Source organism: Nicotiana tomentosiformis, chromosome 11 (assembly GCF_000390325.3).
Source record: "Nicotiana tomentosiformis chromosome 11, ASM39032v3, whole genome shotgun sequence".
Lineage (NCBI taxonomy): Eukaryota > Viridiplantae > Streptophyta > Magnoliopsida > Solanales > Solanaceae > Nicotiana > Nicotiana tomentosiformis.
In genome coordinates, this window is record NC_090822.1 from 115,936,590 (window position 1) to 116,008,678 (window position 72,089).

At 37.8% G+C, this 72,089-nt stretch overlaps 6 protein-coding genes across 6 annotated transcripts; 5 read left to right on the forward strand and 1 right to left on the reverse strand.

The window, feature by feature from the left end:
• Positions 1-22,605: 22,605 nt before the first annotated feature.
• Positions 22,606-23,427, forward strand: LOC104119077 (zinc finger protein ZAT12-like). The gene has a single exon (XM_009630486.4). It carries the CDS (start codon positions 22,739-22,741, stop codon positions 23,255-23,257), a length of 519 nt encoding a protein of 172 aa, XP_009628781.1. The 5' UTR covers positions 22,606-22,738; the 3' UTR covers positions 23,258-23,427.
• An 11,171-nt stretch (positions 23,428-34,598) lies between these two features.
• LOC104119078 (zinc finger protein ZAT12-like) lies at positions 34,599-35,419 on the forward strand. The gene has a single exon (XM_009630487.4). The coding sequence runs from the start codon at positions 34,710-34,712 to the stop codon at positions 35,253-35,255; it is 546 nt and encodes a 181-aa protein (XP_009628782.1). The 5' UTR covers positions 34,599-34,709; the 3' UTR covers positions 35,256-35,419.
• Positions 35,420-41,452: 6,033 nt separating this feature from the next.
• Positions 41,453-42,294, reverse strand: LOC138902061 (uncharacterized). The gene is made up of 2 exons (XM_070189872.1): positions 41,936-42,294; positions 41,453-41,765 (listed from the first exon to the last, which is right to left on the reverse strand). The coding sequence occupies exons 1-2, from the start codon at positions 42,292-42,294 to the stop codon at positions 41,453-41,455; spliced, it is 672 nt and encodes a 223-aa protein (XP_070045973.1).
• A 564-nt stretch (positions 42,295-42,858) lies between these two features.
• LOC104119082 (zinc finger protein ZAT12-like) lies at positions 42,859-44,139 on the forward strand. The gene is made up of 2 exons (XM_033652253.1): positions 42,859-42,938; positions 43,665-44,139. Exons 1-2 carry the CDS (start codon positions 42,859-42,861, stop codon positions 44,137-44,139), a joined length of 555 nt encoding a protein of 184 aa, XP_033508144.1.
• A 1,265-nt stretch (positions 44,140-45,404) lies between these two features.
• On the forward strand, positions 45,405-45,896 carry LOC117273158 (uncharacterized). Its single transcript, XM_033652254.1, has one exon. It carries the CDS (start codon positions 45,405-45,407, stop codon positions 45,894-45,896), a length of 492 nt encoding a protein of 163 aa, XP_033508145.1.
• A 3,758-nt stretch (positions 45,897-49,654) lies between these two features.
• LOC138902062 (uncharacterized mitochondrial protein AtMg00810-like) lies at positions 49,655-50,215 on the forward strand. The gene has a single exon (XM_070189873.1). It carries the CDS (start codon positions 49,655-49,657, stop codon positions 50,213-50,215), a length of 561 nt encoding a protein of 186 aa, XP_070045974.1.
• The last annotated feature ends 21,874 nt before the right edge of the window (positions 50,216-72,089 follow it).

A 72,089-nucleotide genomic window follows, 5' to 3' on the forward strand; every position in this document is an offset into this window, starting at 1 on the left:
AAAGTTTCAAGTGAGTTCGCACAAGACCTAACTTCAAACAAGCATACCTATCAAGATATGTATATTTATATGGTGTATAACCTATCACAAGAAAGGTCTATGTTTCTAGTTTCTAGTGCTTTAAACCGTTTGTCCTTTGGAGATTCCTACAAGAATATATGACATTTTTACTAAAGAGTGACAGAACAGCTACGCGAGTCTTGCGTAGCCTATGCAGTATAGCAGCGTAGCCTACACACCATTGTGTAGGCAAATCCAGCAGCTTCAAGGGTCATTTTATGTCACGACCCAAAATCCCACTAGTCATGATGGCACCTAACCCAACACGTTAGGTAAGCCAATTTCCAACTATCCAATTCTAATGAAATTAATTAAAAGAAAATATATAAAACCAATACATCTCCCCAAGAACTGGTAGTACAAATCATGAGCTTCTAAGAATAGAGTATACAAATAGGAAATGAAATAAATACATAGTCTGTTTGAATAATACATAAATAGAGCTTTTATAAATCTAAGGCTACCCTGAATAAGAGGCAGCTACAACAGGAACGCAAGTACATCTTCAGATCCCGCAACCATCGAGCATAGCAACAACGGTAGCAAATATCTACACGCAATGTGAAGAAGTGTAGTATCAGTACAACCGACCCATGTACTTAGTAAGTAACAAACCAAGCCGTAGGTTGAAAGCAATGACGGGCTTCTACCAAGGTCGGGTCCAAAACCACTAGTCCACAACAGTCCATAACAACATAAAGCAAATAATACCAGAGGAAACACAGAGATAAAATGCTCAGCCAAATCATGATTTCAAAAATAATAGTTCTTCCTTTCAAATACATCAGTGAAAACCCAAATCGTTTGCCGAAGTTGCCAAAAATATGAATAATTTGATAACAGTAATTTTTTCCAAAAATCATTTCAATAATAAACAATATGTTTCATTTTCCTTCCGAATAACCCGTGTAAAACAAATTCATCACTATGCCCATCTGTCAATATGCGTGAGAAATCATGAATAATGTGATACCGTACAACATGAGGAAAAACACATCTTTATGGATATATGTCATATATGCATATCAATGCAATGTATCTCAGAGATTGTACTCATGTACTCACACTCTGAGAGTACACAATCTCACTGTCTCGCATTCTCTCTCACTATGTTCAGCACACTCAATCACTCAGCGCTATATAATACCTGTTGTGGCGTGCATCCCGATCCCTGTTTATGACGACTGCGCTCACTAGGGGTATGTACAGACTCATGAGGGGCTCCTACAGCCCAAGCGCTATAAGCACGGACAACTCACGTGCTGCACGGACAACTCATATGCCATAATATCAATCCCTGGATCCGCACGGTCAACTCACGTGCTACGTGGATAACTCACGCGATATGGTATCAATACCTGGATTTGCACGGTCAACTCATGTGCTACGCGGACAACTCACGTGCTATGGTATCAATACCTGGATTCACACGAACAACTCACGTGCTACGCGAACAACTCACGCGCTATGGTATCAATACCTGGATCCGCACGGACAACTCACGTGCAATAGTATAATATATATAAAGCCAACATGGCATGCTGTGGCGTGCAGCCCGATCCCAAAAATATCCTCATAATCTGGCCCTCGGCCTCCCTCAGTCATCAATCTCTCCAGTCTCTCTCTCTCTCATGGGCTCACAATGTCATGAGAATAGTCCAAAGATGATGATATGATGTATCAATAAATAACAACAGAGACTGAGATATGATATGAAATGAAATGAATATGATTGAGTATGAATTTTCAATTTAAAATAACTATTTCACAACAGTAAGACCTCTATGGGTCCCAATAATACAGGCACATAGCCTCAATATGATTTTTAATATGCTTTTCAGTTCAATTTCTTTAACTCATAAAATCGCATGAAAAATGCCAAGTTCATTTAACTACAAAATTTCACAGAAAGCATTATGTCACAATTTCTATAGTGCACGCCCACACGCCCGTCACCTAGCATGTGCGTTACTTCCCAATAATTTACAGAATACATATATTCAGGGTTTATACCCTCAACTCCAAGATTAGAAGAGTTACTTACCTCGAACAAGCCGAATCCAATGTCGAGCAAGCTAAACAATGCTCCAGAAATCCCATTATGTGTGTATAAACTGCCGAACGGCTCGAATCTAGTCACAATTAATTTGATTCAGCCCACAAAATTTATAGGAATTAATTCCATATCAAAATACTAATATTTCCACAAAATCCGAAATTACGCCCCAAAAATCACCTGTGGGACCCACATCTCAAAATCCGACGAAACTCACAAAATACGATAACCCATCCAATTACAAGTTCAACCATACTAATTTCACTCAAATCCGACTCCAAATCGGTATTCAAACTTGAAATATTCGTTCTATGACATTATAGAAATTTCCTTCTATTTCTCTTGAAGATTCAATAATCTTACACCAGAAATGAAGACTAATTCATGGAATATAATCACAAGAGAGTTAAGAACACTTACCCCAAGTTGTGTGGAAAATTTCCTCTCCAAAATCGCCCAACCCGAGCTCCAAAATCCAAAAATGGGTGAAAATGTTGAACCCTCGAATTTAAGGTTCTGCCCCAGCGATTTCCGCATCTGCGGACAATATTTGTGCATCCGCTTGTGCGAGCAAAACGTCGTATTTGTGGACTCCACTCGCCTGCCCATTATGCGCATCTACGAGGAAACCATTGCATTTGTGAGGCCGCATTTGTGGGAAAGACATCGCAGATGCGAAACTCCTCAGCTTCCAGCCATCTCGCTTCCGCACGCAATCTTCCGCATCTGCGTTCACGCTGGAGCGGAATTTCCCTTGCCCCTGCGACCAATGCCTCACAGTCCCTACCCGCATCAGCGCTTTCCAGGCTCGCTTATGCGAGCTCGCACCTGCGATGGAATTTCCGCAGGTGCGATTGCATCAGATGGCAGAAACTTCAGATTTTTTTTCTCCTAAGTCCGAATTGATTCGTTAGCCATCTGAAACTCGCCTGAGCCCCTCGGGACCCCGTCCGAACATGCCAACAAGTCATATATCAAAATACCAACTTAGTCAAACCTTCAAATCACTCAAAACAACATCAAATCATCAAATTAACCTCGGATTCAAGCCTAAGAACTTCTAAATTTTCAAATTCGGCAACCGATGCCGAAACCAACCAAACCACGTCCGAATGAACTCAAATTTTGCACACACATCACAAATGACACTACAAACCTACTCCAATTTCCGGAATTCCATTCCGACCCCGATATCAAATTTTCCACAGCCGATTGAAATCGCCAAATTTTTAATTTCGCCAATTCAAGCCTAATTCTACTACGGACCTCCAAATCACATTCCGGATGCACTCCTAAGTCCAAAATCACCTAACGGAGCTAACAGAACCATCAGAATTCAAATCCGAGATCGTTTACACATAAGTCTGCATCCGGTCACTATTTTAACTTAAGCTTTAAACCTTGGAACTAAGTGTTCCAATTCTTTCAAAAACCTCACTGGACCAGAACCAATTACCCCGGCAATTCACACAACAACTGTAAAGTACAATTTGAGAAGTAAATGGGGAAACAGGGCTATAATACTCAAAACGATCGGCCGGGTCGTTACATTCTCCCCCCTTAAACATATGTTCGTCCTCGAACGTGCCAAGAGTTGTTTCCAAGCCATCAAATCACCGTTCCATCTTACCACACACGTACCCGGGGGTGAAACCACGTCACCCTATCCCCCATAAGGCTTGACTACACAATGCAACTGAAAATCATTAATTTAACCTTAGCCCATAAACCTTGGAATTCAATTCCCACCCTTCAAAATTTCTTTCAAGACACATATCGTACATTTACACACCGTATAAGTCCGAACAAGTTGCATCGAGCTATAACTATAGCCACGGATATGATCAACCATCATATTACACAACTCGCATGCTCGTAGCACCATTCTTGATCATAGTGACTACTCCAAAACTAACAATATACTAGTATACCTCAGACCAAAATTAAAATTTAACACCTAACCATGATATCAAATTATCAATAGCAGACTCCCCCACTTGGCTCAAAGCCATAGATTAAAACACTCCATAATTCACAATACCCATACTCTATTACTGTCATAATATCATAGTCAGTTCAACGAAACTTCTTTTCCAACTCATGCAACGCCAACCATAAAAATACCTCATTCAGTTGCTAAGCTCGCATTTATTCTCTTGACAATCAAGTCAACCTTCTCAGCCAGATTCAAATTCAAATCTCCACAACTATGCCCCGTAGTAGAAAAGAAACTCTCTAACTCAAGTCATAAGGAATACACCTACGTAGATTACTCCGCAGGGGATAACCCACCTGCTTAAACTTAAATTAGTATCTTGTTATACCCTTTAGCAGTCACAATTTCTACACAATCATTAAATCTTTCCAAGTCCAAACTTATTAACAAGAAATGAGAATTTGGTTTGTCCCAAAATTTAACAATGTGAAAGATCCTTCAAAACATTCGTTACTCAAGACTGTTCGTCACATCAAATCGAAAATCAAGCACCCAATGGCCTTTCCTTTACATTTTAAGGAAACACTTCTCATCATATTCCAATCGTCTTAACACATCCCGCGGTCACATCATACCTATCACACTGCCATTCCACCACTCATCAAGCTACAAATTCCACTCGTAGGGACATTACCGGACATACGAGTCCAAATGTACAAGTTCTCACAACAGAAACTACCGAGCTTAAGCTACAGTCTAAACTTGGCCTCAAGTCCTCCAGTCTGGCCCATCACCAAAGCACATAGTACACATCTCGAACCTCGTCCATAGAATCACAAGCCGGCGATGCACAGCTGATACTGAGCGCTCATGTGCACATACGAATACGTGGAAGGAATTTAAAGAGTTATGTCTTAAGCTGAATCAATATTGCACAATAAGGAAAGAAAGATGGGAAGTATATATACTAAATGCCCTGTAGCCTCTCGAAGATAAGTATGGACGTTATCATACCGATCTGCAAGACTCTACTAGATACTTGCTCATGATTTGTAGAAACTATGAACCTAGTGCTCTGATACCACCTTGTCACGACCCAAAATCTCACTAGTCGTGATGGCACCTAACCCAACCCGTTAGGTAAGCCAATTTCCAACTATCCAATTCCAATAAAATTAATTAAAAGAAAATATCTAAAACCAATACATCTCCCCAAGAACTGGTAGTACAAATTATGAGCTTCTAAGAATAGAGTATATAAAGCGGATTTGAAATTAATACATAGTCTGTTTGAATAATACATAAACAGAGCTTTTATAAATCTAAGGCTACCCTAAACAAGAGGCAGCTACAACAGGAACGCAGGTACATCTTTAGATCCCGCAACCATCGAGCACAGAAACAACGGCAACCAATATCTGCACGTAATGTGCAGAAGTGTAGTATCAGTACAACCGACCCCATGTACTGAGTAAGTAACAAACCTAATCGTAGGTTGAAAGCAGTGATGAGCTTCTACCAAGGTCGGGTCCAAAATCACTAGTCCACAATAGTCCATACACCATAAAGCAAATAATACCAGAATAAACACATAGATAAAATGCTCAGCCAAATCATGATTTCAAAAATAATAGTTCTTCCTTTCAAATACATCAGTGAAAACCTAAATCGTTTGTCGAAGTTGCCAAAAATATGAATAATTTGAGAACAGTAATTTTTTCCAAAAATCATTTCAATAATAAACAATATGTTTCATTTTCCTTCCGGATAACCCGTGTAAAACAAATGCATCACTATGCCCATCTGTCAACATGCGTGAGAAATCATGATTAATGTGATACCGTACAGCATGAGGAAAACCACATCTCTATGCATATATGTCATATGTGCATATCAATGCAATGTATCTCAGAGATTGTACTCATGTACTCACACTCTCAGAGTACACAATCTCACTATCTCGCATTCTCTCTCACTATGTTCAGCACACTCAATCACTCAGCGCTACATAATACATGTTGCGGCATGCAGCCCTATCCCTGTTTATAGTGGACTGCGCTTACTGGGGGTGTGTACAGACTCATGAGGGGCTCCTACAGCCCAAGCGCTATAAGCACGGACAACTCACATGCCATAATATCATTTCCTGGATCCGCACGGTCAACTCACGTGCTACGCGGACAATGCACGCGCTATGGTATCAATACCTGGATCTGCACGGTCAACTCATGTGCTACGCGGACAACTCACGCGCTATGGTATCAATACCTGGATCTGCACGGACAACTCACGTGCTACGCGAACAACTCACGCGCTATGGTATCAATACCTGAATCCACACGGACAACTCACGTGCAATGGTATAATATATATAAAGCCAACATGGCCTGTTGCGGCATGCAACCCGATCCTAAAAATATCTCACAATCAGGCCCTCGGCCTCCCTTAGTCATCATCTAGTATCTCTCTCTCATGGGCTCACAATGTCATGAGAATAGTCCAAAGATAATGATATAATGTATCAATAAATAACAACAGAGACTGAGATATGATATGCAATGAAATGAATATGACTGAGTATGAATTTTCAATTTAAAATAACTATTTCACAACAGTAAGACCTCTGTGGGTCCCAATAATACAGGCACATAGCCTCAACATGATTTTTAATATGCTTTGCAGCTCAATTTCTTTAACTCATAAAATCGCATGAAAAATGCCAAGTTCATTTAACTACAAAATTTCACAGAAACCATTATGTCACAATTTCTATAGTGCACGCACACACGCCCGTCACCTAACATGTGCGTTACTTCCCAATAATTTACAGAATACATATATTCAGGGTTTATACCCTCAACTCCAAGATTAGAAGAGTTACTTACCTCGAACAAGCCGAATCCAATGTCGAGCAAGCTAAACAATGCTCCAAAAATCCCATTATGTGTGTATAAACTGCCGAACGGCTCGAATCTAGTCATAATTAATTTGATTCAGCCCACAAAATTTATAGAAATTAATTCCATATCAAAATACTAATATTTCCACAAAATCTGAAATTACGCCCCAAAAATCACATGTGGGGCCCACATCTCGAAATCCGACGAAACTCACAAAATACGATAACCCATACAATTACAAGTTCAACCATACTAATTTCACTCAAATCCGACTCAAAATTGATATTCGAACTTGAAAAATTCGTTTTGTGACATTACAGAAATTTCCTTCTATTTCTCTTGAAGATTCAATAATCTTACACCAAAAATGAAGATTAATTCATGGAATATAATCACAAGGGATTTAAGAAAACTTATCCCAAGTTGTGTGGAAAATTTCCTCTCCAAAATCGCCCAACCCGAGCTCCAAAATCCGATAATGGGTGAAAATGTTGAACCCTCGAATTTAAGGTTCTGCCCTAGCAATTTCTGCTTCTGCGGACAATATTTGCGCACCTGCACATCCGCTTGTGCGAGCAAAACATCGCATTTTCGAACTCCACTCACCTGCCCAGTTTGCGCATCTATGAGGAAACCGTCGCATTTGCGAGGCCGCATCTGCGGGAAAGACATCGCAGATGCGAAATTCCTCAGCTTCCAGCCATCTCTCTTCTGCGCGCAATCTTACGCATCTGCGCTCACGCAGGTGCAGAATTTCCCGTGCACCTGCGACCAATGCCTCAGAGTCCCTTCCCGCATTTGCGCTTGCCAGGCTCGCTTCTGCAAGCTCGCACCTGTGATGGAATTTTCGCAGGTGCGATTGCATCAGATGGCAGAAACTTCAACTTTGTTTTTCTCCTAAGTCTGAATTGATCCGTTAGCCATCCGAAACTCGCCCGAGCCCCTCGGGACCCCGTCCGAACATACCAACAAGTCATATATCAACATACCAACTTAGTCGAACCTTTGAATCACTCAAAACAACATCAAATCATCAAATTACCCTCGGATTCAAGCCTAAGAACTTCTAAATTTTCAAATTCGACAACCGATGCCGAAACCAACCAAACCACGCCTGAATGACCTCAAATTTTGCACACACATCACAAATGACACTATGAACCTACTCCAACATCCGGAATTCCATTCCGATCCCGATATCAAATTTTCCACTTCTGACCAAAATCGCCAAATTTCCAATTTCGCCAGTTTAAGCCTAATTCTACCACGGACTTCCAAATCACATTCCGAATACACTCCTAATTCCAAAATCACCTAACGGAGCTAACGGAACCATCAGAATTTAAATCCAAAATCGCTTACACATAAGTCCGCATCCGATCACTATTTTAACTTAAGCTTTAAACCTTGAAACTAAGTATTCCAATTCCTTCAAAAACCTCACTGGACCCGAACCAATTACCCCGACAATTTACACAACAACTATAAAGTACACTTTGAGAAGTAAATGGGAAAACGGGGTTGTAATACTCAAAACGACCGGCCGGGTCATTACATTTTAAAGAGATGAAAAACGTGGGATTAGAGAGAGAATGTGTTAGTTCTTCATCTTGGAATGGATTTCTAGAGAGAAGGAGGAGCTCTTCCACCATGGATACACTTCAAGGTAAGTTATTTTGGTAAAAGGATGATTATATAACATCATTTAGTGATAACACTAACATTATTATGGATCAAATCCATAGGAAATGGGTTGAATCTTCAAGAACATCAAAAAGAGGAAAAGTTAGATTCTTCCACCAAGAGGTAATCCCTTCATTTGAGCTTCATATATATGTCATATTGGAGTATGGGTAGCATATTTATGAGTTTTATTTGAAGTTGTAATGGGATATTGTATGAACCCTAAGGGAGGGTCTTGAAAATGATATTTTGGGTAAAGAAAAAAATGAATAGTGATGAATTGATATAAAAGGAATTGTTTTGAATTTTTAATGATTCCAATAGACTTGATAATTTAATTGATGAACGAATTGAATAGGGAATCACCATTTGGACAAGATACAACATTAGTTCTTTAAATGGGTGTTCTTAAACATATGGTTTTGTTAGAGAAGACAATGAATAGTGACTTAATGATGTTGGGTAATTAACATAGTATTATTAATCGCACACGCTAAGTGACGGGTGTGTGGGCGTGTGGGCGTGCACCGTAGAAATTATAACTTAATTTATTCTATGGAGTTTCATAATTAAATAAATGTCATTATACATAAATCCTCCGCGTGTTAGAGAAATTGAGCTGAGACTCATATTGAAGATCATGTTCAGGCTACGTGCCGATATTTTTGGGACTCACATGGGTCGTGTTGCTGTAGAATTATTTATTTATATTGTAATTGTGTACCCAGTCACATCCATCACTTGCATATCATATCTCAGTCTCTGTTGTCATTTATTGATACATCATATCATCATGACGAGTTAATTTTCATGTCATTGAGAGCCTGAGAGACTGGAGATTTTGAGTGATATTTATGGGATCGGGTTGCACGCCGCAGCATATTTTATTTATTTATGCATGGATCTGGCTTATTATAGCGCTTGGGCTGAAGGAGCCCCTCCAGAGTTTGCACCCCTCACAGTGAGCACAGTTTATTTATATTAGGGATGGAGTTCCCTAGGCATGAAGTTGCCTTATTTATTTATATTTGGGATGGAGTTCCGTAGGTATGGAGTTGCCTTATTTTACTTATACTTGGGATGGAGTTCCCTAGGCTAGATTGGCCTTGTACAGTACTGAGTGACTGATTGTCAGTTGATACATATATATCTGGGATGGAGTTTCCTCGGCTGGATTGGCCATATACAGTACTGAGTGATTGAGTATTCTGAGAGTGTGAGTACACGAGGTTTCCATTGTGGTACATCACATACAACATATATTTTGGCATATAGATATAGAGATGTCATATTCCTCATATCATGTAGAATTTATCTATTTTACTTGTACTGAGTTTAACTATTGAACTAGAAAGCATGCCTATATTTCTGTACTAGACTATACGTGTTTAGCTCGTCACTACTTTCAGCCCAAAGGTTAGTCTTGTTACTTATTGAGTTGGTTGTATTCATACTACACTCTGCACCTCGTGTGCAGATCCAGGTACTTCCGGATATGGCGGTTGCCAGATTTGAGGAATTATCTGTTGGAGACTATCAAGGTAGTTGTTTGGCGTCCGCAAACCTTGACTCTCTTTCCTTTCTGTTATGTATTGTTTTATATTTTCAGACAGTGTTCTTATCAGTCAGACTATGTTACTATTTAGATGCTCATGTACTCAGTGACACCGGGTTTTGGGAGTGTTTTATATTAGTATTTGTGAGATTTTTTATTGAATGTAAACATTATGTTTTCAAACTTAAGAGAAATTGTGGTTTATTGAGATTGTCGGCTTATCTAGTATTGAGATAGGCGCCATCACGACAAGTGAATTTTGGGTCGTTACAGTAATAAACACTTCCCATCTTTCCAAGACTTGTGATCGAGCAAATATATCTCGATGCCTCCTCACATCGACCCTGCACCGAAGAGGGCTTCTCAACCTTGAAGTCGTCAGTGACCGAACGACCCCCGGGAATGAACATATTCAAGGAAGGTTCAGGAGTCAGTTCATCGATAACCATGTTAGCAGCGGACCTCCCAAGATCGACCACATCGGAAGTGGTTTCGTTAATTTTGGCAGTCAGTTGAGAGGTAAAAGCGGCCTTTTGAGGGACAGATTTGGAGGTTTTGGCCATTGTTACTGGGAAAAACTTGAAAAAGATAGAGAAAGGGTGAAAGTTGACAGCTCAGATGTGTTAGCTTGAGTAGAAGATGAGTTAAAATTCTGCAACGTACTCAGAAGTCTTGAGTAACTGGGGTATAAATGCTAGAGTATAAAAAAGGATAATGAAATCCTGAAGACTCGAGGGTAGAAGTTTGGGCATAAAGTGAAAAATGAACGAAAGAGAGGATATTTATAGGGTTCCCATGATGTTTCGCGTCCAGGGGCAGCCAACTGACAGCTGACACGCATTTGAAGTCATAATGACACGACTGACGGGACGTTTTGGTTTCTTTGTTGTTTTGTGTCGCAGCGTGTTGAAGAAGAGATCGAGAAACTCATATCGTTCCTCGTCGTTTCCGCAAAACTTACTCTCCGAGAAACGAGGGGACTATCTGTATACGGGTGAAACCATACCTATAAGCCGGCCCGATTCCCGATAAAATAAATCGAGTAAAGGACGTGATGGCAAGGAAACCGGAATCGAGGTAAGGGACTCATCGAGTCAGGCATCGGGGGAATGCCCCCCCCCCCCCCCGAGTATATCGAGGCCATGACCCCGGGATCGGTCCAAATCCCAAGAGACTTCGGAAAGCATTATTGAGCATTCGAACTCGATTAACGGAAGGTCGTAATATCCGCGACCAACTGGGTATCACGGCACATATCTCGGCACGTACCGGCTGAATCCAATAATCAGTTAAATGGGAGATTTTTTTACCTTTTATAGAATTGTACTTACGTTAAACTCCCCTACTATATAAAGAGGAGTCTGATTATTCATTAAGCACATTGTAACGCGCATCCCAAAGGAATACACTATTATTTTCACTGTTATTCATAACTCTTCTTCTTGTTCATTAGTATTGGCCATTGTGAGCTCGGATCGAGGGTGAATATTTCACTAAGGTTGAAATCATCCTCCTCGCGTGGTTTGAATTTACTATATCTTTATTTGTTCAATCTAACTCAATTAATCATTTTGTATCAAATTATTCTGCGTATCATTAAAATCACTTATAAATTTAGTTGTTATCCGATTTTGAGGATAAACAAAATGTGTTTTGGGTTGTCGTTAAGAGTAATTTAAAGATCATTGAACTGTTACTATCTTGGCTATCATATTCAAGTTCTCCAATTTTATTTTTGCTATTTTTCCTTATTCGCTGTATACGTTAACTGCTATTGAATTATGCAAATGAATTGACAAGGAGAATTGTCTAATTTCTTAATTAGAAATATGTGCACTTACGTACTGATCACTCAAAAGATTTTCTAAGTTAGAAAATATATAGTTTAATCATTTTCTCAAAATATTATGGATTATGCAATTACTCATGAATATAAATTTGTACATTGACGGTATATTCCCTTTTTCTTTTCGATTTTACATTAATAGGTATAGCAAAGGATATCTCATTCAACTTTCACACTTCTTGGCCTAATACCAAAATGATATACATTAAAACAATAAAGAATTTCAAAGTTCCCGAAAGTCCTTTCGTCGTCCCATAATTTTCTCTTGTTCCTTCTTTTTCTTTTGCTAGACTTTTCTAGTTAGTAGTTAGTAGTCGTTGCTTTCAAACCATAGGCGGATTTAGAATTTTCGGAGCATGAGATCTTCATTAAAAAAAAAGAGCAAGAGAGTATTTAGTGGGAATTGATTCTTCTTCCCTTGAGTAAATAACTCAATATTTAACCAAGTGCGCCATTGGATCTCGTTAGAACATGGGCGCCAACAAATAATATTAAATTAATTCTGAAAAATATGTACATACAATCCTTAGTTTGATGGAAAGACAATGGATTCACGTGTCTGTAACGACCCGACTTAACATGTGTGGTCGAATTTGATTTTCGGATGATTTGGGTTCAAATTGGAAGAACAATTATTATTTAAGAAGCTTAAAAGAAAAGAGTTGACCGGAGAGTTGACTTTTGAGCAAACGACTCCGAAATAGAGTTTTGATGATTTCAGTAGTTCCGTATGGTGGTTTTGGATTTAGGAATGTGTCCGAAAAATTATTTAGAAGCATGTAGCTAAATTTGGCTTGAAATGACTAAAATAGAAATTTAAGTTTGAAAGTTTAACCTGGGAGTTGACTTTTTGATATTGGGGCCGGAATTTGATTCTGAAAATTGGAATACCTACATTATGTCATTTATGACTTGTGTGCAAAATTTGAAGTAAAACATAGAAGTTGAAAGATTCGAAAACTCATAATTCGATTCGAGGCACGATTTGTAATTTTGACATTGTTTGATGTGATTTGAAGCCTCCACTAAGTTTGTATTGTATTTTGGGATGGGTTGGTATATTTGGTTGAGGTTCTGAGAGGCTTGAGTGTATTTTTGGATCATTAGTTGAGAGATTAGTAAAGTTAAGAAATTTAGGAGTTTGGCCATGGTCAATATTAGGTCAAGACGAGCTCTTTTCAGTTTTTTGAGTGCGCGAGCATGTCCGTAGCGTGTTTTATGATTGAAATTCATATATGATTTGTGTCCGGGAGGTTCCGGATGAATTTTGGCCTTTTGGGGTGAGTTTTAAGCGATGTCCGGGCATTTCGTCACTCTAATGTTATTCCGGAACTTTTGAAAAAGTGCGGACCACAGAGGTAAAGTGCGGACCGCATAATTTTGAGTGCGGCCGCACTTCATAGGAAAAGTGTGAACCGCAGAGGACAAGTACGGACCGCACAATTTTGTGTGCGGCCACACTCCAGAGGAAAAGTGCGGACCGCACAATTTTGTGTGCGACCGCACATTAGAGGTTCTGCAGGTTCCTTCAGAGGCTTATATATTTTAATCCACAACGAATTTGGAGATGATTTAAAAATTAAAGTTGTATCCCTTTGAATCTAGTTTCCAGAAAGGTATAGCACGAATCATTTGGACATTTGTAGAGACAGTTATGGTCAATTCACTGAAACCTGGTAGTCAGAGTTTCAAAAGTGCGGCCGCACAATTTTGAGTGTGACCGCAGCACCTGGGATTGTGCGACCGCACAAGAAAATATGCAGTTAGCACAATGGGGATCAGATTTTGTACTATATGAACGAGAGTTTCATCTTATTTTTAATTTTTGGACTTTAGGAGCTCGGTTTGTGACGAATTTTCAAGGGATTTTCAAAGAATTCATCGGGGTAAGTGATTCTAACTCGATTTTGGATATATTACACGAATCCATTGTTATCTTCATCATTTAATCAGTGAATTGAGTTGGAAATTTGGAAAAAAGTTGTAAAACCTTTCAAAAACGAAAAAATATAGATTTGAAGGACGATTCGTTATCGGAATTTGATAAAATTGGTATGGTTGGACTCGTACCTGAATGGGTATTCAGATTTCATAAAACTTCTGGCGGGTTCCGAGAGACGGGCCCTGCATTGACTTTGCTTGACTTTTTAATGCAAAATTTTAAGTTGACGCTTTTTATCTGAAATTTTTCCGATGAAGTTTAATGGAGATATATAATTAATTTGGTTAGATTTGAGCTGTCCGGAGGTCAATTCAAGCAAGAAGGCGATTTTAGAATATCGGCCTAATTTCAAAAAGGTAAGTATCTTGCCTAACCTTGAGTGGGAAAATTACCCCTTAAGCATTGAGTTGTATGTGTCATTTGTGTAATGTGAAAGCCGTGTACGAGAGGTGACGAGTACGTACGTGGTTTATATGTGTAATTATTATTGGTTGAAACTTGTAGATGCCCTTATATATTAGATTAGAAATTGTTGGAACTTAGTAATCCTTGAATTGTCATGCCCCATTCCTTGTTTGTCAAATTTGTATTTTATATGATAATTAGGTGTTATTGTCACTTGTATTTTTATGTGAATTTTGTGTGTGGTTGATTTGATAATTTTCTTGGAATTAAATTCATTATGGAATTCTAATTTGCAACTAATTATTAAATAAGCTTAAAAGAGGCATTAATATATTTATCAAAATTTTGGATTAAAGAAAGCATTGTCCTATGTTGAATTACTTTTCCATCTCTGTTGTTGTTTTGAGGTTTTATATATATTGGGCTATTTGTTGAGAAATTTATTGATTTTGCTATATCTTTGGAATTGGTTGTGGTCATTGGGCAAATTGTAATATGAATTGTTATTTGTATTGTCGCTTAAACACTCTCCTTGATGTTATTTATGCTTCATACCTTGCTTGTTAATGATATACATGTGCTTGATAAGGAAGAGTGTAAAGCACGAATGGTGATGCCGTACCATTTGATTTATACTATCATGTGATGGAGAGTGTAAAGCACGAAGGGTGATGCCGTGCCATTGAGAGTGTAAAGCACGAAGGGTGATGCCGTGCCATTGAGAGTGTAAAGCACGAAGGGTAATGTCGTGCTATTATTTTTATATTATTATATGTTCATAGCACGAAGGGTATTTCTGTGCAGGCGAGGATAAGAGACATACGTTATATTGTGATATCTTTTCGTTGTGTATTTATTCAGGACTTTATCTTGAGATGTTATTGAGCACCTAGGTTTTCTATATGACTTGTAGTCGTTGTTGCTTACTGTGTGCCACCCACTTTATTTCTTTTATTGTTATTGACTTTTCTCCCACCTAGTTGGTAATATTATATGTATGCACGGTGAGAAAGAGATAAATGCACGAAGGGTGTTGCCGTACAATTGATTTGATCTATGTTGAAATTGGGAGCCTGTGGCTATTGCCAGATGGATTATGTTATATGGGATCGGATTGCACGCCGCAACAGGTATGATCAATGTTATATGGGATCAGGTTGCATGCCGCAACAGATATGAAATGTGGGCACGAAGTACCGGGGAAAATATGATAGTGGGCTGAGACCCGTATTTTATGATTATGAGATGAGATGTCACAAGATGACTTTTATTCGAAGGATATTATTTGAAAGAGTTATATTCGAAAGACATTTATTTGAAAGATTTTTATTTTAAGGATATTATTTAAAAGAGTTATATTCGAAAGACATTTATTTGAAAGACTTTTATTTGAAGGATATTATTTGAAAGAATTATATTCGAAAGACATTTATTTAAAAGAATTATATTTGAAGGATATTATTTGAAAGAATTATATTTGAAGGATATTTAATTGAAAGAAATATGTTCGAAATATATTTATTGGAAAGGATTATATTCTAGAGATTTCTATTGAAAAACTTATAGATGAAAGATGTATATTTTGAAGGACTTGATTATTGGTTGTACTTGTGTTCATTACCTGTTTGAGCAATATTAATGGTGTTCTTGTTGCCTTATTGTGTATATCACCGGTTGATTAGTGTTGCCATCATTGTTATTTTTTTATTTTTTTTTTATGTACTATATTGCATAGGTTATTAGACTAGTGAGAGTCTTGACTGTACCTCGTCACTACTCCACTAAGGCTAGTCTTGATACTTACTGGGTACCGACTGTGGTGTACTCATACTACACTTTTGCACATCTTTTTGTGTAGAGCCAGGTACTTCTTACCAGCCCAGATATCAGTGAGCCGCCGGTGTATGGAGATTTCGAGGTATATCTGCCAACGTCCGCAGACTCCGGAGTCCCCTTCTATCTTATTATGTTGTCTTTCCTATTCACATTAGACTCTGATGTATGAAGATATTCCATGTATCCAGTTAAAGTTCGTGACTCAATATTACCAGTCTTGGGAGGTTGTTTGTTGAATATTCCACTGTTAGTGTTGACACTTGTATTAAAAAAATAATGACTTTAATTATTATTATAATCGGCTTACCTAGTCTTAGAGACTAGGAGCCATCACGACGCCTGTGATTGGATTTTAGGTCGTGACAGTGTCCTATAATTTGGGCCTAAATCTGCCCCGGTTCGAAACGACTATATCGATGTCTTTGAAATTTGAAGGGAAAAGGGCCAAATACTAATTTTGAATATTGTCTATATTTAACCTCTGTTATACTATCCGGCTAAATTTATCACTTCTGTCATACTATCCGGTCAAATTTAGCCCTACCATCAGCAAACTTTTAAAAATTATCGGATAGTATAATGGTAGGGGTAAATTTGGCCGGATAGTGTAACGGAAGTTAAATATAGACAATATACGAAAGTAGAGAGGTATATTTGACCCTCTTCCCAAATTTGAATAATGTCATTAGAAAATAATTTTTTTTTAAAAAGGAATTAAATAAAACCCACATGAAATAACTTTGATGGTAAGTTATATTTCTTGTTTGAGCTAGTGTTGATAGTTTCAACAAATAAATCTGTGTTTAAATACTAAAAAGTGGTCTGAAAACTAAAACTAATTAAGTTTGAGTGGAGAAATTCCTCATAAATGGAAACAATTAAAATGGTTATTGCATTTTTCTCCTGATATAAAATAAAAACCAAGGATGAAGAGGAGATCAAGAAAGATCTTAGATGAAAATGAGGGTTAAAAAGACTAAAAAATTCTCTCTCTAGAATGATGTTTCCTCTCGGTGAAATCGAAAGCTGGAGAGGGAGAGAAATAAGGGCAAGGCACTGTCACAAATGGTGGAAAGCAAATTGTACCACAATCAGCAGATGCGAAGAAAACACGGAGCATCAATGTACTTCAAGGAATCGTACCGCTAGAATTGTCGCAAGTAGATATGGATCACACACCAGCTCGTTGTAATTCGGTGAGCAGAGATGAGAATTGCATAGCGCAGAGTAGCAGGAAAAGATCATGGGCAGATATGGTAGAAGAAGGGGCGGTGGAGGGAGTAGGGTTGGGGAAATCACAACATGCCATGAATTCATGGAGTAAAGTAGTAGGGTCAATACCTACGACTGAGGGATTCGATTTATGCAGTGAGTAAGTGGCCAGTCAAAATGTCAAAATTACAATTTATGATATCAAGGATGAAGTTGAGAATTGGAGATCAACAGTGATTTGCAACGTGATGGGTTCTAACCCTCCATTGTCAGTAAGGGATAGGTATTTTCGAAAAATTTGGGGAAATAGGGGAATTGATAAAGTGGCACTCGTTAACAAGGGGTGTTCCTTGTGCGATTTCAGTCTTAAGAAAGTAAAACCAAAAGTGTTGAAGAAGGAGTCTAGATGTATTATAAAAAGCCAGTTGTTATTAAACCATGAAAACAGGACATTGAAATGAAAAAGGATACTATTGACAGAATTCCTATATGGATTGGGCTCATGGGATTGGATATCATGTATTGGGTAAAGAGTGCTCTCACGAAAATTGCAGGCATGGTGGGTAAGCCATTGAAGGCAGATAGAGCTATATCGCAGAAAGAGCGACTTACATTTGCTAGAATACTTGTGGAGGTGTCAATTAACCAGCAATATCCATCAAAAGTCATGTTTGAAAATGAATATGGAAAGATTATAGAGTAAAGGGTTGTTTATGAGTGGAATCCAGTGCGTTGTGCCACATGTAACAACTTTGGGCATGAGCAACTAGAATGCCAGAAAAACATGAGGAGGGAGGAGGCTAAGGAACAACAAGGCCAAAATAAAATACATAATGATCAACAAAAAGCAGATAAGGGTGGGCAGGAAAGACCTAAGAACACTACTGGAACTGTAGGGAATGAAGGAGGGAGGACAAAGGAAGTCACGCAAGAGATACAACAAAAGAAGAATGGACCTGAGGAAAGAAATAATCATGCTACACTTGCTAGAGGAACTGGGAAGAATAGTAAGACAACAGTATCAAGAGAGATGACTCTGAAACTTGGAAACTTGTATGCTGCACTAGCACAAAGAAATTAGGAGACAACTAAGTTTGAGGGGAACATAGCAAGCTCATCTAGCCCCGGAGATAAGCAAGTGGTAGTGGGACCAAACAATGGGAAGAGTGGGGGATACCCCCTCCTAATGGATAATATTGGATGTTGAAATATAAGGGGCCTAAATAGGCTAGCAAAACAGAAAGAAGTAAATTTATTTCTGCATAATGTAAAGGCTGGATTATTTGGGCCCCTAGAAACAAAGATTAAGAGGGAAAAGTCACAACGTGCCTCTCTCAATCTTTGTAATGGTTGGTCCTTTAGCACAAATTTACAAAAACATCCGAGAGGACGTATATGGTTACTATGGAAACCTCAGATATATGAGGTGGACCTGATCAAAGTTACTGCACAACTAATTCACTGTAAAGTAAAACATAGAGGTAGTGGAGAGCATATGTATATTACCATTGTCTATGGGTTCAATGATCAAGCCTTTGGGAGAGAATTATGGGAGGATATAAGAAGGCTATGTAATCAGACACATAGACCATGGGATATAATAGGGGACTTCAGTTGTGTCCTATATAGAGAGGAGAAGATTGGAAGACCAGTCACTGTGGCAGAAAGAAAGGAGTTTAGGAATTGTGTAAAAACTTGAGACCTACGCGACCTAAGATCAACAAGGTCTTACTTCACTTGGAATAATAAACAAGAAGGGGATAACAAAGTCATGAGCAAGATAGACAGAGTATTAGTAAAAAGTGAATGGATGTCTCAACTCCTTGCTTCCACAATTCATTATATGGAAGAATGGTTGTATGATCATAGCCATGCTATTATCAGCTGGGAAAGAGGAGGAAACAGAATGAAGAAATAGTTCAAGTACTTTAATATGTGGAGTCTGGCACCAGACTTCATGACAAAAGTGGAGGAAAGTTGGCAGCTGGAGATTATAGGGACTAAGCAATATCAATTGGTGGGGAAATTGAACCGGCTGAAAAGAGTTTTAATGAATATTAACAGGAGTAGGTTCAATGAGGTGGAGAAGAAAGCAGACCAAGCAAAGGAGGAACTTCTAGCATGCCAAGCTAGAGGAAGTTCGCACAGGAGTACAGTAATTGGGAAGAAGCTAGATGTCAATTTCTGAAGCAAAAGAGTAAAATGCAATGGGCAATACAAGGTGACCAAAATACCAGGTTCTTCCATAGTTTTATGAAAGCCAGGAGGAACACAAATAGGATATTTTCAATAAGGGATATAAATGGGAAAAACATTACAGAGGTGGAGAGGATTGCAAAAACATTCACTGATTTCTACACTACTATATTGGGTACAAGCAGAGGGGGTAGAGATCATGTTTGTAGCAAATTAGTAAAAAGAGGATCTGTGGTGACTGAGGAGAGCAGAAAGATACTGGAGGCTACATACTCAGAGAAGGAGGTGAAACATGCATTACGGGCAATTGCAAGGGATAAAAGCCCTGGCTCGGATGGATATGGGAGCCAATTCTTCAAAGATAGTTGGAGAATAACAGGGAAGGACCTAACTGCGGGGGTGTTGGAGTTTTTCAAAACTAGAAAACTATTACATGTGTTGAATAACAGAGTGATCACCCTTGTCCCCAAAAGGTACACATGCAGACTCTGTAGGTGATTATAGACCTAAAGCTTGTTGCAATACTGTCTACAAGGTTATATCAAAGATGTTGTGCCTGAGATTATGGAAAATGTTGCTTGAAATAATCTCAGCAAATCAAAGTGCGTTTGTAGAAGGAAGGTCTATTGCTCAAAACATTCTAATTTGTGAGGATTTAGTACGACTCTATAACAAGAAGAACACTACCAAAAGCTTCCTTATAAAAATTGATCTCAAGAAAGCTTATGACTCGGTGGAATGGGAATTTGTAGAAGATATGTTGTATGTACTGAACTTTCCTTGCAAATTCATTCGTTGGATAATGACATGCATTACAACAACACAATATACAATTGCTATCAATGGTGGCATATATGGAAACATTACAGGGAAGAAAGGACTAAGACAAGGTGGCATAGTGGCTATAGCTGGAAAAAAGGGGCTATGGAGGACTGGCCTTGGAGAGGGTGAGTATGCAATGGAATGAACATGCCTAAGCACAACTTCATTTGTTGGCTAGCAGCACACAAGCGACTCCTGATAAAGGATAGACTGAAGCATATGGTCATTAGACAATTTATGTGTGATATGTGGTAATGAAGAGGAAACAATTAAACACCTATTTTTCAAATGTCAATTATCGAAAGAATACTTGGGAGATATCATGAGATGGCTGAATATTGGCGCAACTAACACAGACTTTCGAGGACTAGACAGAAAGATGACAAGGTAAATTAAAGGAAAAATGTGCAGGGCATTTGTGCTAGCAACATTAGCGGTTGTGGTGTACTATATATGGAAAGAAAGAAATATAGCATTGTGGGAACAAAAGGTCCTAAGGCCCGGGCACCTATGCAGCCAGATAAAGCAGGTTTGCAAGCACAAAGTTTATAAAGTATTGGGAAGAAAACACTCAAGTTAGGACAAAGCTTGGATTGAAACACTCTATAGATAAAGAATGTATAGGTGAGAATTGTATATATGTGGATAGAAAGTAGGAAAATAGGAATAGAAACATACCATTAGAGAGGAGGGCTATGATGCATATGTAAACCTAATTTGTAAGTGTAGGTCAGGTTATAAATAAAATCTTTTCTGCTTCACCAAAAAAAAAAAAAAAAGATCTGAGATTTAGAATTGATTTAAGCCTACTATTTTCCCTTAAATTATTCCACTCAAATAAAAATTACTATTAATAACCTGGATTACTAGTCACCGAGGGTCCCACCAAAGTGGAGCTGCTCGCCTAGTAAATTAACTAGTACTCCATCCTTTTAGAATTTAGCATTAAAATATTCCTCGTTTATTATGTGGCGACTAAAACAAAAAATCTCTCAAACATAAAATAGTTGTAATAGAAAGCTATCACACAAAATTCATATATACTTTTCACACAGTGTTTTCTTCACTTTAGTTTAGAAGCATGTGATACAGAAATTAGTAATACAGGAGGATTGTACTATCAAAAATAGTAATATGGAATGTGCTGTGGGGATTAGTAATGTATAGATTAAAGTACAAGTATTATAATATAGAAATTATTTATTATTGGATGTTCTATTTTTGTACCAAAAGTTATTATATATATTAATAAGAATATGCTTTTAATTTTTAAAACAAATGTAATAGGTACTTGTTACGGCATTAAGGGTTATTTTTGCCATTTGATTGGGTTTATTCATGTATTACTAATCATATATCGTATTTCTATTCTACAATCTATCTTGCATGCAAATAACGTACAAATTGCCGCATTACTTATGTGTGGAAAGAAAAATTGAAACTAAATATTATATGTAGTATACTAATGTTAATGTGGAAAATGCAACAATACCAAATATCGGTTGGTGTTTTTGTTCCCAACTTGTGTACCAAACAGTGGCGGAGTCATATGTATGGTTGTCAACTAACACCTCTTTGTATAGCTAGGAAATGTTTTTATGTATATATATTATATATATTATTGTTTTGGACTTATTTGTGAGTTTATTTGTGTTTTGATAGTTAGTGAAAATTTTAGCTCCACGTGTCACTGCATTTATCACAAATTCACAATCACCAACCAAGAATATACTTAAAAAAGAGTGGGAAAAGTGCATTTGTCCTTTTCATGAGCTCGCTTACGTTTGCACGTGTGTTTTTTAGCAGCCATTTATTTCGTCAAAAACCATATGAAAGCTGTAGGAAGTGTTCTAGAAACCTCAAAGAACCCAACATTAATAAAAATAAAAACTCTCTCTTACTTTTCTTCTTTCTTTCCTTCCGCTCGCATCACATGACCCGAAAAATTCCTTAATCCACATGATTGACAAAACGCGGTCTATTTTTATTCACTTTTAGAATACCGGCCATTTTGTTGACTAAACTTAACCAACAAGGAAAATTAAAACAACAATACTACTATTAAATAGTCCTAAAACTGTCATGCATTTGTGAAACACGCAAAAGTCAGAAACAAGCTTTAACTCAAACCTATATATGTGAAGCAAAACCAACCCAAGTGTATCATATATCCTCTTACTTCTAAGTTCTCACATTTCTTTCAAAGTTTCAAACTTAGTATACAAGAAACTCTTTGTATTTTTGTTCTTGATTTCATATTATAACTTTGAATTAATTTTTCAATACAACATGACTGGCATTAAAAGAAGCAGAGAAGAGGACAGGCAAGTGGAAGCAGAAGCCATGGCTAACTGTGCCTTAATGCTATTGTCTCGTTTAAACAACAACAACAACACGACTTCAACAGATCGAGATTATCACAATGATTTCGAATGCAACACTTGCAATAAACGCTTTCCATCTTTTCAAGCTCTTGGCGGCCACCGTGCAAGTCATAAACGGCCAAGATTACTTGCCGGAGAATTTCTTGTGCAATCAAAAAAGAATAAAATGCATGAATGTTCTATTTGTGGTATGGAGTTTTCTTTGGGTCAAGCTTTAGGTGGTCACATGAGACGTCACCGTGATGAAATTAATAATACTTCAGCGGCAGCCGGAAAGACGATGATTCCGATGTTGAAGAAGTCAAATAGCAGCAAGAGAATTTTCTGCGGCTTGGACTTGAACTTAACCCCTGATGTAGATGTTGAACTGAAGTTATGGCCGACGGCACCAGTTTTATCTCCTGTTTTGAGAATCTTTATTTAAGTCCCTTTTCGTAGTTAACCTTTTAGGATTAGCAGAAATTGATTTGCTAATTTTTTTCGGCTTCTGCCCTTGTATATTTCCTGAATATGCCGCACTTTGCGCGGTTGTATAAAAGATAACTAAGCAAATCAAGTTACTTATAAGACCTAATTGGATTTGTTTTTCCAAAATGGAGTTTGATAATTTATACACTTAGAAGAATACTAATTTTATTAAAATTCTTAATTTACGTGAACTAATTCTTCTTTGGATAGATCAGAGTAGGTGCGGGTATCGGTCGGTTCGGTTCGATGTGAATATTATTGGTTCAGTATATCGGTTATCGGTTTATAAATATGCTAAACCAATAACCGAACCGATAAAATATCGGGTATCGGTTTGTCGGTTATCGATCCTTATCGGTTCGGTTATCGGTTTACCCAATAAGAATAAAAAATATCCAAAAATTTCATCTTCTTTTAATAGAAATCGTGATCGTATTGTTGAGAGAAAGGAACTGAATTTTTGCGCTTAAAAAAAAGGTTAAATTTCATTTTTAGAAAAGAAAACTTTTTTTGTATTTGAAAATCTCAATGAATGATCTCAATTTTCAAAGTTATAAGTTAGTAGGAATAAGGAATAAGACATTCGACAATCTAATCTTACTAATTATCTCACTGCGATGGGCATAATTCACAAAAAAAATAATAAAATCATAATCTTGTAAATACTAAAGAATCAGTGCAACAAAAGAAACAAATAGAAAAACTAAAAATTTGAACAATTAATTCTTTAAAGTTTAAAATTAAAAATCTTAACCAAAGAATTAAGATGAGAAATTCAGAAAAATTTAAAACTTACACTAAGGATTAAGGTCTGAAGATAAAGAGTAACTGTCGAGAGAATTGAGAGAATAATTGAATGAAACCGTAAGGTGACTTTATATACTTAGTAGGTAAAATTATAAATTTGTTAAAGCTTATTGGGTTATTGGTTAAACCGTTAATAAATTGGGCAAACTGAGATCCGAACCGATAACCCAATAGTCAAATAATATTAAACCGTTATCAAACTATTTACCCATTAACCCGACATCAATAACCCAACAGTATTTTATCGGTTTGGGCTATCGGTTATACTCTGTATATGCCCAGCCCTAGATCAGAGCTTCTGAAAACTGAAGATAGTATTTACAGTTTTATCATCTAGTGAAGTAGGAGTCAAACTTCAAGATTGTTATTTTTTTCTATTTCTTTTCCAGATAATTTTTTTGTACGGCAAATATAGTAATATGTTAGCAGGTGAAAATAAAAAATTAGTTGTTGACAACTTATCCACATCCCAAATTCATCTGCCATCGAATGATTGGGTTGTTGTCGGGCCACGACACTATGAGTTTATTGAACGCGTATTTGAGGTGCAAAATAGCTCGAAAAATAGCGTTGGTCTTAAAAGTATCATTTGGTCCTAGAATTGCATGCAATTAATTACGGTATTACAATAGTTGGGTGCACTAAGTTTACTTGTGAAATAAAAAAGAAAACAAGAGAATTGGTACTTTTCTTTTCATTATTTTCTTCACGTAAATAACTATATCACAATATGATTGCAGTAACTTGTTCAGAGTCATACTAATGCAGCAACAAATATATAAAACCAATAGAATACATAATAGTGAACTACAAATGTATAATAACGGCGGACTACATGTCATGACCGAGAAAAAAAGAAGTAAAAAAGTCATTAAAGCTTACAAAACATATACGGTATAAAAGAAGAAACATGATCAGAAAAATCAAACTACCGTCTCATCTAAGAAAATTATGTGTAAACTAATCAGTTCACCCTGTTTTCTTACATTGACGGAGTTTCACGTCTGATAAAGTACTCGAATCGCTGCAGTCCAATCATCTATATTACCATTTAACTCGGAAAGAAAATGGTACTCTATTACAATAGAACAATAAAAGATCAAGTTAGAGGTGGTTCAATACATATGTAATGCACAAAATTATATTAAAAATAAGATGAAGCATAGAGATTAGTATGAATTATTGTGCATATTAATCAGATAACGTGGGAAGAAAATTTCAAACAAAGGTACAGAAGTAAGTAAATGAAAATGGCAATGAGTTTTGCATGTAATGAGATGGGATATTTGTGATGAATACAAGCAACAAAACGAAGGACACACCAGCCCAATTGAAACAATTTAATAGGTGCAATATTTATTGATACCTATTTTCTAGGCCCTAGAGTATAGCTTCCGCCTTACCTGGTCTGATACAGAACCACAGATATCATAAAATTTGGTTCAATACAATTGAATAAAACTGTACATTCACGCTGTATACTGGAGTTCACATTGTACATTCACATTGTATACGATGTGCATCGAAAAAATAGCCAGATTTACAAGTAATAATTGAAAAATAGTCACAATTTCAAAAGTAATCGAAATTTAGCTAATTTTCATGTAAAGATAAATTTGAACGAAAACACTGTTCAAAATTCGGAAAATATTCCCGCATAATATACTGGAGTTCAAGTTTTTTACATGTGAACTTCCAGCATAATATACTGGAGTTCCAGCATAATATATTGGTCCAGCATAATATGCTGGAAGTTCATACACATGTGCACCAATCTCCAGTATATTATGCTGGAACTATCCGTATTGCAGCAAAATAGTGATTATTTTTTAATGACTTTGCTCACGCTGATTATTTTTTAATTATCAATCCGAAAATTGGCTAGCCCCAAAAAATTGCACAAATTTAGCAACGGATAATAAAATTATTAAACAAATGAAGGAGATAAGACATGGACAAAGGGGGAAAGTTGGTGCTGAAATACTACTCCCGAGAAATATATATCCTAATACACCAAAAAAAAATGAGTAAGAGAGTAGTATATATCTCATTACCACCCTCAAGTATTGCAAAGCCAGTATATTTAAGAAATGTAAAGAGAAAATTTGAGAAGACCATGATACAACTTCAATGTTGTGCATGTGAGAATTTGAAGAAACATTACAATTGAGTTCATGATTACCAATTACAAAACATCTATTCCGAGAGCGTTTGATTCCTGAGAGCTTTCAAGTTTTTATAATCCTTCTTCACATAATTTTTCTCATGGTTAGCAAATCTCAGAAACCGATTGAAAATAAAAAACAACAAAATAAAAATTTGAAATTAGAAAGATTTTGTGTGAAAAAAAAAAGAATAGAAGAAGTTGTTAAGTTACAACAGAGTTGGTTCTGGAGGCACTACATATTCTTACTGTTGAAGAAGCCTTTCATTACATAAAGACGCAATTTTACTTATGTCTTATGGTCCTTCTCATGCAATATAGATACTGATTAACATTTTGCTCATAGTTTTTTAATTACAAAGCGATCACTTTTGAGGGTTTACCATTTATTTTCCATGAACATCACAACTTTTTATATTATCTTTGATATAACACTCCACCATGGAGGAAGAGCATAGTAAAATAGATACATGCACGTACTTGCTCCGGTATTGTACATACTCAAAACCAAAATACAACCACAAGGGCATCAACAATTCGAGATGTTGATATAACGGATGTGAAGCATCAACAATTTAGGACGTTGATATAATAGATGCCGATTGATAGTTATGTTTTTCCAACAAACTTGTAATATAAGACCATGAAATATTTTTGTAAAAAAAAAAAACTCAAATATAAGAGCATCAAATTTAAAATACTAACCTTGATCAGATTCGGCGTACATGCGGCAAAAAATAGTAACAAAAAAAACTTGTAATATAAGGCCATAAAATGTTTTAAAGAAAAACACAAATATAAGAGCATAAAATTTAAAATACTAACCTTGGTTCAGAGTCTGTGTATGCGGCAAAAAAGAGTAACAAAGACGGGTGTGCAAATTGTAAACTAACTAATAGAGATAATTTAGAAAGAGAAAATATCTCTCTCTCTCTCTCTCTCTCTCTCTCTCTCTCTCTCTCTCTCTATATATATATATATATATATATATATATATATATATATATATATATATATATATATATAAACACGAATATTTTACCCTAAATATTGAACGACCCCAAAATATTAACGGACTTTTATACCCTTAAAGCATTAAATTATTTGTTATAAAGATAATCCCATGTTGGATAAAATAGTAATATGTTGACTTTGCCTAACAGTAGACGTTGAATTTAACTAAAATTTTAGCTAACATGAACTTATATGAACTTCTAATACTAATCTACTTTGACCTTCTATTCGTAAACCTATAATTACACAAATTAGATTCTTTCTCAAAAAGCACTAACTTCATCGTTTCAGAGGGTTATGAGTTTTGAGCTTTGGCACTAAATTTCTGACATGGCTGTTGTATGGTCTGCGTAAACATAGTAAGTGATTTCTTGCAATTGGTATATGAAAACAAGGTTTATTATTGATATGTTGTCATTCTAACTTTAATATTCTATATTTAGTTGTTACGGAGTTTGCTAACCTTGATTTATACAGTTTGCAGTTTAAAAAATAAATTTGATAATTAATATACGATAAAATTGGCTTTATTATTGCAGGTTCCGGTTAGGATCTCATGCTGAACTGAATATGATATGTGAAAAACTGAAACATGATAGTTATTATAATCACATGAATATTAGCAAGCTAAATGTTGAACGACAAAAATATTCTCTAAATATCATCTCATTAAAGGTAAAATGATAAGTTTATAATTAAAATATATTTAAATATAAAATATGTCATTCTTTTTTTAACGAACTAAAAAAATGTGCAATATAAAATGGAACGGAGCAAGTATATTATTCTAAAAATATGAATATGAAAAAGAAATTTAGATACGATCCAATTTTCATATATAAGTTACTCAATATTAGATACTCAAAATCTAGAAATAAGTCCACTTTAACACAAGTATCCAATTTAAAATATTTATAATATTTAACTCAAATTGAACAGTGGATACTCATTAAATAATATTTAATACTTATATAATTAAATAAGAAAGTATATAAAAAGATTATAGCAATATATTTAATATAGGAGTCCAAAAATAAAGACACTCTCATTCTAGTCATAATAATAAAATTAATGAACATAATCCAAAGTAATCAAATTAACAACAAAATTTTGACTATTAGGCGCAGCTAAATATGAAATAGAGTATCCACTTTTACATGTGTTTACCCTTAAAAATATGCACACTCGAAATTTTCAGGTATCTTTTTAATTATGTAACTAACCTTGAGAAGGTAAACAATATTATTTGAGATTATTGTTTATTATTTTCAATACGCATTTCTCGTGCGACGCACGAACATAGAGACTAGTTATATTAAAAGTACGAATGCCCTTAGCGAAATGTCGTTCGTCTTTTTTATCATTTTAAAATAAAGTTCGCATTGGATAAAATAGTAATTTAATTATTTTTTTAATATTTAAGAATAGTCATTTAATTACTTTCCTAATTTATAGGCTTTTAAAATAAAATAAATTTTATGTATTAAATTTTTCTTATTTGCACTATGTGATATACCATATTTGTAAAAGAAAAGAACACCAAAAATATTCAAAGTAGGAAACCTACGCCTTAGAGTTCCTACTTCTAGGAGTCTTTATTCTTTATCATAAAAAGTTAATTAATAATAGCAATATTACTAACTCCACCATATTATCCCCACAAAACTAATATGCAAGGGACGCAGCCACAATTATTCGGTGTTTGGATCAATCGAGCATGTTTGTCTTAATTGCACTTATGTGTATAGTTCTAAATTTTCTTATTCATATAACGAATTATGAAGACTGATGTTTGTTGTAAGTTTCTTATCTGCTTCCCTATCTTATTGGTTTTAAACATTTATCTTGACGCTTAAGTCCCATCTACTTCTATCATTGAGGAGTCCAACCCCTACTCGCAAGATTAAGTTTCCCAAAACCTAAAGCTCTTGGATTTTTTAATCTTTGGAAGCATGGTTATTTGGCTCCAACTTAGTTTTTGGTTTCGAACTTCCAGTGATAACGACATGAACTATATGTTGTAATATCTAGGATTTTGAAAATTTTAATATTTAGGATTTAAAATTAAATTTTATCTTAAAAAATCCTTCCAAAGATTTAACACTTTATAATTAACTAAGATTTTATAAACAATTTTTTATTAGTGGAATTTCATTGAATAATCGTGTTTGCAAAAGAATTTTTTTGCTAAATAAATTTCAATTTGAATAGAAGTCAGTATATTGGACAATTCTTCGTCTCACAAGTAAAGCAGATGTTGGCAGTGATGAGGAAGGGACAGGGAAGAAACCGAAGATGATTTTCATTGATGATACCAAATTTTACTCTGATTCTAACGAAAAAGAAAATTTTTATTTTCCACCAATATCACCTTATTTATTTACAAATTATGAAAGACCAAGATAAAGTACTGACGATTTTGAGAAGAGATAAGAAATATGGTGGAAAATTGAAGCATAAAATTTAGGAAGAGAGGATGCAAATTGAACGATGAAATAATCATTAAATGATAATTAATACTTATACGATTAAATAAGGAAGCATATATAAAAATTATAACAATATATGTAATATAGGAGTCCTAAAATAAAGACACACTCATTTTTGTCATAATAATAAGATTAATGAACATAATCCAATGGAATCAAATTAACAATAAAATTTTGACCATTTAACACAACTAAATATAAAATAGAGTATCCACTTTTAAAACTATTTTTCATTCCAAATTTGATCTTTATCCAAAAAATTATTTTCCAGTAGTCCATAAAAGACGTGTTAATTACTATGATAAATATCATATAAAATTCTTCGTTTTCTATTGCATGATTTTTGTCAAAAGAATTATCAAAGTAATAATGCTCAAATTAGATATAAGTTCATGCATTCTTATAAACTTTATTTAAGTTAAATAAATTATGTCCTTAGCCTTTTTATGAACTTTTTCTTTCTACATTCGGGAGAAACAAACACAAATCAAGAAAAAGAATTACCTAAATTTCCATGTTAAAAAAAATTAGAATTTGGTGAGATTTAAACATAAGCCAACATGCAAGATATTAAAATACAATAAGTTTTACCCGTAAAAGGTAACTGTAATTTTTTGTCGAGATAGTTCTTACTAAAATTAGAATATTTAAATTAAATTCATTAGTTTTAAATATAATATTTTATAGATTTATATTCATGTGATTTTCTAAAATATTATGTTCATTTAGGTAGGTACATGTGCAACGCGCGTACTCAAAAATTAATAATTAAAAAAGGGGTGATAATAACTTAGAAAAGAATTAGTATAGTGGTACCCATGAGTATGGCGTGATAAGAAAGAAAATTTAGGACGCGGCTTTTCAGGTTTCGGTGTAGAGCACTTAAATTGAAAAAATTGAAGGGAAAATAAGAAAATGTAGGAAAAAAGATAAATTCAAATCCCGACTCGTAAGACTTGCCACGTCACTGGGCTATGCCCCTCTCTTATATAAATATACTAGACTAGATGATGGTAGGCTTGTGGCTAGCTCGGGCCCAATCTCAAAAATGAGTATATTTTACACGTTGTTTTTATAAAAAAGTTCTACTTTTTATGTGATTGATTTCTCATATTCCTAGGTTAGTTTCTTGGGTATTTGATAGTAATATACTCATTTCCAGATCTTATTTAGTTATATTAGATCTACTTTAGTTACAAGTTTTATAGGTAATTAAAGAAGTGCATGTTGACTATTTGTGCTTGAGCTAAGGCATAACATTTATCATTCAGTCATGCGAAGAGAAAACGTTTGAGATTGTGAGATAAAGACCTATGAGACTTTGTATATGGTTATACTGATATGCCATATAATTATTTTGATTAGTAATTGGCATGGCTTAAGATTGAAATCTTCTTTATTGCTCCACACTTCCATTTTAATTCCTCGGCGCCCAGTTTGCTTTTATAAAAAGACGTCTGCTTATTTGTGATGTTATTTAAGATTTTAAATTGTGCTTCTCTTTTTAATTCTTGTCTTTCTGATTCAGCTCCGTACAAATTGTAATTTTAAGCTCAAATAATCTTTCTTTATATGAAAACTTAGTTTTATGATTTTGGACCTCACCTTATTAGACATTACTAAATAGTAAATACTAACCGTTATTGGTGAAAGTTCTGAGGGTTAAAGAAACATAAGGATGTATTTGGTCAAGACGTGGTAGAGAACAACTATCTTATAGTAGAACAATATTTTAGTAAAAAAATACCCTATTAAACAATGCCTTGCATGATTATTTAATTAAATGTGGCATGTGCAAGAACAGTAAAAGATATTGTAAGGACCAAAAGGTTTCCATATATCAATTATTCAGTGGAAATATCTACAACAGGATTTTCAACATATTAATCTCGGTGGAATGCCTACAACATATTCTCCTAAGTATCAATAATGAACTTCATTCAGTTGCATATTTCTGCCATAAAAGCTTCATCTCAGTTGTTAGCGAATTTTCTAATCAAGCAAGCTTGCGGCCAACATATATTTACATGACGGATAAACAGTTTTTCGGAGAAGAAATTAAAAAGGTGAATGAGCATACTCCAATTTGGCTCCGATTTTAAAAGCTAAATGAATGTATGCATGCATCTCTTTCTGTTAGTATTTTTACTTTCACTCTCATAATTACGTCTTTAGTAATAAATAATTTTGGTTATTTCAAAAAATAAATAGTTGTTATTTTTATTTTACTCTTTTTCAAATTTTATAAAACAAAAATAATTCTTATTTGAGTTACAGAGAAATTGCCATACTAATAAAATCATTTTGACTTGGAGATATAAGTTTAAGGTACTTGTTAAATCTGGCGATTAATGATAATCCAATCACAACGATTAGATCACAAATTTTTGTGTACCATTTTTTTTTTTTTGAAATAATTGTACGTAATTGTTGAGTTTTAAATTCAAGAATTTTTAAATTAAAAAAAAGGAGGGCGCTAGACTAACATAGAAAAGCAATACGCCACTACTATGACATCAGTTGTACAATTTTAAACTGAGTGACCCCACCATAATCAATGAACATGTGCCCTCAAATAAAAAGTGGTGATTCCTTTTTAGTAATTCATAAGGTCCAAATATTAAGGCAGTGAGAACAGCTCTCTTAAGCATGCTAAACCTATGAAATGTCAGAAGTACCCTTAGATGCCAGGCAGACGTATTATCCAGGTGCTTGCTAACTCCCTCTTATAAGATAGTAGAATATAGATTCCATTTATTCTTTCACACAACATGGTATCATTTATCTTAGTTATGTCCTTAAAATGTTCCCTTAGGTTTTTTCATGAGATAAGCACGTGATATTGCGGGACTCAAACTTAAAATCTCCTCTTTAATATCATGTTGAAGTGTGTGAATTTTTAGACGGTCAGGCACACTTCCACAACTTTAAACTAGAAGAGATTTTTTTTTATAACAGTACAGATAACAACATTTATCAATACTAGAAAAAAGAGAAAAAATCAGAAACATAATGGGAAAACAGAGAATTCCAGCAGAAAACAGAGAGAACTTAAAAATTACAAAGTGTTTGCTTCATTTTTTTTTATTAAAACCATCCACCAAGGTTTTTACCTCCCGTGGTGGAGGGGGGTTTGGCATTGACCCTACCTTCAATTAAAATCTCAAAATTTAATACAACAAGAGGAAGACATAATACCTTACCTTCGATAATACCAATTAGCCTACCTAGAAAAGTGAAGTGCTTGGATTGGACGCAGCCAATCAATAGTCAAGAGAATAAAACATGTAACAAAGTTGCTATTAGCTAAAGAAGCTATAGTGTTATAACAATAACTGTCATCGAGATTACGACAGCTTAATGAAGTCTTTATTTGGATTAGAGGAGCTAAGTGTACTAGGATCAGCTTGTAGAGTTCTGGATAGAAATATGGCGCTAACATCATGGTGGTTCATAAAATCAACCTCTGTGTTTGGCGACTCTTATTCTAAAACAAGGGAGATTAAACTTATCCATTCACAGAGTGCCTCTGGCATCATTAGGAGATTGACTTTCCTGAACATATAGGATATGCTGGCTGGGGTTGGTAGCATGCTTGGCTAAGGCATCTGCCACCATATTCCCTTCTCTAAAATAGTAAGAATTTTGTATGTTGTGACTTCTTACCACTATCTTGATCTCTTCAATATCATTGTAAAGATTCCAAGGAGAGTTAACTTTCCCTGAATCATATGAACTTCTAGTAAGGAATCTAATTTAAGGCTAAAATTAAAGATGTTGTTCGCACAACACCATTCTACACCAAAAAAAGCAGCTTGTACCTCTGAAAAATTGTTAGTTGAGAATTGAATGGGTTTGGCAAAGGCCATAACTATATCTCCGTTTCTTCTCCTAACAATTCCACCTGCCCCAACTTTAGCCACGTTAATCTTGTTGTTGCTGTCTGTATTGAGAATGAAAGAGTTGTCGAGGGGGCTATTCCACTGTATCATTCTGCTGGTGAGCCTTGGCTTGTAATTGAGTGCTAAATTGCACACTTTGTTCCAATCCCAAAAGCTATCTATGTTCCTTAATTTTGTCTTTTAACTTTTTAATTTGGTGCTTCCCAATTTTAAATTAGTATAGATAATCAATATTTTTATTTTTAAGAACATTTAATATCGAAGAGTAAAATGGGAAAAAAGCAATTAATTATACCTTAATTTTCTAAACAATAATTATTATGGACTAAATGTATTTAGTAACCGCAACAACCTACCATAACAGTGGCGGAGCCATATTGAACCAAGAGGTGTCGAGCGATACCTCTTCGTCGGAAATTATACTATATTGCTAGATAAATTTTTTTTATTTTATATATATTTATTATACGTTAACTTCCATTAATTTTTTGATATATCTAATTATTTATATTTTGATACCTTTTAATAAAAATTCTAGCTCCGCCACTGAATAAAGTACTCAATAATGAGACGGAAAACGCCATCCTTTCCCTTTTAAGCCTTAATTAAAATAGAAGAGGAGAAAAGAACGTTGTCTTTTTCGAGCTATGTTTGCAAGTGTCAAATTGATGAAAGCTCGTGGAAGTGTTCTAGAAACCTCCACGAATCCAACGTATACGCTCTTACAATTCCTATTCACACGCGTCAGCAATAACCAAATGCTGACTTCAAATGATGAATTTCCATCTCACCACATCCTCCACTTGTAAACTAACTGTATTTCTTTGACTAACTTTTTTTCGTTTGACTAACTTAACCATCACGTTATCAGAAACGTGCAAGCTTGGGCTCAAACCTATATATAGGTGAAGCAAAACAACCCAAGTGTATCATAAACCTCTTACTTCTAATTAAGTTCTCACATTTCTCTCAAAGTTCCAAACTTAGTATACAAAAAGAAATCTTTGTATCTTCATTCTTGATTCCATCAATATGACAGCCATTAAAAGAAGCAGAGAAGACGATATGCAAGTGGAAGCAGAAGCCATGGCTAACTGCGCCTTAATGCTATTGTCTCGTTTAAACAACAACAACACAACTTCAACAGATCGAGATTATGACAATGGTTTCGAATGCAAGACTTGCAATAAACGGTTCCCATCTTTTCAAGCGCTCGGCGGCCACCGTGCAAGTCATAAACGGCCAAAATTACTCGCCGGAGCCGGAGAGTTTCTTGTGCAATCCAAAAAGAATAAAATGCATGAATGTTCTATTTGTGGTATGGAGTTCTCTTTGGGTCAAGCCTTAGGTGGACACATGAGGCGTCATCGTGATGAAATCAATAAAACCTCGACGGTAGCCGGAAAGACGATGATTCCGGTCGTCGGAAAGAAGATAATACCGGTGTTGAAGAAGTCAAATAGCAGCAAGAGAATTTTCTGTGGCTTGGACTTGAACTTAACCCCTGATATAGATGTTGATTTGAAGCTATGGCCGACGGCACCCGTTTCATCTCCGATTTTGCGATGTTTTTTTTAAGTCCCCTCCATTGTTGTTCTTGTAGGATTAGGAGAAGCTAAGATGTAGTTGATTTGTTAATTCTTTTTGAGATGTACCCTTTGTATATTTCCTTATTTCCATTGATTCTTTCACATAACATGGTATCAAAACATAAATTTATTTATCATTTATCTATTTATTTATGTCCTTAATGTTCCCTCACGTATCAATCTGATTCTTTTTCCATAAAGCAAGTACGTGGTACTATTTGTTTATATGATATAGCAAGAACTCAAAACCTTTTTGATATCATATTAAAGTGTGCGTTTTGGATGAGGTGGTCGCGCAGACTTCCATTTATAGCTTCAAACTAGAAAAGATTTTTATTACAATAGTAAGGATATATAACTAGTAGAAAGAAATTTCACCAAAAAATGAATTAACTAGTTATCAATAACTTCAAGGAAAGATAAAAAGTTAGGAAAAGCCAAAGAATTGTTCCAACTCTGATAAATCTTGGGGAGGTGAATGCTTCAGGAGCTATGATAGCGACAGAAGCAAAAGGGCTAAGCTGACATATTCCAGCAGAAAATAAAGAGATTTCAAAAATCAGAAAGTCGTGTGTTTTTCATTGGCTTCCTATAGCAAGAGATCACATAAGGTTTTTGTTATTTATTTTTTATTGGTTACATTATTTAGTTCATATGATCTTTATTTATACACAATAACTTAGTTCATATGATCTTTATTTATACACAATAACTGCACCTAATCAACTAATACTATCCCACATTAGGGAAATTTAAAAAATTCTCAACTGCTAATTAACTGAATATTGTTTCGTTTTATTTATTTGTTGCAACCCTTTTTGTCAAGCGTATGAAAGCTGTGTTGGGGAAGTGTTCTAGAAACCTCAACGAAATAAACCTGAAAATATTCCCACTCGCATCAATTACTCAAACGCGGCAAGTCAGCAATCTCAACTGCTCAATTCAAACTTATATTTCTTTATATATATATATATATATATCTGTTAGTAAACTGTATTTATAAAATAATTTTGGAGAAGAAAACAACGTATAAACAGTAATGTAGAAGAAGTAGAAATTAATCCGAGCCCATTGAATTCACAGTGTTTCCCTAAGGAACTTAATCCCTCCTGGTACATGAGGTTGTGGATTATTTCCTCCCAGGATAGAACGGATTATACACTGGTATAGCGGTGCTTCAAACACCAGTATTTCAACGAACACAAATGGCGGCAGCAAATCACACTTACATTGTTTGTTTTATAAGAAAATAATCCAGAAAGGAAGAGGAGAATTCAGAAATTTCGTAAGCAAAATCTGAGGGAATGGTCTGCTATTATAGCCAACGTGTTGAGTTCAAACAAAGAGGTGCAATTCTTCAGAATATCTGTTATGATTGTTCACGTAAAACAACCATTACGTAAATGACTATTTACGCAAAATAAAACGGGAAATCAAAACGCAGAAGAAAATTAATTTACCGTTAAAAAATAGCTAATTTGGATTAAAATAATATTAAGTTAATTTTAATATTAACAAATAAATTTGATCCAAAAAATTAATCATTTGACCAAATCCAAATCCATATCTGAAGTCGAAGCTGAAGCCGAGTCGAGCGAGCGATGACGACGACGGCGCGAGGCTTGCCTTCTTCTTAACTCTTTAAGAGCTAGAAGATGAGTAATTATATATATACCCATCAAAAGTCTTTTCTTCCTCCAATATGGGACAATGTCCCTTTGTCAAGGAGGAAAAATCAAATTTATATTTTCCCCTCCATTTCCCATTCACCCTCTTTTAAGCTAAATTAAGCTTAAAACCCAACAACCCCCCACATGAATGGGGAATGGCTATATCACGGAAATATGCATGAAAAAACATGTGATTCGCAAGCAAGGATTAATCGCATCTGGATAATTAGGTTTCCCTTTGAACTTTCCGTAGTGAACTTATGTTGGATATACTCGATCAATCGGTAGATTTGATATCTTTGAACCGTCGAACTTTTGTGTATACCTAGACAACCATAAGTTACACAATCAATCCTTAACTGTCTTTGGTTTTCATTGTTGTGTTCGTTTCAGCCATGAACACCGCTTAGTTTCATAAGTGCGTAGAGAACTGGCCTTACAAAATTCTCCTTGAAACGACTAACACTTCACACTTACATAGGTGATTCCTAAACATGTCATCCTGTAGATACACTATTTGATACACCCCGTATCAAATTTAAAAACTATTAAAAAGCCTTAATGCTTTATCTTTGGTACTAAACATTGTCTCATCATGAGAATGGACCAAAATTTTAGTTGACAATGTTGAACCGTCATTAATGACTTTGTTTGATCTCCTTGAACCTAGATCTTGGGATCTCCAATCTTCTAGGTAGAGTTACCACCACAATGACTTGTCCTCAGCCATAGTCTCATTCCCCTCGATGATTTCTCAACTACCTCTCTAGTTAGGCCTTTCGTAAGTGGATCCAATACATTATCGCTTGACTTTACGTAGTCAATCGTGATAATTCCTCTAGAAAGTAGCTTCCTAACGGTTTTATATCATCATCGTATGTGACGAGATTTACCTTTATACATAACGCTCCCAGCCCTTCCAATTGCCACTTGAATATTGCAATGTATACATATTGGGGCTAATGGTTTGGGCCAAAATGGAATATCTTCCAAAAAATTTTGAAGTCATTCAGCTTCTTCACCGGCTTTATCTAAGGCTATAAACTCAGCCTCCATTGTAGAGCGGGCATTGGACAACTTCCAAGATATCGCTCCTCCACCAATAGTGAATATATATCCACTTGTAGACTTAGAATTAGTTGAACCGGTGATCCAATTTGCATTATAGTATCCCTCAATCACAGCAGGATATTTATTGTAGTGCAAAGCAAAGTCCTGGGTATGTTCTAAATATCCCATAAATTATTTCATTGCCATCCAATGAGATTGACCTGGATTACTTGTGTATCGACTCGATTTACTTATAGCACAAACTATATCTGGTCGTGTATAATTCATGATATACATTAAACATCCCAACACACGAGCATAATCCAATTGTCATATGCTTTGGCCTTTGTTCTTTGCTAGTGCAAGATTCACGTCAATTGGAGTCTTGCAACTTTAAAATCTAAGTGCTTGAATTTTTCAAGTAATGTTTTAATATAATAAGATTGTAACAATGCCAGACCTTGAGGAGTCTCATGGATCTTAATACCCAGAGTTAAATCGGCAACTCCCAAGTCCTTCATATTAAACTTGCTAGTTAGCATACACTTAGTCGCATTTATGTTGGCAATGTCATTACTTTTTTTTATTATTAAAAGACCACCATTTTGGTGGGGGGTTAGGCAGACCCCTACCTATAGATTAATAAACCAAAATGAGAAACATACAACAAAAGGAACCAAATGCCTATGTTCCTCTGTGAATTAGAAAGGACTGGACATGCCCAATCGAATATAAGTTAACACCAAAAAAAGTAGTACTACTATGATTGCAGGAAGTGAGTCTTCCATATACATGTGCTTCTATGAAAAACACAACATATATAGGATTATCATCCTACCCCATCTAGTCGCAGGTTCTTCATTTTTGATCTTTTGAATCTAAATGAAGGCATTTGCCTCCTATCCATTTGATATACCCCAACAGTCTCCCTAGGTAGATCTTGGACGTTGAGGAAGATGGTAGCAATAGGTAGAATATCCAATGTAGCACCATATTTTGATAGTGTGTATGCCACTGAATTTCCTTCTCTATAGCAATGTTGGACTTCAATTCGATGACTCTGAATAATCTTTTTCATCTTTAAAATATCATCATGAATCTCCCAAAAAGTTGAAGAAGATCCATTAAGCATATTAACAATCAATAAAGAGTCAATTTCTAGAATTACATTGTGAATCCTATTGAAGGCAATCCACTCAATTCCAAAAAGTGCAGCTTGTGTTTCAGTCGTATTGTTAGTGCAGAAGTGAAGCGCCTTGGCATAGCAATGTCATTACTTATTATCAGCATATCATCCATATATAAGCAAACAATGACTATGTGATTTGGAATATTTTTAATGTACACACACTTATCACATTCATTTATCTTAAAACCATTTAACAACATTTATTGGTCAAATTTTGCATGCCATTGTTTGGGTACTTATTTTAGTCCGTAAAGGGACTTAACAAGTCTACATGCCATTTTTTTTTTCATGGAACCACAAACCCTTTTGGTTATTTCATATAGATTTCTTCCTCCAAATATCCATTTAAGAAGACCGTATTAACGTCCATTTGATGAATTTCAAGAGCATAAACTACAGCTAATGCTACTAATGTTCATATGGACGTAATTCTTGTAACTGGAGAGTATTTATAAAAATAGTCAAGACCTTCTCGTTGTCTATACCCTTTGACCGCAAGTCTTGCCTTATATTTATCAATAGTGCCATCATCTTTCATTTTCCTCTTAAAAATCCATTTAGAACCCAACGGTTTATTTCCAAGAGGAAGATCAACCAATTCCCATGTATGGTTGTTCAATATAGATTCTATTTCACTATTGACTGCCTCCTTCCAAAATAATGATTCTAAAGAAGACATATCTTCTTTAAATGTTCAAGGCTCATTTTCCAATAAGAAAGTCACAAAATTTGGTCCAAATAAAGTAGACATTCTTTGACGTTTACTACGTCTTGGATCCTCCTGATTAGACGTACTTTCTTTTGTTTCTTCCCGAGGTCGTTTAGATCCTTCACTAATCGACTCACATTTCTTTTTATACGGATATATATTTTTGAAGAACTCAACATTATCTGATTCTATAACTGTATTATTATGAATATCAAGATTTTCTGATTTATGAACTAGAAATCGATATGCTTTATTATTGATCGCATATCCTATAAAAACAAAATTAACGATTTTCGGTCTTATCTTTACCCTTTTGGGTTTAGGAACTTGCACTTTTTCCAAACACCCCCGCACTTTAAAATAATTCAAGTTGGGCTTCCTTCCTTTTTATTTTTTATATGGAATGGATTGTGTTTTGCTATGGGGTACTCGATTTAGTATCCGGTTAGCCGTAAGAATAGCTTTCTCCCACAAGTTCTGTGACAAACCAGAACTTATCAACAAGGCGTTCATCATATCCTTTAATGAACGATTCTTTCTTTCTACAATCCCATTGGATTGGGGCGTGTAAGGGGCAGTTGTTTGATGAATAATTTCATATTCTAAACATATTTCTTCAAAAGAAGATTCATATTTACCACCCCTATCACTTCTTATCATTTTGATTTTTTTGTTAAGTTGCGTTTCAACTTCATTTTTGTATTGCTTGAATGCATCTATTGCTTCATCTTTACTATTAAGTAAACATAGCAATATCGAGTACTATCGTCAATAAAAGTTATGAAATACTTCTTACCACCGCGAGATGGTATTGACTTCATGTCGCAAATATCTGTATGAATTAAGTCTAAAGGATTTGAATTCCTTTCAACTGACTTATAAGGATGTTTAACATACTTAGATTCCACACATATTTGACATTTTAATTTGTCGCATTCAAACTTAGGCAATACTTCCAAATTAATTATTTTTCACAAGGTTTTATAATTGACTTGTCCCAAACGTATATGCCATAAATCATTTGACTCAAGTAAGTAAAAAGAAGTTGGAATTTTATTATTCTCAACGACCATTACATTCAGTTTGAAAAGGCCCTCAGTGAGGCAACTATTTCCTACAAACATCTCATTCTTACTTATTACAAACTTATTAGATAAAAAAAAAATACACTTAAACCCATTCTTAACGAGAAGTGCAGCAGAGACTAAGTTCTTCCTTATTTCAGGAACATGAAGGACATTGTTCAGAGTCACCATCTTGCCAGAAATCATTTTCAGAAATATCTTGTCACATCCTTTAATCTTGGTCGTTGCAGAATTTTCCATAAAAAGCATCTCTTGGGATCCAATGGGAGCATATGTAGCAAACGCTTCTCTAACAGCACAAATATGGCGAGTGGCTCCAGAATCAATCCACCATTCATTAGGATTTCCCACAAGGTTGTATTCAGAAAGCATAGCACACAAGTCATCAGTATCATCTATTTTTCAACCATGTTTGCTTGACCATTCTTCTTGTCTTTCCTTGGAGCACGACAATCTGCAGATTTGTATCCAACTTTCCCACAGTTATAGGAATTTGCTTTGAACCGCTTCTTGCTTGGGTTGCTTTTTTGGTCTAGAAGGCTTCTTCCTCTTTCTATTATTTTGTAGAGAATCCTCAACAATATTTTCTCCCATTATTATTGAGTTTCCATGACCTTTCATTTCAGCAACTTTGTTGTCCTCTTCGATCCTCAACCGAATAATGAGATCTTCGAGTGACATCTCCTTGTGTTTGTGTTTCAAATAATTTTTGAAATCCTTCCACAAAGGAGGCAACTTCATAATCATCGTTGCAACTTGGAATGCTTCATTGATGACAAGACCTTCAATGAAAATTCTATCAGTAATAATAATATAATTAATACTTTCATCATAAGTATTAATTCGACTTATACCTTCAACAAGGAGATCGTGAATAATCACTTGCAATTCCTGAACTTGGGTAATAACAAACTTGGTATCTACCATTTTGTAGTCCAAATATTTTGAGCAACAAATTTCTTTAACCCGGCATCCTCAGTTTTGTATTTCTTTTCAAGCGCAATCCACAGTTCTTTTGACGTTTTCATATTACTATAGATGTTATACAGATCTTCCTCCAGTACGCTAAGAATGTAATTCTTACACAAAAAATCAGAATGCTTCCACGCCTCAGTCACGAGAAAGCATTCATTGTCTGGAGTTTCGTCAGGTAGAACAGGAACATCTTCCTTAATGAACTTCTGTAGACTTAAAGTCGTCAAGTAGAAGAACATCTTCTTCTGCCATCGCTTGTAATCAATCTCGGAAAATATTTCATGCTTTTCTGCCAGTGCCGGTGCTAGTGCCGGTGTTGTTCGGCTTGTTGATGCATTGGCAGTCACCATAGGAACAACCTAGTTTCCGTTCTGAGTCATCATTTCTGTAAAAGAATGACACAAACAAATATTTAATATACGACAAAGTTTTTATATTTTCAAATCGAATAAAACTGGAGTAGAAAATCACGTAGATTTTAATCTCCAATGGAGTAGAAAATTGCTAGGATTTTAATCTCCAAATAACAGATATTAAACCAAAACAGAATATGCGCTAAAGTAAACAAATGGAGTAGAAAACCACGAAGGTTTTAATCTCCAGAACGGGAGTAGAAAACCACAAAGATTTTAGTCTCCAGAACAGTGTGTATAACACAGATACATAATATAAAATTAAGTTCCATAAGCTTGTTAGTAAACTGTATTTGTAAATAATTCTGGAGAAGAAAATAACGTATAAACAGAAATGTAGAAGAAGTAGAAATTAATCTGAGCCCACTGAATTCACAGTGTATCCTTAAGGAACGTAATCCCCTCCTAGTACCCGAAGTTATGGATTATTTCCTCCCTGGATAGAACGGATTACACACTGGTGTAGCGGTACTTCAAACCCCAGTATTTCAACGAAAACAAATGGCGGCAGCAAATCACACTTACATTGTTTGTTTTGTAAGAAAACAATGCAGAAAGGAAGAGGAGAATTCAGAAATTTCGTAAGGATAATCTGAGGGAATGGTCTGCTCTTTATAGCCAACATGTTGAGTTTAAATGAAGAGGAGCAACTCTTCAGAACATTTGTTATGAATGTTCACGTAAAACGGCCATTACGTAAATGGTTGTTTATGCAAAATAAAACGGGAAATCAAAACGCGGAGAAAAATTAATTTACCGTTAAAAAAATGGCTAATTTGGATTAAAATAATATTACGTTAATCTTAATATTAATAAATAAATTTGGTTCAAAAAATTAATCAATCAATCATTTGACCGAAGCGGAAGTCGAGCCGAGCGACGATGACAATGCGAGGCTTACCTTCTTATTAACTCTTTAAGATCTAGAAGAAAAATAATTATATATATACCCATCAAAAATCTTTTCCTCCTCCAGTATGGGACAATATTCCTTTGTCAAGGAGGGAAAATTAAAATTTTATTTTTCCCTCCATTTTTCATGCATCCTCTTTTAAGCTAAACTAAGCTTAAAACCCAACAATATCCGCTTTAAAAATGACGACCAACAACAAGAAAAAATAAACAACTAAACTGTCATGCTTTGAATAACACGTAAAAGTCAGCTCCTACAAGCTTATATAGCTCAAACTATACATATGTGGGGTGTATCCCTCACTTTTACATTCTAACATTTCTCTCAAAAGTTTCAAACTTGATATACAAAAATATTTGTGCATCTTCATTCTTTTTCCTATCAATACTATAAGTGGCATAAAAAGAAGCAGAGAAGAAGATAGGCAAGTGGAAGCAGAAGCCATGGCTAACTGCGCCTTAACGTTATTGTCTCGTTTAAATAACAACGCGACTTCAACGGATCGAGATTATCACAATGATTTTGAATGTAAAACTTGCAATAAACGGTTTCCATCTTTTCAAGCGCTCGGCAACCACCGTGCAAGTCATAAACGGCCAAAATTACTCGCTGGAGCCGGAGATTTTCTTGTGCAATCCAAAAAGAATAAAATGCATGAATGTTATATTTGTGGTATGGAGTTCTATTTGGGTCAAGCTTTAGGTGGACATATGATACGTCATCAGAAAACGTCGTCGTCAGTAGCCAGAAAGACAAAGACACAGGTCACTGGTATTATTTTCTGCTGCTTGGACTTGAATTTAACCCCTGATGAAAATGTTGAATTGAAGTTATGGCCGACGGCTCCGGTTTCATCTCCTGTTTTGTGATGTTTTATTTAGGAGAAGTTGTAGTTGATTTGTTAATTCTTTTAGGACTCTGCATTCATTTTCTTGTAAAGTTCCTCAATTCAGTTTATTCTTTTACGTACTTATGTTGAATGTATATATACCACGTAGGGCTTGTAGGTATTTTCAAACCATGTGTTTGATTTTATCTTGAATAGTACTGGTTTGATCAGAAAATGTTGAGCAATACGTGTGTGATAAGTTATGTACCTTTTTGTATTTTGATAATCTAACAAATTTCATATGATAATCAGATAGGAGACGTGTTATACATCTTCAAAGTGCTCTAGAATAACAAGTTACATGTCTGGCACAAGTTCCAACATGTTCAATCAAAGAAATGGCAGAGGGAACATATGACTATCAGTTTCTCCGGCGACAAGTCAACTCCTTACAGTTGTTAAAGTCGCTGCATTGTTTCTCTGCACACGCAACAGTGCAACAGTCACTTTATGGAGCATGTCTTGTACCAGATAATTACATACATTATCCCAATGACCTCACTTATTTATTACCAACATAAGGCAAGGGAAAACACACTTGCAAACCCTAAATCATTAAGGCTCTCTTAAGTGTATTGCCGCCCCTATTGAACTAAAAAGCTTGAAGAACAAAGTTGCAACAGAACAAAGGACCATATCCCAGCACTGAGTCTATTACATGTCCTTAGTATTGTTGTACCTTTGTTAGTGTTATTTACTTGCAATTCCTACTCAGCTTAGTTAGAAGCATTCTGTAGGACATCATTTGTAAAACCATAAACCTTGTGTTTGTGTTTGGCTAGAGTAAGTCAAAGTGGTGAGTTTTGTAATATAGTTATTACAAATAGGCTTTCAATATAGTTATTACAAGTAGGTGAGGGATTAAGAGGTTAATTCCTATATTACAATAGATTGTAATATAAAATTTGCTCGGTTAGTGAAGTTAAAATCCTACGAGTGTAGGTCGTGGTTTTTAATCCCGTGAGCTGGGAGTTTTCCACGTAAAACACTGGTGTGTCATTTACTTACTGTTGTGTGTGTGTGTTTTCTGGGAATTGATAGAGAACCAGGTTCTCTATACAGTTTGGTGGACTTTAAGTTTCTTTCAATTGATATCAAAGCATGTTCTTTTTAAAAGGTTAACACCTAGAAAGGATCAACATGTCTGCTCCACCAAACTTTGAAGAAGGTCATTCAACCTACAAACTACCAAGATTTAATGGACAATACTACGGATGATGGAAGACAAGGATGCATGATAGTATCATGGCTGAAGATTCAGAGCTTTGGGATGTCATCTGCGATGGACCCTTCGTCCCTATGAAGACCATTAGCGAGCCAGCAGTGACAGTACCAAAGACATGGAAGGAGTACAATGATGTCGACTGCAAAGCTATAGAGAAAAACTTTCGAGCAAAGAAGATCCTCGTCTGCGGTATTGGACGAGACGAGTATAATAGAATTTCTGCTTGTCAATCTGCCAAGGAGATCTCGGAGGCTCTCCAAACTGCACATGAAGGAACAACTCAAGTAAAGCAATCAAAGATCGACATTCTCACTACTGAATATGAACTCTTCAGTATGAATGATGATGAATCCATTCAGAACATACATACTCGATTCACCTCGATCATTAATGAGCTCCACTATCTAGGAGAGATCATTCCAAGGAATAAACTTGTTCGGAAAATACTTAGTGTATTACCTGGTTCTTGGGAAAGCAAAGTCAATGCTATCACAGAGGCAAAAGATTTGTAAAGCTGACCTTTGACGAACTCATTGGAAATCTGAAGATCTATGAAATGAAGAAAAAGAAGGACCAAGAAAGAAGAGAACACAAAAAGGAAAAGAACCTTGTCCTCAAGACAAACAACAATGATTCAAGTGGTGAGGATGCTGACATGGCCTATTTGATAAGGAGATTGAAGAAAATGGTTCGCAGAAATGGAGGCATTCCGAAAAAGGACAGCTCTAGCAGAACAAAAGGCTATGACTTATGTCATAAATGCAGAAAGCCAGGACATTTCATCAAAGATTGTCCTCTCCACAAGCAAGATAAGTAAAATCACAACACAAACAAAATAGTTAAGAGGAACACGGTTCCTGACAGAAAATTCAAGAGAAAAGATGTTGTTGACAATGTTGTGAAACAAGCTCTTGCTGTATGGGGAGACTCCTCCAGTGAATCTGAGGGAGATGATGAACAAGGCAACACATCTACAATGGTAGTTGAAAGCGAAGCAGCTGAATATAACTCCATCTTTGCCCTGATGGCAAAATCTGACAAGGATGAAAATGATGATGATGATGATGAGGTAAACTTTCTAGACGTTCAAATAAATTTGAAGTCTTATTCCAAAAAGAAGCTTGTATCCTTAGCTAATGTTTTGATTGATGCTTATCATAATCTTATCAATGATAAAAATATGTTAACTAGGGAACTAGGAGAGGTAGAACATGCGAGAGATGATTTAGTAGTCGTAGTGGTTGATTTAAAAGAAAGCATTGGGGATTTAAAGAAAGAAAAGGATGCTCTAACTAAGAAAATTGAAAACGTAGAGCATGAAAGAGATGACTTGTTAGTAGTAGTTGTGGATATAAAAGAAATAATAGAATAATTAAAAAGAGAGAATAGTTCTGGAAACACTTTAAAAGGTAAGGAGGTGGCAAGTGAGGCATACCTTAAACTCAAAAATGAGCTCAAAATGGTGAAATTGAGTCTGTGTGCTGAACTTGAAAGAAATAGACAACTTCAGGAAAATCTACGCAGGGTTAAAATGACCTAGATAAATCTCTAAAGTGGACCTCATTCTCTGGTACAATCACTGCTATGTATAAATATAACGGGGATACATGCAGAGAATTGGGTTCCAAAAGGAAAAGACTCCTTACAACTCACATAGCAAGTATGTTACTGTCCCTGATAACTGGCTTTGCACTCATTGTGGTAACACTGGGCAATTTAAAGAATCCTGTAAAGTCATATTTCAGTCCCACCAGTAAAACAAAGTTCTTGTTGAAAAAGAACCTACAGCTAAAGAACCCGGTCCCTCAAATAAAAAATGTGTAATGCATGCTTGGATAAGAAGAAGTTTAATTCGTCATTTTCCTCATTACATGAGACCCAAACTTGTTCCTAAGTCTAATATATGATTTCCTTGTGTGCAGGGAGCAGTGAAAAGAAGCATCCAAAGATGGTATATGGATAGTGACTTCTCTAAGCATATGACTAGAAGCACTAATGATTTTCTTTCACTCAAAGTCCTTTGGCAATGGCAAAAGGGGATATATTCTGGGAGTTGGAAGAGTTGGGAAGACACTCACTCACTCAATTGAGAATGTGTACTATGTGAATAGCCTGAAATACAGCCTACTAAATGTCTCTCAAATCTACGACAAAGGAAACAAAGTTAAATTCTTATCAAAGACTTACACAGTCACCAATCTTATGACTGGTGAAGTAGTTCTAATGGCAAAAAGATTCAAAAATATCTACATTGCTGATTTTGAATGTTTGAACAATGGGGATCTTACATGTTTGAGTGTTGTTGATGTGGCATAGAAAATTGGGACATGCAAGCTTCTCGTTGATGAACAAGCTGGTTAAGAAGGACCTGGTTCGTGGGCTGCCTAAGTCAAGGTTCAAGTATCACAATGTGTGTGATGCATGTGTAAGAGGAAATCAAGTGCGGTCATCCTTCAAGCCAAAAAAGAAAGTAAGTACCTCAAGGCCACTTGATCTCCTTCATATGGACTTGTATGGACCTATGAGGGTGCCCAATAGAGGAGGAAAGAAGTATATTTTCGTCATAATTGATGACTACTCCAGATTCACATGGACCTAGTTTCTCATAACCAAGGATGAAATTTTTCCAGTCTTTGTTGCCTTTGTGAAGCAGATTCAAGTGAAAATGAGCCATAATGTTGTAAGCATAAGATCTGATCATGGCATAGAGTTCGACAATGCAAAATTCGACAAATTCTGTGCTGAAAATGGTATAAGTCATAATTTTTCAGCTCCCAGAACACCCCCAACAAAATTGTGTTGTGGAGAGAAAAAATAGGACTCTAGAAGACATGGCAAGGATGATACTAATTGACACTGGTGTACCAAAAATCCTTTGGGTGTAGGCAGTCAACACTGCTTGCTATTTGATAAACAAGTGCATGATCAGGTCCCTCTTAAACAAGACCCCGTATGAATTGCTAAACGGGAGAAAACCCAAGCTAACTTACCTAAGAACATTTGGTGCAAATGTTTCATTTTCAATAATGGTAAGGAAGTGCTGGAAAAATTTGATGCCAAATATGATGAAGGAATCCTTCTTGGATATTCCTCACAAAGCAAAACATACAAGGTCTATAACAAAAGGACTCAATGTGTTGAAGAAAACATACATATAATCTTTGATGAATCACACAACTTATGTGGAAGAGATTCACATGATAAGAATGATCAAGACAGAGAGCAGTCAAAGGTTCCTGGAGAAGTTATTGATATGGCAAATGGAAAGGCTGATCTGATGAGTCAAGTCAAGGAATCTAACGAAAAAGATACAGCAGAACCTCCAGCTAATCAGAAGAACCTGGTTCCTTCAGTACAACAACTGAAGCAGAAAACAGAGTTGTTGATGCCGTGCAAGGAACTCCTGATGCTCAGCAAAGAAGTGCACTCACTCTTCCATTGATGTTAATGATGGATCTCATCCAGAGGAACCTGGGTCTTCTTACAATGAGATTAAGGTGTCCAACTGGAAGCATAAAAGTTCATATTCTCTCCAAAATGTGATCACTCATCTTGATTTAGGGATTCAAACTAGATCAAAGACAAGAAGCACATTTGCCTTCTCAACTCTCCTTTTCTCAAATTGAGCCCAAAAATATCAAGGAAGTATTAAAAGATGCTGACTGGATTATTGCTATGCAAGATGAACTCCATCAATTTGAGAGGAACAGTGTATGGAACCTGGTTCCTCGACCCTCAGATAGAACTATTATAGGAACCAGGTGGGTGTTCAAAAACAAGCTTGATGAGTTTGGGAATACAACAAGGAACAAGGCCAGATTAGTGGTTCAAGGCTATAATCAAGAAGAAGGTATTGACTATGATGAGACTTTTGCTCCAATTGCATGAATGGAAGTCATCAGAATTCTCATTGCATTTGCATCTCATATGGAATTCAAATTGTTCCAAAAGGATGTCAAGAGTGCATTTATGAATGGGTATTTAAAGGAAGAAGTCTTCGTCAAACAACCACCTGGTTTTGAGTGTCATGAGCATCCTGAACATGTATTCATGCTTGACAAGGCACTATATGGGTTAAAGAAGGACCCTCGTGCATGGTATGAAAGGTTGTTCAGGTTCCTTCTGGAAAATGGCTTCACAAGAGAAAAAATTAACAACACTCTATTTTTGAAGAAACGAGGGAGGAACCTGCTGATTGTACAAGTTTATGTTGACGACATCATTTTTTGGTGCAACAAATGATTCCTTGTGTAAGGAGTTTTCCAAGCGTATGGGAAGCGAGTTTGAGATGAGCATGATGGGGGAACTGAACTTTTTCTTAGGTCTGCAAGTTAAGCAAACCTCTAAGGGAACGATGATAAGTCAGCAGAAGTACATTAAAGAGCTTCTGAAGAGATTTGAGATGGAAAGTTCAAAGACCATTGATACTCCTATTGCCACTGCCACTTGTCTGCACATGGATGGACCTGGTTTTCCTGTGAACGAAATCATGTATAGAGGTATCATTGGTTCACTCTTGTATCTCACAACCAGCAGACCTGATATTATGTTCAATGTGGGATTATGTGCTAGATTCCAATCAAGTCCAAATAAATATCATCTGAAAGCTGCCAAGAAGATTCTAAGGTATCTCAAAGAAATACGGGACCTGGTCCTCTACTATCCTTCAAGAAATAATTTTGACTTAATTGGGTATATTGATGTTGATTATGCTGGTTACTTGGTGTATAGAAAGAGAACATCTGGCATGACACATTTTCTAGGGGCATGCTTGATTTCATGGGGTACAAAACAAACAAAACTATGTAGCATTTTTTACTGCAGAAGCTGAATATGTGGCAGTTGCATCCTGTTGTGCTCAACTACTGTGGATCAAGCAATAACTGGAGGATTTTGGTGTGTTTTATGATTGCGTGCCATTACTGTGTGACAACACAAGTGCTCTCAACAAGGCAAAGAATCCGGTCCAACATAAGGTAACAAAACACATTGATGTGCGACATCATTTTCTTAGGGACAATGTTGAAAAGGGTCTCATCTGCATGAAGTTTTGCAAAATAAAGAACCAGGTAGCTGATATATTCACCAAAGCATTGAGCATAGAACACTTTGAAAAGAATCGACTGTCGTTGGGGCTGATAAAACCAAACTAAGCACCAGGTCCCTCAATTCGGCTATGAAAGAATGAACATGTAAAACTGCTAAAAATATTTTTTTTTTGGCAATTTCTAACTCATTTATATACCGTTACAGGTAAACATGCATGGTAACTACAGAGCAAACAAGTAGCTAATAATATTTCATTTTAGTAAAAGGATGAGGCTCACATTTACAAAACTCAGTCAGCGAACCTGGTTCCCTTGACTCAGGTTAGTAGTTCAATTTACACTCATGCACGTTTTAAACGGCTATAAAAATGCCATGTCATTAAATGTTTCCGCTTCTCTCTCTCATCCTTTTAAAACCCAAACGTCACACCCGTTACAAACTGACCCGTCTTCCCAGCATGTTGCACCTTTTTGTAACCGGTCCCTCACCCCTTCTAAATAACCCCAAAAGACGTCATTCTCACAAATATCCACATCAAAGCCATCAAACTTCTTTTTTCTCTCAAAAACCCTCTCTTTCTCGTGTCCCTACTTCCAAAAATGCATTATGTCTTCTCAGAATCTAGAGGTTTCAAATGTTACCAGTGTCACTCCCACTGTGTCTTCATCTCATGAAGCACTGGAGCGTGAGCCTGAGTCACAACCATCACCCAGTCAAAACCCCAACTCAAACCAACAACCACCCATTATTTCTTCTCTACCCATCGAGTTTTGGTTCTCACCGCAATCGTAAAAATCAAATGCCAAAATATTTGTCTCTACAACCTCTCCCACTGCTTCGTCGAAAAAAATAGCATACGACGAAATATTGGACAGAGAAGAGGGACAAAAGGTCTCAAGTCAGTAGGTTGGGGAAGCCTCTGCAGCCTAACAAGATGTTGTTGGCAGTGGTGAAATATCAGAAGTGTCTGCTCCAAGTTTTGATCTGAATGTTGCCTCTCTGACGGGTAAATGGTAATGTTCCTCCTACATCTTCTAATTCTACACTATTGGGTGTGAATGAGAGAGAATCTATAGAGAATATGCTACTTGTTGCTACCGATGGAGGGTTAGTTAGAGAATATGAGTTTGGTGATGTGACCGCTGGGTCTCAAGGGGAAGGAGAAGGAAATGGAGTTGGAGGTGGAGAACTGGTGCCTCTTGAAAATATGGTGCCAGTCAGTACTATAGGGAAAACAACAGAGGGGCCTGCTCTCTCTTCCCAAGAAGAGAACTTTGCTCCTACTTGGGATGAAACCCCATGCTCCTCAAAAGAGCCCCAGGTCAGTACTGACCCTACTCCTTCTCCCCACTTTGATATAGTGCCATTGGATTTTATTATTCCTGAAATGAGACCCTTCCCTGAAGAGGAGAATGATAATAGTGAGGAAGACTATGATGATGTGACTGTAGCAAGTTTCATTGTTTCTAGAAGTGGTAGGATAGTTCCCAAAGAGCCCACTCTTAAGAGACCCACTACTATGCAACAGAAGAAAGAAGCTCTTGAGAGTGCTCTGAAGAGAAACAAGGAAGAAAAGAAAAGAAAGAGGCTGGTGAAAGAGGGAAAGCTAGTGAATGCGGAGGATGTGCCTACAGAAAACATTATGAATGTTGAAGATGAAGGGGTGTATGAGGAACCTGCTTCCTTAATCGTAAATTCTCTAAGAAATTTGTGCCTACAAAGCACAAAAGAGGATAAACCAAAGTGGTGGAGTTTGATAAAGAGAAGAGTGTTGAAGGAGAGGAGTCTGGTGAGAAAGGTAAATCTGAAAAGAAGGAGAAAAGTATGAAGAAGTCTTTGAAGAGGATGGCCAGTAACAAAGAGAAACCTGGTTCCTCCAAGAAAGCCAAAGTGGATGTGTCGGAGGTTGAGAGAAGAGAAAATCTTAAGAAGCAAAGGGTGCTATGGGGCAGAGCATTTGACGCTTACATTCTTGAAATGTCAGGCATGAGACAACTGTTTGCAATTTGTGAATTTCAGAAGTGGACTCATTTGTTTACCATTCAGAGTCCCAAGGTTTATGAACAAAAATCAATAAAGCCAAATAAAGTGAATGCACAAGCTCGAATTCTTGAAAGGTCCCTAGCAGAGTCGCAAGAGTTGTCACACCCCTTTTTACCCCCAAAAGATATATATGGTATGGATTGTGAGTTAAAGAATATTTTTAATTAAAGTGACAAACTTGAGTAGAGAATATTTTACTTAAAGAGTCACCACTTGGAAGGGTGTTCCAAGTCACCTTTTATTTGAATCACTAGTCAAAGAAAAGTTAGACTCTATTTTTATCGGTCTGCAAAAATAAAGTTCGGGTAAGGAATTCTGTTGACCGGGGAGAAGGTGTAAGGCATTCCCCGAGTCTCGTGGTTCTAGCATGGTTGCTTTATTGACTTAAACTTGGCTTGAATTAATTCTGGATAAGTTGCACTTTATTTGGCTTTATGCTTCTCCAATGTCCGCTTTTATTTATTAAAATAAATTAAGAAAAAAAAGATTTGAATAATATTTAAATACCCTAACCGCACTACGCAAGCGATTGCGCGACCGAGATAAATTTTATTAATTTTATCATAATAGCGCTACGCACGCGAATCCGCAGTCATGACAAGAATTATTACTATGTTATTATATTTTGGAAAAAATTAATACATTTGAGAAAATTAATTTTTTTATTTTTTATTTTATTAAAAGTTACTATCGTGCTACGCAAGCGAATCCGCGATTAAGGGGGTTAATTAAATTAAGAAATAACTATGGTATTAGATTATTGAGTTCGTCATGATCACTAGGTGATTGAGTCATTTAATAAATAAATAAAGCATCTAAATTTATTGAATTTGTTTAGCGGACTAAAAGTCAATATTTAAGGAAAAATAATCTTTCACTTTATTATTATTATTATTATTATTATTATTATTATTATTTTGAAACTTAACTAGACTATTATTATTGTTTTCCTAAAAGAAGGGAATTGACTAACCTTAGAGATTACGCTTATGGGGTTAGTAAAACAAAATTAGATTGATTGGTCATTGTCAAACTAAAAAAAAATTTTACAAATTCAAAATGAGTAGTGTATGGCTAAATGAAATGGCTTTGGGGTTATTACTATTGCTAATTTAAAAGATGAGACTAGTGCGGAAAAATTATTTACTTACGTTGCTTAAAACTAGTAAGATGTGGGCTTGTGATGACATTGAAATGAGGCAGCCCAATGTTGGGCTGATGGAGTCAATGGGCTCATGTCCAAGACAAAATCCAATAGGCCCGTATGCTCTAGGACTTCAAATCTGCAGATGTGGCCTTTTAGAGTCACATTACAGATCTAACCATATCTTGCTATTTGCAATCCATAGCCAACTATTTACAAAAATAAGTTTACAGAGACTATCTTTCTATTCACAGTTTAACTACCTTACTAAAATAAACTTTTTCAAGAAATAAGCAAGATTATTGGGACTTTAAAAATAAATAAAAAAACTAGTAAAAAAAAGTTTAGCTTGGCAACAATATAGGGACAAACATAGCTACATGGGTTCAAAATTTAATATATCCTCCTTTCATACAACCAAACAACTGAGGGCCCAGTGGAATTATATTTAACGCTTTAGAAAAAAAAAATAAAGATGTTTGACACAGTTTAATTAACTAACATATAATCATAACATTATCCAACATTCAAGAGCATATAAAATTGAATTACAACAGAAGGATAAAGCTACTAATATTTTTCAACATCATTATCTTTCATTCCAACTTAATTTAGGAGTTTACATCGTCCGAGAATTACCTGGACAACAAAGAGAAGAACAAATATAGCAAAGTCAGCTCTTTCCAAAATCAAGAAGCGGATAACAAAACAATTAAACGGGCAGCAACATAGCAAAAAAACGACAACCAGCAGATTTCAAACCCAAGAAAATGAACCAGAAATACCCAGCAAAACAGTTGAAACCAGCAATTATATAACTCCAGAAGAAGCTTTCAAGACTACTCTATTTTTCTTAAACAAGTTTTGCACTTAAGAATCAACTCACAAAAGCTCACAATATTCAGCTACTAAAGGATGCTTTAGCTACCGATTTTTCTCTCTCTCTTTTTTGTGAGTCGAGAGATCTCCCTTTCCTGCTTTAAAGATGTATGTTTTATATATGAGAAACAACCAGCTATTTCATGATTAAAAATCAGTCTTTTTGACAGATTTTTTACAAAATTATGCACTTAAATTCAAAAGGCAAGACTTTCTAGTTCAATCTCATCCAAAAAAGAGTATTTCAACCAAAATCTGCTCTTCACTATTCAAAGACAGACTTTTGTTAAAAAACTGTCCAAAAGTCTATATGTTCTTACCAAACAATTGACTTGTGAGTTTTGTACTCAAAAAGTCCCTGAAGCAGTAAATAAGCAACCTAGCAAGTACCTATACTCTCAAGTATTCCTTCACTAACTCACTTTCATCAATACAAAACTATTCTACTACTTCAACAAGTGCAAAAACAGAAAATTTAGCATTTCAAACTTTAAACACTAATGCTAAAATAATTAATAAGAGACAAAATAAAATCTGAAAAAATAAAAATAAAATAAAAAATCAGCCAAGAAAAAAAATATATGATATTTTACCATTTCACAATTCAAGTGGCCGAAACAATGGTGGTACGCCAAACGAGGGTGTTGTAACGACCCAGCCGGTCGTTTCGAGAGTTATAACCCTGTTTCCCCCATTTATGCTACTTCTGTGTTCTTCAATTATATTATGATATATCGGGTTAGTTGGTTCGGGCCCGGGAGTGGTTTCGGAGTGAATTGAGACACTTAGTCTCTTTATTAGAAGCTTAAATTGGAAAAGTCAACCGGATATTGACTTATGTGTAAACGATATCGGATTTGAATTTTGATGGTATCGTTAGCTCCGTTAGGTAATTTTGGACTTAGGAGCACGTTCGGAATGTGATTTGGAGGTCCGTAGTGGAATTTATCTTGAATTGGCAAAAATTAAAAATTTGACAATTTTGGTCGGCAGTGAAAAATTTGATATCAAGGTCAGAATGAATTTCTGGAAGTTAGAGTAGGTTCGTGGTGTCATTTGTGACGTGTGTGTAAAATTTGAGGTTATTCGAACGTGGTTTGATAGGTTTCGGCGTCGTTTGCGAAATTTGGAAGTTTAGGAGTTCTTAGGCTTGAATCCGAAGATAACTTGGTGTTTTGATATTATTTTGAGTGATTCGAAGGTTTGACTAAGTTTGCATGGGGTTAAATGACTTGTTGGCATGTTTGGTTAAGGTCTCGGGGGGCCTCAGGTGTGTTTCGGATGCTTAACGGTTGAGTTTTGGACTTATGAGATTGCTGAAGACTTCTGATATATGGTAGTTTCGCACCTGCGGTGTGGAGGCCGCAGGTGCGTACTCGCATGTGCGGAGGAAGGAACGTAGAAGTGGGAGTTGAGGAGATAGCCGGGGGTCGCAGGTGCGAGGTTGTTTCCACATCTGCGAGCCCGCAGATGCACCTGAAGCTCCGCAGATGCGAAAAATGAGTTGGAGGGGAGGATCGCAGAAGCGGACTTTTGTCCGCAGGTGCGCACACGCAGGCGCGACCACTTGCACACAGATGCGGACCCAGCCCTTTTAGTCATTCCTGCACCTGCGATGTAATTTCCGCAGGTGCGGCGTCGTAGATGCAACTGAAGGTCCGCAGGTGCAGAAGAACTGGACAGAAAAGTGAGATTTCGAGGGTTTGATTCCAATTTCAATTTAGGGACTTTGAGACCTCGGTGTGAGGCGATGTTTCGAGGTTTCTTCATTAAGATTGTTTGGGCAAGTGATTCTAACTCGGATTGGACTATATTCCATGAATCTATTGCTATTTTCATCATTTAATTAGAGATTTGAGTTGTAAATTTGGGAAAAAATGGTAGAAATTTCATAAGCTTAAATTTCGAGTTTTGGAAGGTGATTTGAGGTTGGATTCGAGTAATTCTTGTATGGTTGGGCTTGTGAGTGGATGTGTGTTCATATTTTGTGACTTTTGTCAAATTTCGAGACGTGGGCCCGGGGGCCGGTTTGAGTCGATTTCGAATTTTTGGCTATACTTTAGTAGTTTTCTTGTGGAATTAATCCTTTTATCCTTTATTGATTGTGTTTTATTACTTGTGGCTAGATTCGGGACATTTGGAGGCCGATCTGAGAGGAAAAGGCATCGAAGAGTAGGATTTTGCTCGGATTAAGGTAAGTAACAGTCTTAAATCTTATTTTGAGGGTATGAAACACCGAGAATTTGTATAATGTGATATTTGGAGGTGACGCACATGCTAGGTGACGGGCGTGTGAGCGTGCACCATGAGGGATTGTGAGCATATGGGCTGTAGGAGCCCCTCCGGAGTCTGTACACCCCCAGTGAGCGCATGTACCTTTGATTGTGAGTATTGAGGCTGAGAGCCGAGTGATTGAGCTATTGAGATAGATGAGTGACAGTAGCCCTGTGAGGTTGTACTTGCTCTTATTTTGTTGTTGCACTTCGTTGCTAATTGTTATTGCTGAGAAACTTTCTGGAGGGCTAATATTGTTGTACCTGAACTCGAAATGTTTTGATTTAAAACACCGAATTGAAAGCATGCCTACTTTTCTTGCCGAAATTACTAAAATGAACTGCAATTGTGTAGCTCGTGACTGCTTCTCAGTTTCTTATTTAATTTTATTACTTACTGAGTTGGAAGTACTCACGTTACTCCCTACACCTTGTGTGCAGATTCAGGTGTGACTGGACGTGGAGGTCAATGAGTTCATGCGCAATTGATCTTCCGGAGATTTACGAGATAGCTGCCAGTGTTCGCAGACCTTGTGCTCCCTCCTCATTATCTTTCTTTCTCTATATTGATATCTAGACGCAGACTATTGTAGACATTGTCTTTTAGATTGAGAGTCTAGTTGCTCATGACTTAGTGACACCCCGATGTCCGGCTATTTTTCCGCACTTATGTTTTATTTGGGTTTTACCCCCATATTTATGAGAAACTCCGATTATTTTTAATGTATTAATTCTTTTCTGTTAAATTTAGAAAGTATTTTGGAAAGGTCGGTTTGCCTAGTACCATGATAGGCGCCATCACGATGGGTTAGGTTTTGGGTCGTGACAAGTTTGTATCAAAGTCTAGGTTACATAGGTCTCACGAGTCATGAGCGAGTTTAGTAGAGTCTTGCGAATCAGTACGGAGACATTTGTACTTATCTTCGGGAGGCTGCATGACCCTTAGGAAACTCCACATTCTTGAATTCTTGTCGTGCGAATCTGTTGATTCTAGTAACTAAACATCTGTTATTTCATTCTCTTACAGATGGTGAGGACTCGTACTACCGATCAGGAGGGCCAGCCACAAATACCACCAACCAGGGCCGCGAGAGGTCGAGCCCACGGTAGAGGATATGGTAGGGGCAGAGGTGCATCCCGCACAACAGCTGAGGCAGTACCTGCAGATCCACTAGTTGCCCTAGATCAGGACCAGATTCCAGTTGTTGATGCACCGGCTCAGGCACCAACTGTGCCTATTATGATTCCAGGCCTTCAGGAGGCCTTAGCTCAGATTCTGACTGCGTGCACCAGCCTTGCTCAGGCGGTCTCTGTCCGGTTGCAGCAGCCACTTCTCAGGCTGGGGGAGGTTCTCAGACTCCCGCTGCTCGCACACCAGAGCAGGTGGTATAGGGATTCCAGACACCAGGGGCACCACCCGCCCATCCGGTTGCAGCTGCTCAGGACTATGTGGTTCCTGTTATGCCTGAGGATGAGCATCGTAGATTGGAGAGGTTTGGGAGACTCCAGCCTCCATCTTTCATTGGTGCAGAGGGAGAGGATGCACATGGTTTCTTGGACAGGTGTCAGAGGATACTCTGTACAGCAGGTATTCTGGAGACCCGTTGAGTCTCGTTCACTACCTTTCAGTTCTCTGGGGCTGCATTCAGTTGGTGGGAGGCTTACGAGAGGCGTAGGCCGGTCGGTGTAGCACCCCTTACTTGGCAGCAGTTCTCTAGTATCTTTCTGGAGAAGTTCGTGCCTCAGTCTTGCATAGAGGAGCTGCACAAATAGTTTGAGCAACTTTGTTAGGGTGATATGTCTATGACGCAGTATGAGATGGGATTCTCAAAGTTGGCCCTTATCTGGTTGGTTCCCACAGACAGGGAGAGGATCTTGAGGTTTATATATGGCCTCACTTATCAGTTGCGATTGCTTATGACCAAAGAGAGAGTGTTTGGTGCTATTTTTGATGGAGTTGTCGACATTGCTCGGCAGAATGAGATGGTTCGCGGTCAGTAGAGGGTTGAGAGGGAGGCCAAGAGGCCTCATGGACATGGTGGATTTAGTGGTACTCCTTCTGGGGGTTAGTTCCAGCACGGTAGAGGTCGTCCATTCGGACATGCTTAGATGGCTCGCCCAGTTCACCATGGTACATCATCTGGCCATGGATCTCACAGTTATCAGCAGGGCCGTTCATCTCTTGGTGCCCTTCCAGCGCAAAGTTCTTCTCGTGCTCCATCGGGTCAGGGTTCGTCTATGCCGGGTCCTTCTGCTAGTTATCCCGTGCTCGTGGATCCCTTCAGTCCCCAGCACCAGCACCGGGGTGTTTCTATGAGTGTGGAGAGTTTGGTCACATGAGGAGAGAGTGTCCTCGTCTAGTGGGAGGTCCCGCTCCGCAGAGGAGCCAGTCTATGTCATCAGCATCAGTTCCTCCACCACCAGCCCAGTCAGCTAGGGGTGGAGCCCAGTCAACTAGGGGTCGCTCGAGAGGGGGAGGCAGATCAGGGGGTGGCCAGGCCCGTTTCTATGCTCTTCCTGCCAGACCAGATGCTATTGCTTCAGATGATGTGATTACAGGTATTATCTCAGTTTGTCACAGAGATGCCTCTGTATTATTTGACCCTGGTTCCACTTATTCATATGTTTCCTCGTATTTTGCTCATTTTCTGGATATGCCCCGTGAGTCTTTAGTTTTATCTGTTCATGTATCTACTTCTATGGGTGATACTATTATTGTGGACCGTGTATATCGGTCATGTTGGTGACTATTGGGGGTCTGGAGACCAAAGTGGATCTTTTGTTTCTTAGTACGGTCGATTTTGATGTGATATTGGGTTTGGATTGGTTGTCTCCATGTCATGTTATTCTAGACTGTCACGCTAAAACTTTGACGTTGGCGATGCCGGGGCTGTCGAGCGTTGAGTGGAGCGGTTCTATAGGCTATGTTCCCAGTATAGTGATTTCATACTTAAAGGTTCAGCGGATGGTTGAGAAGGGTTGTCTATCCTATTTGGCTTTTGTGAGGGATGCTAGTGCAGAGACTCCTGTCATTGATTATGTTCCGGTGGTATGTGACTTTCCGGATGTGTTTCCTGCAGACCTGCCGGACATGCCGCCTGACAGGGATATTGACTTTGGTATTGATTTGGTACCGGGCACTCAGCCCATTTCTATTCCATTGTATCGTATGGCACCGACGGAATTGAGTGAGTTGAAGGGACAGCTTCAGGAACTCCTTGATAAGGGGTTTATTCGACCTAGTGTGTCACCTTGGGGTGCACCGGTCCTATTTGTGAAGAAGAAGGATGGTTCCATGATGATGTGCATTGATTACAGGCAGTTAAACAAGGTCACGGTCAAGAACAAGTACCCTTTGTCACGTATTGATGACCTATTTGACCAGCTTCAGGGGGCGAGGGTGTTCTCCAAGATTAATGTGAGGTCAGGGTATCACCACCTGAAGATTCAGATATTCTTAAGACATCTTTCTGGACCCGATATGGCCATTATGAGTTCTTAGTAATGTCTTTTTGGCTGACTAATGCCCCAGCAATGTTCATGCATTTGATGAACAGTGTATTCCAGCCCTATTTAGACTCATTCGTTATTGTATTCATTGATGACACTCTGGTGTACTCTCGTATCCAGGAGGAGCATGCTCAGCATTTGAGGATTGTGTTACAGAGATCGAGGGAGGAGAAGCTCTATGCAAAGTTCTCCAAGTGTGAGTTTTGACTCAGTTCAGTAGCATTCTTGAGGAACGTGGTGTCCAGTGAGGGTATTCAGGTGGATCCAAAGAATATAGAGGCGGTGCAGATTTGGCCTAGACCATCCTCAGCAACGGAGATTAGAAGCTTTCTTGGTTTGGCGGGCTATTCCCGTCGCTTTGTGGAGGAATTTTCATCTATTGCATCGCTCTTGACCAAATTGACCCAAAAGGGTGCTCCATTCAGGTAGTCGGATGAGTGTGAGGAGAGCTTTCAGAAGCTCAAGACTACCTTGACCACATCTCCAGTGTTGATTCTGTCATCAGCTTTAGGTTCTTACACCGTGTATTGTGATGCCTCGAGGATAGGTATTGGATGTGTTCTGGTACAGGAGGGTAGGGTGATTTCCTATGCCTCACGCTAGTTGAAGACTCATAAAAAGAACTATCATGCCCATGATCTTGAGCTAGCAACTATTGTTCACGCCCTAAAGATTTGGCGGTACTATCTGTACGGGGTTCATTGTGAGATCTACACTGATCACCGGAGTTTGCAGCATCTGTTAAAGCAGAAGGATCTTAATTTGCGCCAACGGAGATGGTTGGAGCTTCTCAAGGACTGTGACATCATTATTTTGTATCATCCGGGGAAGGCCAATATGGTGGCCGATGCTTTGAGCCGTTGGGTGGAGAGTTTGGTGAGTTTAGCATATCTTCCAGCAGTAGAGAGACCTTTGGCATTGGACATTCGGTCCTTAGCTGTCTATCTTGTGAGATTGGATATTTCAGAGTCGAGTCGGGTATTGGCTTATGTGGTCTCCAGGTCTTCTCTTTATGACCGTATTAGGGAACGTCAGTATGATGACCCCCACCTGCTCGTTCTTCAGGATAGGGTTCAGCGAGGTGATGCTAGGGATATGACTATTGGTGATGACGGCGTGTTGAGAATGCAAAGCCGGATATGTGTGCCTAATGTATATGGGCTCCGAGAGTTGATTCTTGAGGAGGCCCACAGCTCGCGGTATTCCATCCATCCGGGTGCCACAAAGATGTACCAGGATTTGAGACAGCACTATTGGTGGAGGCGGATGAAGAAGGATATAGTTGGGTTTGTGGCTCGGTGTCTCAACTGTCAACAGGTTAAGTATGAACATCAGAGACTGGGTGGCTTGCTTCAGAAATTAGAGATCCCAGAGTGGAAGTGGGAGCGAAACACCATGGACTTCGTAGTTAGGCTCCCACGGACTTCGAGAAAGTTCGATGCTATTTGGGTTATTGTGGATCGGCTGACCAAGTCTGCGCACTTCATTCCAGTTGGCACTACTTACTCTTCAGAGCGGTTGGCTGAGATTTACATCCGAGAGATTGTTCGCTTGCATGGTGTCCCACTTTCCATCATTTAAAATAGGGGCACTCAGTTTACATCGCAATTTTGGAGGGTTGTGCAGTGAGAGTTGGGTACTGAGGTTGAGTTGAGCACAACCTTTCACCCTCAGACGGATGGACAATCCGAGCGCACTATCCAGATATTGGAGGACATGTTATGCTCTTGTGTCATTGACTTTGGGGGTTCATGGGACCAGTTTCTGCCACTCGCAGAGTTTGCATATAACAACAGTTATCAGTCGAGCATTCAGAAGGCTCCGTATGAGGCTTTATATGAGAGGAGCTGTAGATCTCCAGTAGGATAGTTCGAGCTGGGTAAAGCTAGACTCTTGGGTACAGACTTGGTCCAGGATGCATTAGACAAGGAAAAATCGATTCAGGAGCGGCTTCGCACGGCACAGTCTAGGCAGAAGAGTTATCCAGACAAGAAGGTCTGTGATGTGTCTTTCATGGTTGGGGAGAAGGTGTTGCTGAAGGTATCACCCATGAAGGGTGTTATGAGGTTTGGGAAGAGGGGCAAGTTGAGCCCCCGGTTCATTGGGCCTTTTGAGGTGCTTCAGAGGATTGGAGAGGTGGCTTACAAGTTTGCCTTGCCACCCTGCTTGTCGAGTGTGCATCTAGTGTTTCATGTTTCTATGCTCCGGAAGTATATTGGAGATCCGTCCCATATTTTGGATTTCAGCACGGTTCAGTTAGATGGTGATATGACTTATGATGTGGAGCCGGTGGCCATTTTGGATTGGCAGGTTCGGAAGTTGAGGTTAGAGGATATAGCTTCAGTGAAGGTGCGGTGGAGAGGTCAGCCTGTGGAGGAGGCCACCTGGGAGACCTAGCAGGAGATGCGGATCAGATATCCACACCTATTCGAGACTCCAGGTATGTTTCTAGACTCGTTCGAGGACAAACGTTTGTTTAAGAGGGGGAGAATGTAACGACCCGGCCAGTCATTTCGAGAGTTATAGCCTCGTTTTCCCCATTTATGATTCTTCTGTTCTTCAGTTATATTGTGATATATCGGGTTACTTGGTTCGGGTCCAGAATGGTTTCGGAGTGAATTGAGACACTTAATCTCTTCATTAGAAGCTTAAGCTGGAAAAGTCAACTGGATGTTGACTTATGTGTAAATTATCTCAGATTTGAATTTTGATGGTTCTATTAGCTCCGTTATGTAATTTTGGACTTAGGAGTGCGTTCGGAATGTGATTTGGAGGTCCGTAGTGGAATTTGACTTAAATTGGTGAAAATTAAAAATTTGGCGATTTTGGTCGGCAGTGAAAAATTTGATATCGGGGTCGGAATGAATTTCTGGAAGTTGGAGTAGGTTCGTGGTGTCATTTGTGATGTGTGTAAAATTTGAGGTCATTCGGACGTGGTTTGATAGGTTTCGGCATCGTTTGCGGAATTTGGAAGTTTAGGAGTTCATATGCTTGAATCCGGGGGTAATTTGGTGTTTTGATGTTATTTTGAGTGATTCAAAGGTTCGACTAAGTTCGCATGGGGTTATATGACTTGTTTTGAGTGATTCGAAGGTTCTGATATCTGGCAGTTTCACACCTGCGGTGGGGAGGCCGCAGGTGCGTACTCGCACGTGCGGAGGAAGGAGCGTATAAGCGGGAGTTGAGGAGATGGCCGGGGATCGCAGGTGCGAGGGTGTTTCTGCATCTGCGAGCCCGCAGATGCGCCTGAATCTCCGCAGATGCGGAAAATGAGTTGGAGTGGAGGATCACAGAAGCAGACTTTTGTCCGCAGGTGCGCACACGCAGGCGCGACCACTTACACTCAGATCCGGCCCAGCCCTTTTAGTCATTCCCGCACCTGCGATGGAATTTCCGCAGGTGCGGCATCGCAGATGCGACTGAAGGTCCGCAGGTGCGGAAGAACTGGACAGAAAAGTGGGATTTCGAGGTTTCTTCATGAAGATTATTGGGGTAAGTGATTCTAACTCGGATTAGACTATATTCCATGAATCTATTACTATTTTCATCATCTAATTAGAGATTTGAGTTGTAAATTTGGGAGAAAATGGTAGAAACTTCATAGGCTTAAATTTCGAGTTTTGGAAGGTGATTTGAGGTTGGATTCGAGTAATTCTTGTATGGTTGGGCTCGTGAGTGGATGGGTGTTCATATTTTGTGACTTTTGTTGGATTTCGAGACGTGGACCCGGGGGCCGGTTTGAGCCGATTTCGGATTTTGGGATATATTTTAGTAATTTTCTTGTGGAATTGATCCTTTTAGCCTTTATTGATTGTGTTGTATTACTTGTGTCTAGATTTGGGATGTTTGGAGGCCGATCTGAGAGGCAAAGACATCGGGGAGTTGGATTTTGCTCGGATTGAGGTAAGTAACAGTCTTAAATATGGTTTTGAGGGTATGAAACCTCGAGAATTTGTATAATGTGATATTTGGAGGTAACGCACATGCTAGGTGACGGGTTTGTGAGCGTGCACCATGAGGGATTGTGACTTGGTCCATCCCGTGAGACTGTAAAGTCGAATAGCCATTGTTATTACTTGATTTTCCTTGTCTTAGAGCAATTGACTACCTTTTGTGTTAGAAACCATGCTTAGGCCATATGATATCACTATTGGGACCCGCATCAGTCGTATACTTGTTAAACTGACTGCTAATTGTTGTCTTGTACTCAGTCAAAGTCTTATTGTGTGTTATATCTATGTTTTCTCTCATGTTTTGTTGATACTTGTTGTAATACCTGTTGGGGCTGGTTGTTATGATATTCTATGAGCCTGAGGGGCTGGAGAGGTTAGTGACTGAGGTAGGGCTTGAGTACCGGGTTCAGAGCTATGTGAGATATATTGGATCGAGTTGCACGCCGTAACAATATTGGATCGGGTTACACGCTGCAACAAGCCTTCGGGCCATATATCGGATCGGGATGCATGCCGCAACAATATATGGATCAGGCTGCACACCGCAACAGTATTGGGTCGGGCTGCACGCCGCAGCAATATATAGCGCTTGGGTTGTAGGAGCCCCTCCGAAGTTTGTACACCCCCAGTGAGCGCAGGTACCTTTGATTATGAGTATTGAGGCTGAGAGCCGAGTGATTGAGCTGTTGAGATAGATGAGTGACAGTAGCTCTGTGAGGCTGTACTTGTTATTATTTTGTTATTGCACTTCGTTGCAAATTGTTGTTGTTGTGAAACTTTCTGGAGGGCTTATATTGTTGTACCTGAACTCGAAATGCTTTGATTTAAAACACTAAATTGAAAACGTGCCTACTTTTCTTGCCGAAATTACTAAAATGAACTGCAATTGTGTAGCTCGTCACTGCTTCTCAGTTCCTTATTTAATTTTGTTACTTACTGAGTTGGAAGTACTCACATTACTCCCTGCACCTTGTGTGCAGATTCAGGTGTGACTGGACGTGGAGGTCATTGAGTTCGTGCGCAATTGATCTTCTAGAGATTTACGAGATAGCTGCCGGTGTTCGCAGACCTTGTTCTCCCTCCTCATTATCTTTCTTTCTCTATATTGATATCTAGACGCAGACTATTATAGACATTGTCTTTTAGATTGAGAGTCTAGTTGCTCATGACTTAGTGACACTCCGATGACGGGATATTTTTCCGCACTTATGTTTTATTTGGGTTTTACCCCCGTATTTATGAGAACCTCAGATTATTTTAAATGTATTAATTCTTTTCAGTTAAATTTGGAAAGTATTTTGGAAAGGTCGGTTTGCCCAGTACCATGATAGGCGCCATCACGATGGGTTAGGTTTTGGGTCGTGACAAGTTTGTATCAAAGCCTAGGTTACATAGGTCTCACGAGTCATGAGCGGGTTTAGTAGAGTCTTACAGATCAGTACGGAGACATCTGTACTTATCTTCGAGAGGCTGCAGGACCCTTAGGAAACTCCACATTCTTAAATTCTTATCATACGAATCTGTTGATTCTAGTAACTAAACATCTGTTGTTTTATTATCTCACAGATGGTGAGGACTCGTACTACAGGTCAGGAGGGCCAGCCACCAGTACCACCAGTTAGGGCTGCGAGAGGCCGAGCCCACGGTAGAGGACGTAGTAGGGGCAGAGCTGCAACCCACACAGTAGTTGGGGCAGTACCTGCAGATCCACCAGTTGCCCCAGATCAGGACCAGATTCCAGTTGTTGATGCACCAGCTCATGCACCACCTGTGCCAATTGTGATTCCAGGCCTTCAGGAGGCCTTAGCTCAGATTTTGACCGCGTGCACAAGCCTTGCTCAGGTGGTCTCTGTTCTGGCCACAACGGCCACTTCTCAGGCCGTGGGAGGTGCTCAGACTCCCGTTTCTCGCACACCAGAGCAGGTGGTACAGGGATTCCAGACACTGGGGGCACCACTCGCCCAACCGATTGCAGCTGCTCAGGACTATGTGGTTCCTGCTATGCCTGAGGATGAGCAGCGTAGATTGGAGAGGTTTGGGAGACTCTAGCCTCCATCTTTCAGTGGTGCAGAGGGAGAGGATGCACAGGGTTTCTTGGACATGTGTCAGAGGATACTCCGTACAGCAGGTATTCTGGAGACTAGTGGGGTCTCGTTGTGGACCTTTTGATGAGGGAGAGATGAATGGATGATATTTAATTTTGATTCACTTAATGAAACGATGTAGTTTTGAGGCAAAACTACGTCGTTTCGGACCCTTTCAATGGCAGCCCCTTATCTTGCACTCTTGGCCATTTTGTATTTTAAATTCGGCCCAATTTCTTTCTTAATCCTACTTATTAAACTAAATTTACACAAACAAATATATTAATTAAATAACTTATTCAAATGATCAAATAACTAGATTAATTCACCTATTGAACAGTTAGATAATTTCTAAAATGCACAAATGAAGAATTATTTTTGGTATTTTTATGATAGGAAATACGCAATTAAAGACACAAAAATTGAAAAATTGTTAAATAACAAAAACACTAATAAATTTAAGAGGTGTTAAAATAGTGCAAAAATGAGGTATTCACATCCATGATTTAGCAATACTTTCGTCAGTTCTCGAGGTAATCATGACCACGATTTTAGCCACATATTCTTTTACTTATACGCCTCATTTTTCTTCTTTTTACACTTCACAATCTTTTGAACTCTCTCAACTTCTCTTACTCAATTCTCTCTTGCTTTTACTCTTCCTTGGCCTTCTTCTTCAAAGAATTTTTACTTATTTCTGCCAATCATGGCCTCTTCTTCCAAGAACTTCAGCTCTTCAAAAAACAAAGAAAGCACCGATGATGATGCCCCTCCTACGGTGAGCACCATTATTCTCAGAAGGCTCAGTACATCCAAGGATTTTGAAGAGAAGTTTCCTTCTGCTAGCTCCCACACATGGGCTATTGGCATGTACCCCACTTCCATCTTTCCTTCTACATTCCTACTGTGAAGGAGGACTGTGACTGCCACGATTTGAATATTATCGTTCCCGATCTGGCGGAGCGAGTAACCTTCCTAAAGAAGGGTTTTACATACGTTTACACGTACCCCTTCACTTTGGGCCCATTCTCATTAAGCGGGAGACTTGACCCCGTAATCTTGGAGTTTTGCTACCGGTATCAAGTCTTCTTGGCACATGTGATCCCTTATGTGTGGCGGATAGTAGCCTATCTACAACCCAGGAGACAGGGGAAGACCTCTCCTTGTCCCGCATGATGAATCTTTACTCCCCCAAGATTTTTCGTGGGAGAGTGATAAACTTTAGCAAACGTGGTCACCATGCTTTGCTCGCCATCATGGATGATGACAAAGACCATGGGTGGATGGTAGGGGTGTTCAAAACCAAAAATCGAAAACTGAACCAAAACTGAAACTTAATGGCTTATTGGTATCGGGTTAACGGTTTAACATACGGGGAACGGATTGAAATTTTTTATTAACGGCTTATCGGTTTGGGGGCGGATTATTCAATTTTCTTAATGGATAATCCGTTAACCCATTAAGAATATATATATATATATATATATATATATATATCAAAAACCCTTCCACTTCTTCCAGTACTCTATCTCTAAGTTCTAACGCCTAATTCCTAAATAATCAGTACCCTTACATACTATGCATCAGAAGATCCCAGGCTTGGCTTAACTTAGCTTATTCTCCCACCCTACAACAAGGTTGTTTAAGCAACTGTCTATGGTTCACCTCTGCTTTTATTTTTTTAAACTAATGCCTGCTGTCTATGTTTAATAGAAGAACAACAGTGCTATGCCACAACTTTTTTCACTCTACAACACATGACATACTACCTCATTCTTATGTAGGCGTTAATGGACATGTATGTCTGGACTCAATGTGTAATTTTCTATTCTGAATTTGTATGCTAGGCAGTCAGAAAACAATTAATGCATGCAATATAGATTGAATTAGGCTGATAAACCGCACGATAAGAGCTAAACCGATACCAATTTGCCCGATATCTTATCGGGTGGCTAGCGGATTAATACATTTAAAAGCCGATAACCGTTAAGCCAAACCGTTAAAGAGTAATTAACCGCCCAATCTGCCCAATAAGCATCCCTAGTGGATGGAGCGGTTCATTGTAGTTGCCACCAGGGACATCATCCCTGCCACAACTCCATATTTCCCCGAGTCATGGGCTCGTACAAGTAAGTTCAATGTTGATCTTTTCCTTGATTAACGGTTGTTTTATATTGTTACTAATCCTCCTCTTTTCATTATTTCTACAACTCGGTGGACACCACCAAGGGTCGAAGGTTTGGACCCGTGGGTCCAGAAGATTTTTAATATTACCACACCTGAGACCCATTGGTGGAAAGAACTGGCCCTTAAATACGAGTGGAAGGCCAAAATCATGGTAAGTCGATTCTTGAACTAATATTGTTTTTACCTCACGTATAAGAAAATTGACTAACTTCTCTTTCCGTTGAATTCAGGTCTTTCGCAAGGCTCTGTTACCGCCCCCGAGGAGGACATTTTGGCTGATCCCACAGAGGCGATGAGGTTGCTGTATTCTTCTACGACCGAGGCCAAATATAAAAGGGTGAGGAGCATCGTGCCTGAGCCAACCGCAGTCACTGTGGTAATCGATGAAGAGGGGAAAGCCAAAGATAAAGGGGCTTCCCTACGGATGAAACAACTGAGGAAGATGACCAAGCACTCTAGGAGAGTATGACCTAGTGGAGAATGCTAATTCTCCCTTTCCAGTCCCAGTTGTTGCTCCTGGTACTATGAGGCTGAGTACTGGATCCCTTCCGTCTTCAGTTGATGAGCAACCTACAACCAGCACTGCCTTGCCACAACTGCTTCTCATCCCACAACACCATCAGCTTTATCTCCTTCCACTCCAATCATGCCCTCATCACCGATACCTGTAACATCACCCCACCAACCACAGACACCCGAGAGGAGGATGTCCCTCTTCCCCAGTCCCCAGACTATGGGAATTTGGGGCACAACTATTCGTCCCCTTCGTCAGATCCTCAGAGGAGGATGAGTGTCTCCCTTTCGATTTCTACTAAGTGTCATATGCTATCTCAGCCAGTGGAACTTGCCAATTACTAGAAGTCACTGACTTCAGAGAAAGATAAGAAGAAAATGCACTCTCTTTAGGGGCATGTATTATAAATAATGCCATGCACAACGCATCGACGGTACTTCGTTCTCTTTGTTTTTTTTTATTTGTTCTGGAAGAATTTCTAACTTAGAGTTTTGCTTTGCATGCCAACTTCCTTACCTCCAAGGTCCTTCAAAAGTTGATCCTCAATAAACAAAAACTCACATTCGAGCGGGATCAACTATTGTCCAAGCGGGATCAGATTAGAAGAGTGTATGATAAATAATGTTATGCACAACACATCAACGATATGGTACTTCGTTCTCTTTGCTGTTTTTTTTTATTTGTTATAGAAGAATTTCTAACTTAGATTTTTGCTTTGCATGCCAACTTCCTTACCTCCGAGGGCCATCAAAAATTAATCCTCGATAAATAAAAACTCACAACCGAGCGGGATCAACAATTGGCCGAGCGGGATCAGATTGTTGCTTGCCTCCTGGTATTTGAAGCACAAGCTACCTAAATCGGTGGTTGGAGGCCCGGTTTCAACAGAGAGCAGGAGATGCTGGACCTTAGCCAAGAGGCCGCCCTGTTAAATATATAATTTCAAGAGGCCAAGTTTAAATGGTCTGATGTCCAAAATGCCGTTCTTACTGCTGTCGAACATGAGGCTACCTCTACTGAGAGACTGAATAATTTGGAGGCAGCCTTGCACTCCAAAGATATAGAGGTTATTGCCGTTGAGAAGAAGTGTGCCCAGATGGAAGAGAAGTATAAGAAGGTCAAGGAGCATAATAAAGTTCATATCTCCACTATCTGTGACCTCGATCTCGGCCTGCAGGCCAGAAGATCCGAACGGAATAGCCTTACGGCCGAGGTTGATTATCTTAAGTCAGAGCTCCAGCATCGAGCGGATTCCCTCATTTTTGTAAAAACATATTCAATGTATAGTATGACGAGAAAAGCCTTGGAAGAGGCTAAAGTGGGCGTCATTGATTTTGATGTCAAGATCGCCAAGGCCCGTAAGCTGGAGTCAACTGCCCGAAGGTGTCTCCCGGTTCGACTCGATGCAACTGAATCTTCTCGTTCTGGTTTTGAGTTCTCGGGAATTGAGGAGGAACTTGAAGGGGATGATGACGAAGGCCAAGTTCCCGAGCCGGTGGCAGATTTGCCTACTTCTCCTAGGGGCGTAAATGCTTCTCTTCCCCCAAGTTCTGGGGTGCTTTATTTTCCCTTTTCTTTTCATACTTTTGTACTTGTGATTCTTGGTACGTTTTGTTATATAAAAGTGCTTTATGTTTAAGCATTACGCAAAGTTTACTTTTTTTGCATCCAATTATACAAGGCTTCAGGTGTATTTTTCCCCGATAGTGTTTGGATTCCGGACATAAATTGTTCCGAAACCAACCCTTTACTATGATGGTTTCATAATAGAGGGCCCTCTTATGTTTACGGTTCTCTTGAAGAGGACGTCTCATGTCCATTCCGGCACTAACATTTGAAGTACTTGATTAACTTTCAAATGATAAAATTAATTCATCATTTGGAAAAGAAAAAACATAAAAATAAAAGGACTTTATTTTATTCCTTCCATTTTAAAAATTACATTAGCATTCGTTGTGCTGAAAAGAAATTGCCATTACTTGTGGCTAATTTGTACAACTTGTTTCTACGAGGCTGGCTGCGTAGTCCCCGATCCCGATGATACATCTTTGTTCCCAAATTTTGTAGTCTCGATTTATGTGGTAGTTAGGTTGCCGTATTCTTGTATCATTCCCCCAGTGTTCAAATGCGAAGAATGCGAATTTGAACACTAGAAGTCATGTTCCTTCATTGATTCCACTAGTGAATGGTTTGATAATCTTTGGTCCGATAGCAAGCTTCATTTCCCATTAGGAACTTTGCCACCGAGCAAAAGATTATCTAACCACTCCAGTGGCTTGTCTTGAAGGGGCACTTATGAACGGTCAGATATCTTTTGGTCTGATAGCAAGCTTTATTTCCCATTAGAAAATTTGCTATCGAGCCAAAGACTATTTGACCATCCCGTAGTGGCTTGTTGTTTCCATGCCTTGTTGTTTAAACATCTTATTTATTATGGTGGCGTTTCCTTCATAGTATGCTTTCTGTTGCTGCCTCATTAAAACCCTTGCCAGAAAAATCAAACTGGGACAAAAACTAGACGAAGGGAAAATGAGTGCAGCACGTACTTTCAATATAAATGGTCCCCATTAGCAATAATACCTTTTGAGGTGTGTCACATTCCAGTTGCTTGGTAATTTTGCTCTGTCTTGATTTTCCAACTCGTATGATCCTTTCTCGGTGACAACTAAAACCCGGTAGGAGCCTTCCCACGCCAGACCCAGCTTTTCTGTGTTGAGCTCTCAGGTGTTTTGAGTCACTTTCCTTAAAACCAAGTCTCCCACATTGAAATAATGGAGATTGACTCTTCGATTATAGTATCTTTCCATTCTTTGTTTCTGGGCCACCATCCTTATGTATGCCAAGTCCCTGCGTTCATCGAGCAACTCCAATCTAAACAACAACGCTTCGTTGTTTGCTTCTTCATCCACCCAAAAGTATCTCATAGTAGGTTCTCCCACTTCCATATAGATCAGGGCCTCTGCTCCGTATACAAGAGAGAAAGGTGTCTCTTCCGTGCTTGACTTGGTCATCGTTCGGTATGCCTATAACAGCCTCGGTAACTCTTCGGGCCATTTGCCTTTCACTGCT

Bases quoted from the DNA above. Each gene is read 5' to 3' on its own strand.
- LOC104119082 (XM_033652253.1), top strand. From the start codon at position 42,859: ATGGCGGCAGCAAATCACACTTACATTGTTTGTTTTGTAAGAAAACAA. The intron at 42,939-43,664 runs GTAAGGATAATC...CAATACTATAAG, and splicing joins GAGGAGAATTCAGAAATTTC to TGGCATAAAAAGAAGCAGAG.
- LOC104119078 (XM_009630487.4), top strand. From the start codon at position 34,710: ATGACAGCCATTAAAAGAAGCAGAGAAGACGATATGCAAGTGGAAGCA.
- LOC104119077 (XM_009630486.4), top strand. From the start codon at position 22,739: ATGACTGGCATTAAAAGAAGCAGAGAAGAGGACAGGCAAGTGGAAGCA.
- LOC138902062 (XM_070189873.1), top strand. From the start codon at position 49,655: ATGGGAAGCGAGTTTGAGATGAGCATGATGGGGGAACTGAACTTTTTC.
- LOC117273158 (XM_033652254.1), top strand. From the start codon at position 45,405: ATGGCTGAAGATTCAGAGCTTTGGGATGTCATCTGCGATGGACCCTTC.
- LOC138902061 (XM_070189872.1), bottom strand. From the start codon at position 42,294: ATGGTGACTGCCAATGCATCAACAAGCCGAACAACACCGGCACTAGCA. The intron at 41,766-41,935 runs GTTAAAGAAATT...TATTACTGATAG, and splicing joins TACAAAACTGAGGATGCCGG to AATTTTCATTGAAGGTCTTG.